General features: G+C 44.5%; 1 long non-coding RNA gene and 5 other non-coding genes across 7 annotated transcripts; 2 read left to right on the forward strand and 4 right to left on the reverse strand.

Moving 5' to 3' along the window:
• Positions 1-35,493: 35,493 nt before the first annotated feature.
• Positions 35,494-45,064, reverse strand: LOC117206685. 2 transcript variants are annotated; one of them, XR_004487420.1, is made up of 3 exons: positions 44,435-45,064; positions 36,664-36,760; positions 35,494-36,577 (listed from the first exon to the last, which is right to left on the reverse strand). It is a non-coding gene; the product is annotated as an uncharacterized LOC117206685 (long non-coding RNA). The 2 variants fall into 2 exon arrangements; XR_004487421.1 differs by lacking the exon at positions 44,435-45,064 and adding an exon at positions 37,608-37,959.
• On the forward strand, positions 39,563-39,645 carry Trnal-uaa. The gene has a single exon. It is a non-coding gene; the product is annotated as a tRNA-Leu (tRNA).
• A 499-nt stretch (positions 45,065-45,563) lies between the features above and the next one.
• Trnaa-ugc lies at positions 45,564-45,635 on the reverse strand. The gene has a single exon. It is a non-coding gene; the product is annotated as a tRNA-Ala (tRNA).
• Positions 45,636-46,069: 434 nt separating this feature from the next.
• Trnaq-cug lies at positions 46,070-46,141 on the forward strand. Its single transcript has one exon. It is a non-coding gene; the product is annotated as a tRNA-Gln (tRNA).
• Positions 46,142-46,694: 553 nt separating this feature from the next.
• On the reverse strand, positions 46,695-46,774 carry Trnal-uag. Its single transcript has one exon. It is a non-coding gene; the product is annotated as a tRNA-Leu (tRNA).
• A 7,045-nt stretch (positions 46,775-53,819) lies between these two features.
• On the reverse strand, positions 53,820-53,891 carry Trnaa-ugc. Its single transcript has one exon. It is a non-coding gene; the product is annotated as a tRNA-Ala (tRNA).
• Positions 53,892-60,948: the final 7,057 nt, after the last annotated feature.

Below are 60,948 nucleotides of genomic sequence, written 5' to 3' on the forward strand. Positions count from 1 at the left end.
GCGAACGACGATGTCCTGCGGGATGAAGCTTAAACGGAGAACCGGAAGGACAGAAGGGTGAAAAGAGGCAACGAGGATACATTCACCCGCTTTAGAAGCTAACTCGTCTGTGAGTAAACGACGCACGACTATCTACGAAGACGATATTGAGGCGACGAACGAAACGGAGGAAGATGGGTCGTCGCTTTGCTTCGTCGCGTATACTACGATTCTCGGGTAGGAAGAATTGCCCAAAAATATACAGGGTAGACTGTACTACGTGGAAGTAGAAATCATACTGTACAAGTAATTCATATAATGCCAGTTTACATTGCGAAGTTCAGATAGATAGAGTTCTATGGCAGCGAAATGGCATTGGAAAATTCATATTTCAATAGAATGTATTTAAAACTCAACTGAGCACGCGTGAGTTCGACTGATAGTCGGCGCTATGAATTGCAACAAAGAATGCCATTGTGATTGTATTCATACACGGTATAATATAGGAGATTATTTTCTACCAATATTCATCTATTAGTTGCATTGTATTCTCGATCTAACGAACAAAAGGTTACAATAGCCTATACTAAAGTCCATAACGCCAGTTATCAGTCGGGTACACCCGTGCTCCATCGCTGTTCAAACGCATTTTTTCCAAAAACGAAGCTTTCAATGCAGTTCGTTCGGCCATTCTTTTTTTAAATCCATAGAATCTTCCTCGCCCCATTCGCGCCACCATTTACGATCCACGGTGTATATACCACGAACAAAGGGGAGCGCGTGAGTCAAGGAAACGAGCAGAGGTTCGCTGTCTTTCGAAATGGAGGTTTTCCGGGTTTTCGGACGATTTGAGGGTAAGCGCGGTAATACGCGGGCAAAAAGGAGCGCCTTGATAAAGACTGGCGTTGGAACTAACGATGGCGCTCAAGAAAAAGCTTAATGGATCGTCCTCGTGGCGCAATGATGCGTCATTTGTAACGTTACGTCGGCTAGCACGAGCTCTCTTTCTCTCGGATTAATTGCTGTCCAATTAATGCCCCGACATCGCCGGAAGGGCAAACGCGCGGCTTCTGTCTCGCCGTGATTCACTTCGCCGTATTTCCAACGACGGAAAACCAACCGGCTCGCTCGGCCTCGTTCATTTTTCATCCGTCCTATTCCCGATTGAATTCCATCGGATCGAGATTAAGATAGTTTCGCTAGATCCCGGACGATCCGAACGATTTCGATGTTAATGCGCGCGATTCGATCCGCGAGAATAGCTGTCGGTGCATTTGCTTTGCATATTAACATGATCAATGCTGCCAATATTGTGCCTCGCCGCATTAGTCACGGCCACGTGACCGTCTGCCCGGCCATTTCATACAAACAGCGATAGACAGAAAGGGAGAAGGAGAGAGAAACCAAGTTGTTTTTTTTTTTTTTTTTAATACATGCACGAATAATTCCGCGGCGATCGACGGACGTGTCGCCGGCAGCCGACTCTGGACTTTATTAATTTATTCGAGCATGGAAATGGTAATTAGCCTGGACACCGGTGACAGAAACAGGCTCGCCCTTCGGGCGCGACGTGTGTCCATTCGCGCACACACACGCGATATTCCGGATACCTGAAACGCCTTCGGCCGATTAGAGAACAAAGGCTCTCTATTTGACGATCGACGATCGACCCAACTAATTCCCCGCGATTAATCCAAAAACTCGATCGACCGCGTACAAGCTAAACACCGTGATATACGCATGGTTGGTAAACCAGCCCTAAATATCACGATTCTCCTTACCGCGCGAAAACACATTCGCTCCGACTCTTCTCATCTCCTCTCTGCTTCGCGACTCGTGTAAACCAACCGACTCACGAAATTGGCGATTGTAATCAAGCGGCGTGCGAGCCTCCTAATCAGAATCGGGCGTTAAAGCGACGCGGTGACCTCGAACCGAAATTAACAATGTTGTTAACAAGCACTTCGGCGCGACAATCCCTGTGCCATTGGGCGCGAATATCCCAGGCTAAAAGCACCGGGAGTCAGCCTCGCTCGCTCTGTGGGAGATAAGTGTGACGACCTGTCCAACGACACTGGGGGAAAGGGTTGACGCAATCAACGTAAAACGTAACGCCGACGGTAACAGGGATTAGTTATCTTCAGCACCCTCGTAGGTATCGGCGGGAGGCATAGCCTGGTATTTAGGACGAAAGACGGGAAAGAGCGAGAGGGCTGCCGAAATCACCGACCGGTCTTCTAGTAATTACGCGAAGAAAATTGCGCGAATAGCCCGGCGCTAGACGGAATGGCTGCTGACGAAAATCGGTGACCAACAATGGCTCAAGATGGTTATTGCTCAGATCTGACGAGATAATACCGATACCCGTTCCGGAAATGGCGTCATTCGCCAGAACGATCGACGCTAGTCACGCGAGCAACTTTGCTGAAAATAGAGAAGCGTTCAGGGAGAAACGATAGTACTCGAAAAGAACGATAGTTTTGTATCTGTATTGATCGTCACATTGGCTATCGTCGTATTTGTTGATGACGAATAAATTCTGAACAGCGCGATTCGATTAAAGTAATAATATGTTGCGTAAATCGTTCGGAAGACGCACAATCGTTGAAAGAAACGGAAAGAAACAGATGTTACATATACTATGTTTTTAAACCTAGAAAATAAATTCACTGCTGGAAATTGAACGTTCATAAAGTAATTCGTGTTTACGAATAGAACGTTAATTATTACATAGTTAATGAAATTGGGAATTCGTAAAAAGTGGAGGTGATCAATTGGGTAGCTGAACGGCTCGTATTTGTATCGATTATCGTTTCAATATATTCCGCGTTATCTATCCCGAACCTTCATCGCGTATGTCATTTTTATTATCCCGGACGCGTTATTAATGACAGCATTAATCAGTTCCAAATTCGAAAATGTAGGAGATAATTGTAGCACGCGACTGGTACAACGTTCGGTGTTAAATTATGATAATACGTTAATTCTCGCGAGAGGAGGCCGTAGAATGGGAAAACGCGGATAATGAATCGAACTGTAACCCTCCTGCCCCTGCTGATTATTTCAGATTGATTCGCGTCGAATTGGCGTCAATTTGCGGGAAGCGACGGTACTCGAATTCGTGTAATGTTTTTAACGTTACACCAAGCCCGTCACGCTGTAAAACGTCTCCATTATGCATCGTGCCGAATTTGTCACATCGTATCGGAGGGTGAAAATTTCATTGGTAGCCACACGTTGACAAATAAACACACGAAAAGCGAATACAGGCGACGAACAGGGTGTGGAGAATTTTTCGCGCGTCGCTCAATTTGCGCGCACTTTGATGTAACGTACGGTGTAACAAAGCACGAACAAAATTTACCAAAAAGAATGCATAAACAACGATATTACGAGCGAATGACGCTCGCAGCGAGCGCCATCGCTGGCAGCGTGATAAAACGCGAAATAAAGCACAGATCGACGTTTACACGAGCAAAGTGTTAATCTCTTTTACGGTTCGCGACAGCATCACCGGCAAAGTGGGCACAAAACGGCCCTTTGACGCATTCCGAATGCGTCCACTACATGCGACTCGAACCCAACAACGAAACTCGCTATTCCTGTTTCGTTCTCTCAGGTTACTTCTATTTCTCTCTCTCTCTCTCTCTCTCTCTTTCGTCTCGCTCGAAATGCTTTTGCGCCCGCAAACGACACAACGATAAATAATAGACACGGAATTATATTGCTTTTGTATTCATATTAAGGTCCGCGGCGTGGTCGTTCAGCGTCGAGCTGAATATTTTCCTTCTATTCGGGATTAATGGCTCGGACGTATTTTATAGGGAGCCCCTGTCCGTGCGATATCCATGCAGAAACTGACCGCTGCCCGTTCCACTCGTGATATATCGTCGGAAGTTTAAAAGTAATACGGGAACAGGAGAGGAGAGAGAGAGAGAGAGAGAGTGGCCATGATAATATCGCACCGGACCTCGATCAGCTCTCTCCTCGTCTCTTTACCAACTCTCGCGCTCCGTTTCTTCTCCGGAGAGATTTAAATTTCAAAATTTGACGTTCCGCGTACGTGCCACCACGAGTCCCACGGAGACTCAGCTGAATAGCTAAAAGAAAGGAAGAGACGGTTCGAAGTGAGTCTTTTCTCTTATCGAGCACGCGATAAGACGTTCACGTCCCAATCGCGCACGATGGAAAATGGCAAAACGTCGGCAAGAAGAACGAGCGCGAGGAGATCTTAGCTCCTGACCGATGCGAGCTACTCGCGCCATGGAAAATGAATTTTTCCTACGAGATTTCTACCGAGAAGAATGGCGGGCGTAAAATAAAAATTGATTCGGAGGAATTTCTGTTATCGTTGGCCGTGAACCAGCCATTTGTTTGAAGAATATCCATTCGTGGATCGCGTACACATATCGCAATCTCGATATTAAGGGTGTATTGTAAGACTGAACGCAATTCGAACGATATTTACCCTGGTTTGCTAGGATACAAGCGTGGCGCATTACGCGTGACAGTGCAGTTAATCGAAATTCACTTTCACACCCTCGGACAGACACGTGTTGAGTACACGTGCTGCAGTCAGGGCGTTGGCCATCTTCCATCTGTCAAAAATCGACAGGCTGCGGTGCGGGTCATGCATAAGCTGGCAACTTTCCCGTTTCTCGCGATGACGCGTTACCGATCGAAGCATCGTTTCGTCGGTGCCTTTCGTCGGTGCCTTTCGTCGCGTGTCATAAAATATCAAAAGACTACAAAGGGAAGAAAGAAGAACGGAGTTCATAGGAACGTAACAAGAGCACAAGTACAGCTGTGAGAAACCTTTCTCTCGACAAAGAGCTTTGATATTGTCTCAACCGCGCAAAAAGAAGAAGCATCGAGTCAGCCGCGTACATTTGTAGCAAACAAGCAGCTCTTGGAGAATCGCCGCTCTGGTGAAAAAAGGAAAGAAAGAAGGGATGGTATAAAAGGGAAGCGAAGAAACGCAGAATCTCACCTTAAACCATGACGATCCGAGTCCCTTTGAAGATTCGGTGAAAGTTAAATTCTATTGGGAGACGCACGCCGTTATATGCGACTCGAGTCGGTACAATGTATATAGGTATAGAGGTTCGAGGGCGGTTTCCTTTCAGCCCTTACTCCATGACCATTATAGCATAGCCGTAGGGTGTCTATAGGGCTGTTCACGGCCGAGAATCGAGCAGACGAGGCGGGCGGTTGCCACCGACCTTCCGGAAGGGTCGATTGTTGACCGAAAAAGTCGCCAATTTAAAAGGACCCCCGGCGCTTCTTTCTCGACCAAGCGCAATGATGAACAGAGACCGAGCAGAGGAGAGCGCACGTCCGATCCCGAACAAGCAATTATGTTGTTACGAAATGTTTACAACGAGATTATTGTCAGCGGCATCTTGCGCCCCGGGTGGTGGCCCGTCGAACCACATCTTCCTTGTACTATCAATTTTATTCGACGATGGGACTCGAAGTACGCCCACGGCGTGCCTTTTGTAGGCGAACGTATGCTAACGTTCGTCTGCCGGAACGAGCTTCGAGCACGTATCACTTCCACGTTTCTTCAAATACCTTCCGATCCTCTTGTCCGTTTCATACATTTCGCACCCTCCTTCCTCGTCTTCCGTTTTCTTTTCCTTCGATCGCTACACGACCGCGGATTTCGAAACGAGAAATCGAGAGAACGGCAGAACGAAGCGGTTGAATCACGTGCGCGGTCTGTTGCATTATGTAATGATACGCGCGAGTAAAAAGAGTACGCCGTATTTCACCGAGAGGGAATTATTTGCACGGTCGGAAGTAACAAACAATCCTGACGCATTGTAGCTGGGTCGAAGTTATGGCTCGCAGTAAAGAGTTAGGAGTTAATAATTCAAAAAGACGCGATTACCGGGCTAAGAGTGGCAAGTTGCCGACGATAAAGGACAGGAACGTCGAGGTGGAAAGCTGAGGAGAAACGAAGGTCGAAGGTGAGGAGAGGTAAAACGTCGCGGCTCACGGATGTCTCGGTGTGCCTCGCCCTCGCATACGGTCTCGATTCGTCACGGTGCGGATTCTTCCGCGTGCGGAATCGCGTCTCGAAAGAATTTGCATGCAAATAGCGTCGCGAATCCCGAGCACCGTTGGTCGCGGCCGGTGCAATCAGTTTTGCGGTCTCGCGGCCATAATTGAATGTGGCGTAAATAAATAAATAATGTCGCAGCAGGCGCGGGACAACATTCGCCACCTTTAAAGGTCGAGACTTCGATTAAGCCTCGCGCCTCCGTCGGCGTCTCTCTGTGAACTTTTCGTCCTCGTCGCTCGTCCACTCGCGTCTTACTCGCACGCTCTCGCAGAGTACCAAGCGAGCACCGCCGAAAGGGAATATTACAGCAGCCGGAATTTTTCTCGAGGATTAATTTGCGGTCAGCCTTCCCTCATCCTGTCAGGACTACCGGCATTACCGGCTACCGTACGTTTCGACCGGACCGCCATACTCGCGCGACCACTTCTCCGACCGTACGACGATTAATTATTCGACAAATCCTTTTCTTTCTGCGACGCCGCGCGCGCACGCCGGCCGCGTGGAAAGGACGAACGAGCAATAAGACGCACCGTGGAGAACACGCGTTACACCATGACAACCAGTCCACGGAGAAACGTTCGTCCGAGTGCCGATTCCCTGAGACAGAATCGAAGCTTTCGTTTCGATTCACGCAACGATTTCAGACAATTTTCCAATTGAAACGAACGTTTCACGAGGACACGCATGTCCACCGACAGGAGATACCTAGTTTTGTCCGGACGAAACCGAATTACGAGTTATTATCGGCGTGTCGTCGATGAAATATTCCTCTCTATCTGTCTCTCTGCCCATAGAATTAATTAGAAAGATTTTAATATACGGCTCGCAATAAAGGCTGAAAGCCGCAATTTCGGCGGTTTACGATTCGACCCCGCGATCCTAGCCGGAAGGAGTCGAGATAAATCCTCTGTCAAGATGAAACGCGTACGAGTTTCTTAGCCCCGCGTGCAACGTACAGAGCGAAACTGTTGGCTACATTCTACGATATTGCTCCTCTTTCCTCGAACGAACGTTGGTAGCTCGTGAAAGTGACGCGACCGTCGGTAGTAAAGCGAGAAAAATATTTGCTTTGCGAAACCGCCAGACTAACCCAGCCCAACCCCTTCTCGTCGCGGTCGTCAGCGAACGAATGCGCGCGGCTAACACACACGGCTCATACTTAATTCTTCCCGGCGGCGGCCCACTCTCGAATGTTTCATTCTCCGCGTGAACTTTCGTATCGTTCGAGATTTATCGCTCACCTCCGCCAGCTCTGTCTCTCCAGAGTAAATATTTGTCCCCTCGTTTCAATCCAAGCCGCCGCCGTAGCCGCAAAAACCAATTCCCAGGATTCGTGAGGCAAAGAGAGCAATTTTCAATTTACAGCCGTTACTTGTGCGCGGCCCGTACCCAGGACACGTAGAGAATCTCTCGAAAGTAGGGCCATAAAAACGTCAGAGAATATCCCGAAGTGGTACGATTTGCGGCGCACCGTATCCGAATGCAGCGCTCGACACCAACCCCTCCTGCCCTTTTTACTTCTTCTCGTCCGTGTCGCGGACTTTGAAAAACATTCGTCGATCCTCGAGTACAAATAGTGCGTAACGTAAAGTGATATATGCAGTTGAACGCGCAGTGTGGGCTTCGGACGTAACGCAACGTCTCTTGCCCTGTGGCCCTCGTGGTCTTTCGCACCTATGCCACAGGACGCGACACGGTGGTTGCGTGTCAAGCCGTGAACATGCGGTCGCTGCAGCGATTCCACGTTGCTGTTTTCAGGGAAGCGGCGACGATAAACCAACGAAACTTATTGCCTCGGTTCGCGGTCGGTGGCGCGATTTTTTATGCTGCTAAAAAACGCAATACCTCTGCCATATCGACATAACCCGCGACCTTACGAAGGCAATGGTGTCGATGAACGATGTCGCCTTTTTGCCTTTCTTCCTATACCGCGCCTTCTTATACGCCACGTATGAAAAGGGAGAAGAAAAGAAAGAAGAACGTTGCTCGGTACGTGTACACAGACTGGCGTAGAGAGAGAGAGAGAGAGAGAGAGAGAGAGAGAGAGAGAGGGAGAGAGAGAGAGAGGTGGGCAGATCTTGCAGAGGAATTCGAAGATCGTCTTGCTTCACGATTACTACCGTCGCCCCTTTCGGAGGCTATTGCCCGGAAGACTCGCGTATTTCACTCGATCTTATTAGTTTTTGGCCCGAGCGACTACGGGAAACAGCAGTCGCGCCAAGGGTGGAACGGAGCAGCCAGCGAAAACCCTCGGCTGTGTTCTGCATAATACTTATTTTATGCGCGACACCGCGCGAGAAACCAAGGGAATAAGAAGCTCCGGGCGTCGTGGCACTCGTTCTCCAGAATAGAGTGCGTCTCGGCTGTTTCACTCTATGGAAATCCGAAGAAACGAATACGAATTCGGAGATGGCATGGCGGAATTTTATCGCGAACGCTGTGGTGTTACTTTCGCGGAAGTGGCCGCGAGAATGAAATTGTCCAACGAATAGAAAATAGACTAGGAAACAGGCTAGATATTACGGATATTATCTGTTAAAACGTTAAAGAGCGTACGCGAGAAACACACACGCGTCTACTTTTTCTGATTCGTCACGCCTCGAAGCGGAGCGTACGGAGAGAGCAAGAAGGGTGGGAAGCGAATGATTTTTCAACGTCTCGAAACCGGAAACGCCTGAAGGACGCTCGAAACCACGAGAACGACGAGTTCTCGTGGCCTGAGTAGCTACACTCTCATTTTTTTCCCTCCTCGACGAACTCAGCCACTTCAGCAAGAGAAGCCAACACGGCGTCTTTCCCGCTAACATAAGAGAAGAAGGAAGTCTTATCCCCCGGGTTTAGCTCCGACTTTTGACAAAAAGTGAGAAAGCGTGAAGATTGATGCCCTGGTCATCTTAGCACTTTGCCGAGTCACCGGACATTAGAGGGTCGCGGCTGCTACTACCCTCTCACGGGTGGCGGAGAAACAGAGTGTAAAATGCATTTAATTCACGTGTCCTAGGAACGAGGGTGGGACCAACCCCCGGCGGCATCACGGAAATCTTCCCTCCGAGTCTGCGGCTCCCGTTAGCAATGATTTCACACTCGTAAATTCGAGTGTCTGGTTCATCGTTCCTATCTAAAACACAATTTCCGCGTTATTCTATTACTCGCTTCGCTGTGTCCATTACGATGGATACACGTCGCTGACCGATTCTTCGCTGCGAAGTAATATCCGTTGAATCGTTCTGCCCCGCCAGGTTTATTCAACATCGAATAAAACTACAATGGTTACGGTGGACGCACGTTTCGACGAATCGTCGCTCTTTCAAATCAAACACCGACGAACACAAACATTTGCCGTGCAATTTAATTTTTAATTCCAATACGGTAATTTGGATCGATTGTCAAATTTCGTACGAGGTTAATAAGCTTACCGATGATTGTAAATGGGAATTCGCTATAACCATAGCGTAAGACCAACGAGGAAAAGAAGATAACAGCGGTGGAAGAAGGGGCAAAGGAAACATTTCTCGAGTGGACAAGCGAAAGACGCGAATCGATTAACGGGAAGGTAAGTTAATTTTTGATCAAGCACTCCGTATAAGATGGACCATGATCTCTTGTGCATAATTTAACGCCTCGAGAGCTAATTCGTGTCAACGATAATGAGACCTTTCACGGTAATGGGACCGATTAACGTTTGCGAGATACGATGCTTCCTCCGAAATTTCTATGGCAAGCACAAAGAAGAAGTAACTCGATAAACAGACAAACTCAGAAACGTTCGTGAAAGTATAAGGGTCGCGGGTAAACTGTTTCTATATTTCAAGAAAAAGTCAAGCGTGTCGAAATAGATGGAAAAGAAGTTTATGGGAGTCCATAAAGGAAAAACATAAATTTGTGTCATTAAGAGACCATTCGTGGACATATTGCCTTCTGTTGGAGGGCTAATCTAGAGGGGACTACTTCTTTCAGTCCATTCGACGTGCAGTTCGACGAACACAAAGACTTACATAAATTCAAACGCCATCGTGATTGGCGATACGACGATACAGAAACGAACCGTCTCGATTGCTTGAACCTTCGCGTTCCAAACGGAACCAAAACTTATCGCGCACGACCTACAGAAGCACCTGAGCGACAAAGAAAGCGTCCAATCGTGCTTTCCTAGAGGCACCTTTGCATGGAACCTTCGATCCAAATGTCAACGTCGAAGAGAAAGAAGAAAAGAAGAAACTGTGCGTGACAACAGCTGTCGATATAATTGATCGATCAACGAGGACGAATAAGTTACGACGATTATAGGACGATCCTCGGAATCCCCTGTCCCTATATAGGGCTGAACGTTTTCATGGTTTCGTAGTCGGCAATGAATAACAAAATCACCGACGGAGGATAGAAACGAAAAGAAGGAACGACGATAGTACGAGCAACGACGAAATTCATAGCCGGCGCTAAACGAAATACAACTTCGGTGCCGACTTGTCGGATATACCCGGTGGGAAAATACGTAGGTACGCACGTGCGTACGCGAGCATAGTTGACTGTACAGCAGAAGAGACACGTTCACGATGCACGGTGTTAATAAACGGCATCTGTCACCGGGCATTGCGTTGCATTTCGTGTTTTATGCTTTACGCTCGCCCGGCCGGTTTATGCTTCGGTTTATGCTTCACACCGAGCGTGCAGCGTGGCATTGACGCGCGCTCGCATGTGTGCATAATGTCACAGCGTAGTGCATTTTTCTCCCCCGCTAATCACATCGCCTTGCCGTGCCGTACACTTTGTCTCCGATTTTTATCTCTCGTCCATTGGCTGAAAAGAGATTTTTTACTGCGCGGAATATTGGCAGGCCCTGCATGGTTTCTCGTCGGCGCCGACAACCCGCGTTACTTTCGCACAGTCGTTACAGCGAACGCGTACTTTCTCGTATTTATTCCTGAAATTATTCCGCCCTTTCTCTCTGCTCGTTCCAACGCGTCCACGCGGATGCGCGCTTAATGGTTTACGTTCGTTTCTTTCGGTTTAACGCGAAACGTATCTCTCGACAGCGTCGTTACCGTGCACGACTGATGGCGAAAGAGCAACAACCGGCGTTGATAAAACAACGAATTCGTGTTTCGAGCCGATCGGCTGAGTGCACCGATGAACCATTTATTTTTCAATAGCTAGGGGCAGCAAGATCATTCCTCATGGGGCGCGGCACTCGCCCAAAAACAGGCGAGTTTTGTCACTGGGTGATGTACGATCGACTGTCCGCTCGCGTTCCTCATTCCATCGAAATTGCGAACAATTGTCTGTCTATTTAACCCGGCAAGTCTCGGTGGTAAAATATTCTGTCATTGGCCGTGCTATATCTATTTGATCTATATTGCTAAAATTTAATTTTGACGCCACGGATATAACTCATAATTATTGTCAGCCTTCCCCGATGAAATTTAATATACAGCAGAGGTAAATCACATTTTGAACCGAAAATAATTGATCAGCACAAAGATCACTGATACATTTCCTGATTATTCTTTTCCGCTCGACTAAATGAATTTTTTATTCCACATACAATATGTTTAAATCTATGTATAACGTATATATTTTATTTATACGTATTTTTCTTTTCACTAGCAATCGATATATGACAATTAGTATAAATCTTCGGATTATCGAGTCAGGGGCTCGATCTCATAAGGAAATCCACCGTATCAGATCAACCTAAATTTGGACTCTTCGTAAAACGAATAAAACGACGAAGCTCGTGCAGAGAAAAACTGAGCAACTCGATTCCGTAAATAATTCCTCGAACAATTCTCGAAAGTCGAGAATGAGGAAAGAGCTGGAGGAAAAACGAAGACTCTGAAGCGAGAATGAATTTTTCAACGAAGCCACCGACGAAGAGATATGTTCGAAGAAATTCGACAGACACGACACACAGAGTCCTCGGTTACGTTCAGAGTCGGTGAAGAGGCACGAAGTGCTTCGTTAAAAGTCAAGGACACTCCGTAACGTGAATTTTAATCGGCAGCAGCGTGTCCCGAAATAAAGCCAAGGCGGATAATATCATCGACCTCGATCCGCAGGAGGGTCCTGCTTAGAATCGAAACACGGATTAACTTCGTGCAACCTGCCTCTCTTCGCGGCAAAGTGCACAGACTTTTCGCCAGCTGTCAGCCAGGGCCACGGTGCGCTCATTCGTGAAATCTGATCGTAAGTTGCACCACTTCACCGGCCCCTTAATCCGCCTCGACCGCCCTTAGCTTCCTGCTTGCTTAAACGTACGTGCACTGCTTCGTGGGCGACTTCAAAATCAGGGGGAGAATCGTATCGTTTGAAACATCCGTTCAAATCCGAATTATAAACCTTTGCGTAGAGATCGACGATTGGTTACTTCGTTTAGACGTGAATCGAAGCAGATGAAGAAATTAAGGTAGAAACTTTTTAAGTAAAATATCGTAGAACAAGTATCGAATCGTAAAATTACTCTTCTATTAATGTTTCGTTAAATATTCAAGGGAATGAAATTAGGTGACAAGAAAATGAATTTTAAAATTGCTTTTCCGTAAAACACGAGAAGTGTGACTTATCGTACTTGGTCGAACCACGTATAAAATAATTGGTTTTCTTGATCCCTTTTTTCTATTCGTTTCTCTTCCTTTCTCCCTTTTTTTCCTTTTTCCTCCTGATTTTATTTTAAATTGGACTCGATTTAATTTTCCGTGAAATATCGCGCGCAGACACCGTTGTGCAGGCATCTATCCACCGTGCGCATTTTCGTCGATGTAATTTTGCAACCCGTCCCTGTCAACGCCGCGCCGTTCTCCAAACGTCAGCCGTGCAAATGGCCGAGTTTCATTCGCGCCGGTCTATCGAGTTCGTGGAATGCGATGGCCCGGCGCGTTCCCGGTTCGTCGAAAATTCGACGCCGGAATACAAAAACCGGCATTGTACGTTGAAATGGCAATTAATAATTCTGCGACGCGGCGTTAACGAGAAACTGCAAGTGTCACCTCGGGACAAAGGATCGGGAAAGCCGACAAAGGAACGCGAACCGAAAAACAACATCGGATGAAGTAGCCACTGAAAGCATCGAACAAACGTGTCAAATCGAAAAAACGTCACGCTCGATATACTTTTACGGCGTAACGGCAGCACCATGAGCGAAAGTGGACGTTGATTTTTCGAAAACAATACGCCACCGGTTTACCGGTAACGATCCAGCAGCTCCTAAAATCGGCTTTACGGATCGAGTAACTTATAAAACCCCCGCAGTTACGTGGCGCTAATCGATTCCACTTGGTTCAGCCGTGGACGATAGGTACGAGCGCGTTTCAAATCCGAGCGAGGCGCGGATTTGCAGGTGGAGTCATGCGAGAGGCGCGTCATAAACGTACGTGCGTGACCGCGCATCCGATAGCGCGATAATCCCCAAGCTTCCGAGCGAAGCTCGAAAAGAGGACGTAGGCGGAGAGAAGGTACAGGCACGTCGGACGACGACACGATGCGATGCGCTACCGCGCACATAATAGACGAACGAAACACCGCCGTGTTTGGTGTACACGTGTTCGGTTAAACGCACTTACGTTACACGAATTTCACCGTGTACTATGTGTACATGGACGCACCTTATATAGGAGGCACCTATGTACCGATATACATGTCGAGAGACGCGCGTGGTTCGGGGGTTGGCTAAGATCTGTCTAAGGCATTCCTAGACCGCCTCAAACACAAGTGCACTAAATCAATCCATTGTCAGGGGCGACCCGATTCCGTGCAGGTTGACTCACCTTTACGACAAAGGCCCTTCATTCCACGTACGCCCGTGGAACTCGTCTTAGACCGTGCACAGCGAACAAGCGTAAGGAGACTCGGGAGATTCGAGCTAACTGCTAGACACGTTCATGGGAATCTTCTGACGAATCGTCCACGATCAGTCAACCTTCTCGATCTCCACTGACCTCTTTCGCCTCTGTCGCTTCTTTCTCTTGCCTCTCCTTCATCCGACGTATCTTCCGCCTTCTAAAGCTAGAGTTAGAACTCCTTACACCTGGCCCGAAGGATTCCACGACGAAATAACAACGGGCGCGCATCGTGGCGCCCTTAATGGATTCACAAGTGGCTACGATTTCTATGAGCCGTAATAACGTTACGCTGATTTATCTCCGCTTTAACCCAGCGGGCTCGCGTTCCTCGCAGCCTTTGAATGCGTATGTAATATCGTTTAACCCGAGCATTGTCGAGTTCAAACGTATGTAAAGTTGCCGTGACGTCGTTGACGAAGAGCAGGCGTCGCGTATCTTCAGATCGGCGAGAGTCACGGGTACGAGCTTCGAGGTCGCTTCCTTATTATACGTCGGACGACCTCCATGGAGAAGGTATGTACCATAAGTTGCACGGAATTTCCCTCCGTGGAATCGTTACTTTTAAATATCGTAGACTCTTACCGCGTTGCGAGAACCATCATCGCTGCAGAAATAACGACACGCTTTTCGAGTATGTATTTACTCTCGGGCGATTCTCCCTTTTCCCCCTTTTTGCCTTGATTACCGCGGTCACCGAGTGGACACGCGAGCAATTTGCGTCAGTTGATCGTACCTGCTATTCTCCCAGTTCCGCGTCATTCGTAGCTTTTTTATCAAATTGAACGAGATAGAAGGGAATCCTAAATAACCCTGGTATCAGAATATTTTCGAACGAGGCATTTACTCGAACGAGGCATAAAATTACGAGGTATCCCCCGTGACAAGGGGCCGCGACTAGAATAACAGAGAATCTAACTAGAGAATCCAAGTGTCTTTCCGAGCGTACGAAAGATAATGATTATAAAAAATCTCCTATGCCAGCGGGTGGGACGTAATAAAGCAGAGTTTTTAAATAGCCACTAAAGCACGAACAGCCTCAATCATAAACGGACGTCCCTTAAGTAAGAGCAGCCCTTCTTTTATCTCTCGCTATTATTTCGACCCTCGTATCCTTTTTTTTTTCTTCCGCCGACGGGAGTTCCTCGCCGTTTTAACGATAACAATTAAAAGGACCACCGTTCTCTACCAAAGCTAATTATCACGGAGACACTTTTATTAGCTGCCTCTTCCTGAGAAGGGAACGTCTCCTGAATATTTCGCGATCGTCGCACGGAACTCCGCTCGATTGCTCCATACACTTGACTAGAACGCGAATTTGTAAGAAGCTATCAAACTCAGAAGCGTAATAATAGTTTGAAACGTTAGGGTTCCAGATGGTTTACACGCGATCGAAGATTCTAGACGATTCTACAGCCGCGATTCTACGCTTTAACTTTTTGTATTTTACTCGTCGATAGTTCCAGCGTTAACTTTCAATTCGAATAATTTAATAAGACTGATTTGTAATTTAGAATAGTGTAGTATCGCTAATTAGTCAAACTAAGAATCCATTAATTCCAAAGTTCGATACGCTCAATTATCAATGCTGTATAAATTTATTGTATTTATTTTTTACTTCGCGTGTTAGTCATAAATTATTTTAATATATTGGTACGCAAATATTTCCAGCATACATAATCAAGTATAAAAATTAGGCTAGTAACAAAAAAAAATTGTATTCGTTCCACTTGAACGAAAGGCGAGTATCGACAGTATCTCGAGAGTTCGCTAAGCGGCCATAGTTGTTGGAGATCGCGAGATCGCTCTTCATAAACGTACAGCGATATGAAACCGTTTGTACTAGTCAGGCGCTGCGAGAACTCGTTTGCAGTGGGATTCACACATATCATTAAAAGCGCTCGACTCGTTAGCATATTATCTCTCGCAATGGTGTAATTACGCGTGGCACACGACTCCATCCGATAAGGACGAAGAGTGTCCCGATGCCCGATATGTTCGTGCCGCGATGGAAAACTTCGCGACAACTGCGTATGCTAATCTAATTAGCTCGTAAGGTAATTACACAGTGACGGTACTTGTCTTCTGAGAATTTCGAAACGCAATTGCTCCCGTGTCACGGCTGCTAATTATTATGAGATTCTGCGCTCATCGGATACACGCGAAAAAAAAAGAGAGAAGAGGGAAGGAAACAACAACGGTAAGGAAATTTAATAACGACTAAGAGTAATTACTTAATGTAACTGGTACGCGTGACTCGAGCGATGATTTATAAGCAGTGTGATTTTATTAAATGTAATTGCAATAAGGGGCATTAGAGACGCACCAACTACATATTAGAAAATTACACGTTTCAGTGAGCGTAACATGTAAATTGTAACGTAAGGAACGTTCTTCCTTGACGTTCACAGTTTGTCGTTCGATTAAAGGAAAACGAAGTTTACGATAGTAACGAATATCCGAAGAGGATTAAATTCCACCTAATAACAACATTTCTTTGCGAGTAGTTCCAAGGTATCGATATCGGAGGCCGTCTCGTAAAGGCCGAAATGAAACGACTGGAACGCGGGGACGGGTACTTGAGAACGTTATCGCGAAACGAGTATCATAGAAGTACAAATTCCACGTTTTTTCTTCTTAGTGTAGGTACGTGTGTGCGGTAGAGAGGGTACGGTGCTTCGGATCACCCTAATATCCCTTGACGCGTAACGGTTTCATTTCTACCTCCGCCCTCCTCCTTTCCGCATTTTCCTCTCGCACGTACGCGTTACCTAGCCTAACCTTCCGTCCCTGTCGCAAGATAAACGATCAGTCACACCCTGCGACTTTTATTTCTCGCAATCATCCGCGTCTCACAAGCCTACTCGTCGCCACTTTCCGTTCGCTATCTGCTTCTTCTTCCTCTCTTCGTTCCATCCTCGACGATACAGGACTTCCTGGCGTTGCCGAAGAACCGAGAGACTCAGCACTTTATTGCATAGCGTAAACTTCGCGTCGTAAGGATTCGACTGCTGATTGAAAAGAAATCGTATCTCCGTCTCGGGTCTATAGCAGCCAATGGCGGTAATCGTCGAATAAAATTTAAACGATGAGCCACGCGCTCCTGATATCGAGGACCAATCGCCAGACCGTTCCATCGAAGTGGAACTTCGCTCTGCATTCGTGTATTATATGATTTGTTGGATAAAAACATATATTTTGAGCGGAAATATTCTATATTTTCTGCGTCTCTGACATTAGACGGAAACAAATTTTCCGGCTTTGTACAGGTAAACTGAATATTAACTCCCCATTATATGAACGAAAAATGGCGAACTGTTCGTAGAAACGAACTTTCCCGTATGACTCCTAAGTCGATTAGAAAGAAATCGATCGAGTTTTTGTTCCGCAGTTGTCAGCAGAGACGTTCGTCCGTATTTTTGTTGGCCGATCGAACTCCAATTATACGACGGTTCGCATGTACCGGAAAGAGAGAAGGAAAAAACGCGAATAAACGTCGACGGACCTTCCTGGCCTCGGACGCGAGACGAAAGTAAAAAATTGAACGATATCCTCGTGAAACGGGGGTGACCTACGAAAATGGCCGGACGGAATCTATTTTTTACGGCTTTGTGTGTCTCCATCGACGTAGGAAAATGAAAGCGGTAATGCGACGGCATTGATAGATTCGCCACCATTTGGAGAATGGTCGGATTATGCGCGGCATAAATACGCAATTTCACCCCGAATACTAGCGGGTCTCCCCTTTGGGAATAGCCGATGCTTATCCGCTTCAAATTAACAAATTGCTCTGCACGGATACGCTGACAGTGAACCATGGCGTCGCGCAACATCGCTTAATCTAAAAGGAACTACTACTCCGCTAACGAGTCTTCTCCGATTTCCCAGGACAAAGAAGAAAAATGCCGGGTGACGAATGAATCGGTAGTCGAATAAGCTTGACCACGCAACCTTCTCCTGTCTTTTTTATATACTTCTATACTAAACGTACGTAGAAAAACCTATATCAAAGAAAAGCAAACACGTTTTCCCTCTTTCAACGATCGTCCAACTTCGTGCTGTCTAATTACCAAGCGAACGTTTGCCGGTGAGCCACCCTGCTGTTACCGATCCCCGAGAAATTGCGACGCGGAACCTGACGAGTATTGTGTCGCGTTATGTTGTTAGCTTTTTTTCCCTTCCTTCTGTATCCCTCGTGCTTATTGTACCTGCGACCGCACCCTCCATACACACTCGAAAAACGTACCTCTGTCGACATCGTGTACACGTTTATATGTAAAGATTGCACCCGGGTGCGCACGGTGATTCCCTATTATGCGGTTCACGGTCTTCTCCACGCTCACCTTTCCACCCCACGCACCCTCCATCCCAACTATTCACCCTCGATCTTCAGCCTAGCCCCACGCGGATGCGCTCGGTGGTTTGACCTTATTTCCATAACGTTTATACGTACCGAAAGGGAGGCTCTCATCGAGATATCAGAATCCTACTTCCGGCGCGGGACGACCACCTGGCAAACGATGACCATCGTACCATACTGTTACCGAAGGTTACACGGTTTCAGCTTGTACACGAAATCGGGCCAGTCGCGTGCGAAACTTTCACGGTGAACTACATTCCTTTTTTATTCTCCTTTCTTCTTTTTTTTTTTGCGGTATGGAACACGTGCTGCGATCATTAACTGTCGAACAGTACCGTGCAATTCGTGCAGCGATACACCACCCGTTGCAACTTAACCCGTCAAGAACCAGAGTCGCATAAACGTAACGTTTCGTATTTGAAATTTGTTCTCGATCGATTTGCATTATTGTCTATTATTCGATCGGCATTGTAACTACGAAGAGGAATTTCAGGAATATGCTCAACATTTCTTCCTTTTATCTTACCATTTCCCATGTAGATTCAACGATTTTATAAAATCCGAAGAAATTGAGATTCCTTTCAAATTATAGCGATTCTTTTCGTATCTACGACTTGCGTAATAGGATTTTGTAACGTATCTATTATCTCGACACGTTTGTCGGACATTAGGAAAACAATAACTTACTTCGTTTATGCTTCCTAATGTTACGTTTACGTTTTACTGCTTGGCCCTTAATGTTAACCATACCCGATGCTGGCGGAACGTGCACCGGAGAGGTCTTTCTAATTTAGAATATTTCCGGGAACGCGACACGTTCGCGGTAACGTTATTTTTGCTCGGGAGAATCCGTCAAACGAAGCCAGCCGCGTTTGCTACGCTTCTATCTAAATCTAAATGTAGGGGAAAGTCCCGACTATCTCTAGCATAGCGAAACGACCGAGTTTCTCGTTGAAATTCCGAGAAGCTGATGCCAAGAGAATTCGATTATCGGTGTATTAATCCAAGCGAAATTTCGAAAATCGATACAGCTGGGATTAATAGCGAGCTGCGAGGTTCGGGCCGCACATAGTGCACAATAACTTTGTAATTGAATAATGGAAATAGCGGCTTCGTTCGTACGATGAGGCTAAAGAAATTGGATCAACATGGAGGACCTAGCGTGCACTATTCTTGATCCAAGAATGTACTTTATGGGGAATATCCGTGAGGAGTTTCGAGGCAAACGTGATATCTCTCGGCTGGATTTATGTGGGGCGTTATGGTCGTCGGATCTAACCCACTAGAGCTAGTCTTGTGCTATAAACCGAGAGATAATTAAATTATGGGAATAAAAAGTGACGGAGGAAGGCCATGGTGGCAGTCGGTTCTCTACCAACGGCGCGAAGAAAAATCGTAAAACCAATCCGACCGACAAATCTGTATAATGTTTAGCGATTTTTATCGCCTTGCACCCCTCAACGCTAAAACCTTCGCGCAACACACGCTGTATGCGCACGCCCGTTTACGCACGTCGAATTTTCGAATGGAAATGAAAGATTTTATGTTGTCGTGAAAGATCGTGAATGCGCGTGGAACGGTTGGCGCGACAGTAACCCTGACTCTTTTCATTGTACCTCGTTTCTTCGACAGCTGTGTATCAAAGATTTAACGAACTGTAACTTGAAATTGCTCTTTGATGTATTATTGACATATTATAGGCGATGCGCTGTTTGCCACGGTATACCGTAGTAGAACAAGCATAGAACAGAGTTTACTGTAGCTGTTATCCGTAGATTTTTGTCTAATGATTAAGTTATCGACCTATAACGCCTCGTGATTTGAAAGTTACGCTCCTTATTGCTACACTGTTTTATTTGATTGCTATACCAATGATCTGTCATCTTAGCCTCTGTTCGTTTGACCGATGCAATAGAACCGCTCGTAGTATCGGTCCACCAATTATTTCCAGCGACGTAATAAACCTTCATCGACAGAAATTTTTACAACGACAAGCCGTACGCGAAAAGATATTAGCGATTAACTCGAAAAATAATGGATGCACGTGAAATTAGCCGTGTCGTTACCGGAGAAGAAGTAAAGTTCCAGACGATCCTAACTAATCCCATCGCGTAGTGCCATAATCGTCTCGGACGGCGGCGTTAATCAAGTTCCGAAAATACAGGAATGGCCGGAGGTGTAATTTCACCCTTATATACGGGTGTTAAAGCGCGCCGGAATGGCACCCCATGCATAACGCCTCTCGCTTGTACGTATATATGTAGCTACAACCAGTATACCACCAGTTTCCTCCCACTCGTAACCAGTGCAGGTACTATACATATATCTGTATATCGTAAACTACGTAGTGGAAGTGTTAAATCTTCCGCGCCAAATGGGAGAGGACAAACTTACGCGGAAACTTGGGAAATCGCGGCGCTCCTCAGCCATTCACCGTTGCTTCGCGTTCGGCTTTATGCATGTGCTCGCAAAAAGCACCTAATGGCCCGTTTACGCTGCCACGACACTGATGTAGGATAGTCTAGGGACGCTTGAAAAGAATACACGTACCAAAGTGAGCAACGAGAGCGTTAATCGATCTGTACTTGAAACATGCGAGAGGAAGAATTTCGGACGCAATAGATTTCGTACGGACCACCTTTCGAACGAAATGAAAATGACAAAGATTTGGAAGTAATTGAAAACGATGAATAGATTTTGCGGCGCGAGAAACTTGGTACGAATGACGCTAAATATGTTGTAGGCGACAGAGATACTCGAATGATCTCTGGAATCCAGATGAGCGTCGTTCAAGTCGTTGCGATCGCTATGGTTGTTCAAACAGTTTAAAACTCGCAGGTTCCTAGAATAATCAGAGTTCTCTAACTTCTCAGAATCTTAACTTTCTAACTTTTCTTCGAGGATTTCAGAGCGGAATTACAGAATTCCAGGTCTCTCGGACCTCTAAAGACTTCAAGATGCTATATCGATATATCTAGAGTTTTTAAAGTTTAGTTAAAATTTAGGTTCGATTGTACCAATTTCTACGAGTCTACGTACAATTTTGTATGCACGTAATTCTACAGAGGCTCGTGGATCTGGGATTCTACCGAAGTATCTGAATCCACAGGTGACTGTACCACACACTACGCACCTACGCGCGATATTACCGTGTCTCACCGATTTGTACATATCCTTGCCAAATTTTAAGAACTTGAACATAATTCTGAATCTATTATGTTAAGACATTCTGACGTTATGTAAAGTTCATCCTAATTCATCGATAATAATGTACAATTTAAAAGATACGAATAATCGAATAAGAAGGATAGTCTCCAGGTAAAAAGCAATTGGATGTTGGCGATATAAAAGACTGTTTACAAGTTCGACACAATTGGTCGTGTGTTACGTTACAACCCATCAAATTTTAGTGTGATCTATCAACCAACAAGCTTGTAACGAATCGCCGTTTAACACTTTCCATCCCCAAGCATCAGCCCCTACGTCGAAGAACTAACAATATCTCTTACGGCTGATCGGCTTGTAATAATTGCGACTGTACGCTGGTACACTAAAAGGGGAGATGTTTTGTGTTTCCGAGGCCTTTAAATCCCGACTTTAAATTCATTTCGTACCGACGATCGACTCGCCATTGTCCCCGCATCTGTTCCTCGGTCTGTCCGCAGGGTTTAGCTTAGGAATTAGGGGTCGAGGCTGGATTTCATTATCGGTATAATTTTAAAGTGGCTGTCAAGGGGTGATCGTAGCTTTTGACGCTTCCTTGACTGACGGAGGGTGTCTCTTTCTCCCGGTAGTCTCAAGCTGAATCATCGTTTAAAACGTTTTGTTTCGCCCGACTAAACCCCGAAGACCAGATAGAAAAGCTGTCGCGTGAAATACATTCGACGCGAATCCAACGAACCGACCCTTTTACAAGATTAATGGATATCGTGTCGACTTAAGGTAAACAAGACTAAACAAATATAGTAACGTCTTCGACTAAACTTTACTACGTTATCTATGTATACCTGTGTTATATGGTTCGTACCACATGGATCGTAAACGTTCCACGTCTAACTCATGAATACGTTCGTCGTACAATAATACGTGTGCACCGATAGACCTCGTGCGAGATCATCTCAGAGGTACACAATAAACGCATCATTCCCGTTCCACTCTGTCGGTCGATAAATTTACGGAAGATATTCTCGGCTGGTGGAAGCTTGTTATTTCCAAGCGGAGAATCTGCGCGGCGCCGAGCAGAGATCAGAGAAGAATCCATTGAGAGGGGTGATACAACGAGAAAGAAGAGAAATAAGAAGAAGAAGAAGAAGAAGAAGAAGAAGATCACCCTCGAGTCCTGACATAACATCTCTTCCTTTGAGGCTTACGGAAAGGATCAGAGATTGTCGACGAAAGGACGACACGTGAAATCGGCACAAAAGTGACCATCGTCTGGTAAGCGATAGAACCACGAAATTGGCCTGCCCTCGAGATTCAGCTTAACTCTGCAACCCTCCTATCCATCGTATCCAACGTGCAACGGATCCAGAAAGTATTTCGCTTGAAATAACACGGACGATGATGCTTCGAGCTCCCGGGGCACTAATGTCTAGACAATATTTGTCTTGACCCGGGCAAGAAAATAATAAGCGATGAGAGAAAGATACGCGCGTCTGTATGGTGGGCACGGAGGTCATAACGGGGTTATGAGCTGTGAGGTAGTTAAAGTTTTCAACTGCCGTCGCGATATATATGCCTGCCACCACCCACCCCCTGCCTCCTGGCAGCTCGCAGCGCTGCGAAGCTCGTTCGTTACGTGTTTCGCGCTAAATTTGTTCGATATCCTCGAGGAGGATACCGTAAATCCGGATATGCCGGAGGAAATTGCTCTTCCCCGGCGTCGGTTGGCTGGGAATTCTCTGACGAGAAAGAAAACGAAACGACTGAGAGACGGTAAGCAATTTTTAGCGACCCGTCCACCAGGCTGCTCGTACTTTTTAAACGAATCGAAAGGTAATTATACGCGGAGAGTTGAAACGTTACGAACGTAATTGAAGTTCCTTGTATTTGAAAGTTTCTCGAGCAAGACCGTTTTATATAGTAATGTGATTAAAATAAGTTGTTAAATTTATAAACTCAGCGAAATACAGAGAAGAAGAAGGACGAGCATAGAATCGAAAGTTTTACGACAGCAGGATACAATTATCCGAATCGTGACGCAAGTTTGAAAACGTGCTCGATGAGATTCGTTATGTCGCTGGCCCTTCTTGTGCCCTTCGCCCACCACTAATGACAACGTCAGGGTGCTTCAGCCCCTATCATAATTCGCAGCTTCTGGTTTTCTGTCGAGGGTTGTTGACACAATGCGGGCGCCTTACCGCAGCCCCATTCGTGCCCAAGACCGTCGAATATCAATAAAGATAGGAAGAGGAGCGAACGCGTGGAAGAAGAGTCGAACAGAACACGACCACCGAACGTTTGGACATCGTTTGGGAAACGTTGCTGCGGGATACGGTGATCGTGACGAGATCAAAGAGAACGTTTTATCCTAATGACCGTCTTGCACGCTTGTGCATCGTCGAGAAAGCCGCGGGATACGTATTCCCTCGACGTGAACCCGAAATTAAATCGAAAATCTCCGAAACGAGGCGAAAGTAGCGAAGCCACGTCAAAATACCGATATCTGACCGTACCACCCATCGCGTTACATCGTCCCGCCGCGATTGGAAAATTAATCCCATTGTTACGAGCTGCGTAATGGTCGAATTATGGCGTATGCATGCTTGACGAGGAGAAACGTACAGTCAAACGTTCGACTAATTTCTCGTTCGCAATTTATTCGTAACCGCGTCGCGAACGCTAGACGATTCTACGCTCGATATTAATAGCTAACAGAAAGCAGCTGCGATAATGATTACGATTGCTTACCCTAAAAAACGGGCCCCCGGGTAACGCGAACTCGAACAATTAATCTAAATGTCACCGGGAGTTAATTTATACCGGCGCGAAATCGTATATCAAACGCTATCTTCTTCGGATATTCTCCAGGGTATAGGATATATAAAGCATTTCCCGTTAACCAGCTACGAGACCCGGCCTTTATCAACCCTTCAACGGGTGTTTCCTATCGTTACTTTCCCGGCATTACTCTGTGCCAAGGTTGTTTCACGGTTTAATTGCTTTTGGAACGAAAGAACATCGTTAATAGTCTTATAGGAAATAGTTAGCCAAGGTAACAGTAACTGCACGTAGCAAGAGGAACGTAAATACGTACCTACACCATCGTCCATAATTATTTCCACGCTTCCAAATTATCACGTACATATAAAATGTGTACTTATCCCTTTAACCGGTGTACGAATGCCTTTAATCTCATTTTCAACTCTGATCTTATCTCAGGCAGACATATTCGGTTAACAGATATCGTTAAAAGCAATGGTTAATTGGTATAAATAAAACAGGAAGAATCGCAAATGGATGAAAATGGGTGCCGCAAATACATCCGAGTCGTATGACGAAAATATCAATATTTTTATCGAATTAAATCAAATGCCGAAATAGTTATAAACAGTAGTACTTATGCTTTTGCATGCAACAAGAACTCTTTCCCTGTTTCGTCGACTAACTCAATCGCCAATAATTTGTACGTTAATTGGTTCTTCGTGCTGCAATACCCAGCAATCAAACACAATTTCATCTCCAATTGATCGAAACGATTCTCGTTATTAAATCGTACGCAGCCAGACCATGTCGTTCGATAATTTCGCCCCGATTTAGATAGCAACGTGGAGCTTTATCTCACGGTCGAAACCACGGACATCGACATAGCAGGACGGCATTAATATTTATCAGAAAATCACGTTTCTTGCTGACGGACGTTTTATCGACCATATCGCCGGCATCTTTGAGCGAAAGCCACCTGTATTATGTATTATTATTACGCGCTGTAAGGCAACGCGGTAGCGCCAATAAAACGAGAAGGAGCAGAAGCACGTCGCGCGATATCGACCGCGTGTCTAGATAAACAGCGTGTACATTGGGAACTGGCGAACGGATCGATCGCAATTTCACGCGAAACATTAGCAGTAAAGCCATACCGGTGTAATTATAAACAGAAGGTGCTTTGCACGACGATAAATCCCATTCTCGACTTGGCAACGTGACTCATTCTCCTTATTTTATTCCATTTGATTAATTCCGAGCAGTAAAAGCAGCGTAAAAGCGCGACGGAAGTAGACTCGCGGACGATCGGACTAGCTCTCCAGCGTTTCGTGACGACAGTTTCACGTTGATCCGCCTGTCTGAACGAGGAAGAAGAGAGAGCGATCGTTTTCCGGTACTACCGTTTGTCGTTTCCACGTACATTCGACGTACAATGTAAGGGACAGAATGGAATCGTAGCGATTTCTTCCTCGTAGCGAAGAAACCAGGAGCAAGGGTAAAGTCGTAATTTTAACGGAGCTGCACGACTCGCATTTCGATGTCAGCTCGCGTTTCAGGGCTATTACTCTTTTATTCCATTTTTCTTTCGCGGCGATAAAATTTTTCCCGCCGGTGGATGTCGGGACGCGTTGTCCAGTAGAACGAAGATATTAACTGTCTCCGGAGCGAATATTTCTAATTGCCAGCTAGCCCTCTCACCGAGATAGACATTCATAAAATCTTTATTATCGCGGTATTTAGAGTTCGGCTGCCAATGGTGAATCGTAGAAACGATCGTAACACGGATTTCAGGGTATCGTGCGTGGAATATACCCCAGTAGGATCGTCTTGTATCTTACTTTTCTTTCACGAAACATGTCCAATATTATTAATTGCGAGGACACGTTCGCCCTCGAGACACCCGCCGCGTTTACTTTTATCGTGACATAAAATCCATAGTTATAAAGGAACTCACTGATCCACGCTGCGTGAGGTCGCTACTCTATCAACGGACGCCTTTTCGAAGTCGTTAAAGATGCCTGGCGTCGAAACTCCAACGCACAGAGGAACTTGTCGTTAGCGAGTCTCGGTCGACACGCGCGCGCTTTCAGCGTATCAGGCTTAATTTAATTAAGACCAAGAGGCGTTAGAAGTGGTAGGTCACGAGTTACGCGCGCAGTACCAGTCGGAAGGCACAAAGAGATCTGGGAGCACAATGCCGCGATTGTTCCGATGGTCGGGACTCTCGTTACCGTGTCTCTCGTTGCTCATAAATCGCCTTGTTCCTTTAGCTGTGGCGCGAGTACGAGACTACGCGTAAGAGTGAACGTATATACGCGAAAAAGGAAGCGTGTCCGTGCATTGGTCCGCGTATCGCAGTCGCTGCAGAGAGAGAAGTGTCAGCTGTAACTTTTATTGGTTATAAAAGCTCGAGATATTATGCTGAGCCAGAGTAAATACGTTTATGCTCTTCGTGTCTCCCTTCGTCTCCTATCTTCCTGCTTTCTCTCCCACCCTTCTTCCACCCCGGCAAGACTCCCGGAGCCTTATCAATCTAATACATTTCATATTTTATGGTTCCTTTTTCGAAGTGGTACGAACCATGCTCTTTACGGGCGCGTATCCAGCTGTACCTTGTGTTTTGCATTAATTTGACGAGCACCGAGACATCGAGTGTCTATCAGTACGCTACAAAATCCTGGTATCGACCAACACGGATGAATCGGTCACGCGAGCACGGAAAGAGGATTCATACGGGCCGACGCACTTCGATGTGAACGCGATTACTTGCTACGGCGCGTTTTACAGAAGTTGCAAGAGGCCGTGAAAATGAACGTCGCGCAGGAAACTTCCTAGACGACGATTACGGTGTCGAGTCGAATGTCACGGTTGTCACGATGTTTCAAAATGTAGCAACGATCATTATCGTAATAAGCACGGCAAGCAAACCTTGAAAATCCAGCAACTGTTATTAGAGTGAAGGAGAAAACAGTGGCTGGAGGGAAAATATGGAAAAACGAGTAAATACAGCAGCCTGAGCGTAAATCGTGAACAAGCAGTTAGGCGAGATTTCAATGCGATCTCGTGTGATACGGGCGCTCGCGGACAACCAATAAATAGGACGACAGGTTCGGTCGCATCAGTACCGGCAATTGCATCCAGGTGGTCGTACTGTTATGACGTAATAATCCAAAGCAAGCTACCCCTAATTCACAGGCAAACCCGTAGCGCGGCTCACGGGAACTTCATGAGTGGGACGTAGTGCGTCGTACTGGTTCGGCAGGTCGATGCATGCGAATGTGCACGTGCATCCTGCGGTGCACGCAGCCCGTAGAGGATGCACGCGTTGATAATGCGTCTCGATCCACCTGACGTCCATTAGCATCCACTAGACGCGTCTAGATATCCGACCCTACCTGAAACTCGCCATCGATTCGTATACGAGCTTGCGCGATAGTAGTAACTTAATTACGCGGGAAACCAAATCAACCGCGCTCGAATCCTGATTACGAGAAAACGTTGCACGCTATCTGGTAGCAGGGAAAATTACCTTTGACCTGATTCGCGTGAAAACCCAGGCCGCTGAACAACTTGGCGGTCTGTGGGCGGTCGTGCGAATATCGAAAATGTAATCTGAACAAAGAGAATTCGTGGACCGAGCGCAATAAATCATCTAGCGACCTATAGCCTGCAGGGGCGTACTCTGTTACAAGAGACGGTAATCACCGGGCACCGGCATCGTTTTTCTTTTCCTCCTTTTTTTTTTCTCGCGCTAGATACACGTTTTAGAACGCAATCAGCGTCACTCGTGCGGGACCATGAGCTCTCACAATCGCGATCGAATCAATCGGTCCGATCGTATCTACGGGAGCTTGGAAAAACCACTGACTACGGGGCAATCAATATTATCGTTTACCAGTTCACAGGCGCAGCTATATACTTTCTATTTCCCTAACGCGCGAGTCAATACATACGCACACCTGTACACGGCTTTCAACCACCTTCCGGACACGCATACATGCGTCGTGACTTAAGGCGTCAGGGCCGTAAGAATAGCCACGATCGTGGGAGATACAGTTCACCTCGTAACATTTTCATTCATTAAGACACCAGATAAACACCTCGATCCCTTCGTTTCTTTTCATCTTTCTCTTTCTTTTTTTTTCCACGAACGTAATATCGAACACGTTTCCAAACGTGCACAACTGGTAGAGTTACGAAACGATGCCTCGATAAGTACACGTTTTAATTGGTGATAAAAGCTACGCGAAATAAAGCGTGCAATTTATTAGCGTAGTACTCATCTTTAAGTAGGATTAAAAGAAATAGGCATCTAATAGTTTTCCGGACGATTAACAGGCTCGTTTTAAACCTACACACCTGCGACTTATACCGTGTTCGAAAGAGTACGAGCCGCAGAGAGTACATTGCTGCAACGCCTATCAAGGCCACTGAACTTGCTACTTGAACCTAGAGCGGTGCAACGCTGCGGTTTTTGTGGTTGCTCAGATTTTATGACGTTTCTTCGGCCTATTCCACCCTTCTCCCCTCTACCCCTCCGCCCGTTTCCCGCCGTTTTACGTTGCTCTTATTAGCGACAGGGTTGTACACACCGCACTACGGTAATTTCCAGACGATGATGATAACTCGTCTTCATTTCCTGGTGCGGTCAGCACGGCACGAGCCCACTCGCGGTTAATGGACGATACGAAACAAAGAAACGAGCAACGAAGACGACACGCCTTGGCCATAGGGCGAAATCTTCCGAGAAGCGATTACGATTAACGCACGCGCGAAACTCGGAAGCTTCGACCGCAAGTTACACCGTTTTCGAGATGCTCGAAGGGGCCGACTCATAATAATTATCCTTGCTGGTAAGTAATAACCGAGCTGGAAAGACAAACAAGAAAACATAAAGATTACCGAGGAGTTCGTTTTCTTCTACCGAATCGTGTTACGTGCATTGGAATTTTTCCAAGGAAAGCTCTACCGATGAAATTAAAAATTTACTAGATCCGTGCATATAAAGTATCGTCTACTAGAAATTAGAATCTGATGATCCAACGCGGTCTATTAAATTTTCTCCTACCTTTAAAAATTAAAAGCATCGAAGGAGATGAAATTTGTTATAAATCGCGTATATTCAACGTTAAAAGAATTATAACGAATATATCAAAGTCTCGATATCTCGATAGTCGAAACGTTCGAGTGATTTTTTATATAAGATCGGATTATATTAGAGGAATTGTTTAATTCTAAAGCTGTATAATAATGTAGGATCTTTGCTACAATTAGTTTATTTGCAATAAATGGATTAAACAGGAAACGATGGTTGTTTAACGTGAACTAATCACAATAACATATTATAATTAAGACAACTAGATAGTTGATTAACAACTCTCGTTACCACGGATCCAATGCTCTCTCTCACGCGGACCACACTCTCTCGACAACGCTAGCAACACTATCTCGACAACGCAATTCGCACTCTCTGACTTCTCAACTCACAATGCTGTTAATTCGTTTATCGTCTCTTAGCAACCCCTTGTCTTTTGTCTTAGCCTCGTGTCTTTTGTTTTAGCCTTGTGTCTTTTGTCTTAGCCCCACTACGCACATGCTCCGCAACCCCAGGCCCCTTGTCCACGATACTAAGATAATTCTTAAAGACATGCAAAATGAAGCTGCGAAATTGATTGATAAAACCACGTACGAATAAATCACTCCGATCAACTGTACGACACATCGAAGAAACTACAGGCAATTAAAAATTACACTTCATACGCACAAACATTCAAAGAACCAGGGTATAATTATTCACGCTTTACATCATCGTAATGAATGTTGCGCGTTCGATAAGTGGTAATTAAATCAGTCAACTTAATGAAACGATTCGTTCTACCATAAAGGAGAATGAAATGCACTTACGATGCTTATTCCTCGCATTTTACACGGAGATGCATATACGTCGAAGAAATGGCTTGAAATATACGTGTGATAAAAGACAATGCACGCATAGAAAGACTTAAAATATAGCGGAGAATGATAGCCGCGTACCGAGTCTAAGCACCACTTTGAATGCACTCGAGCATTCGAATATTTAGCAGAGCCTTTCTCTCCTCCGGCGATTCCTTTTCCAGTGCGCTTCATTTACCCGAGCGTTACGCCCCTTCGGCAGGAAAAAAAGGAACAGTTTTCATGGGGTTCGAGAGAAATTTTCGCGAAATCTTCCGACGCCTCATTTGATCCTGGCTCGCAACTTGACGTACCGTGCACTGCCGCGACTTGACAGCTCCAACGATTTAAACATCCACGATAAATTCGACTATTTCCTTTTGAATCACTACCATCTTTTGCTCGAACGAAGATTTATGCGTTTAAAATAAACGGGATGTTTCGAAGTCGTGACAGACCGCTTTTATAATTCATCTCGCTTGGAAGAAACATTCGTCAAATCTGACTCGAAAGTTGCGCTTTTAGTTGAAATATAACTTTGGATAACTTGCCCTGTTTCTCCCATTGTCTCGTTATAATTCGCCGAAGCAAATTTCGAAAGCTTGAAAATTAATAAATGGAGCGCAAGATGGTTGAAACGGAAAAAATGTATCACGCCGCTTACAAAACTGAACATATTTAACTTTCCTATCGCCGGCGTAAAAGTCGCTGCTTCCGAGCCCTTGATACAAAGCGCACCTTATTAAGAATCGCGCAATGGAAAACGTGCATTCAGAGGGAAAGTAGACTCACGAAAAATAATCGGTAATACCCGTCGGTTAAAGAAGGCGAAGTGCTGAATAAGGGGTTGCTCGACTCAAAAGGACCCGAATCTGAAGCCTACAGAGGACTTGAAATATACATATATCTGTGCCGTTCTTTACGATATAAAAGACTATAAAACCCTTCGTTCTTTCGTTGCTTACCACCCCTGCGCACCACCGAGTGACTGATCTTTTGCCCAAAGCGTCGTCGATGCTGCGCCGTAATTAACGATTACAAAGTATTTGGTAGAGATGATTATCAGACTGTGCCGGATCCAGTAGCGTTCTCACTCCATAACATCCGGCACTTTGAAGTCCCGACCGTCTCTTGTTTTCTGCTCCATTGTACCGACTCTTACAACCACACGCCGCGTCACGCTGGTACACGCTGCGTTTCCATATCGGTGTGCACGCGTATATACGCACGGTGATCCTGGACCCGTTGTGTTACAGAGGTTCGACGGCGGGCGCGGTCTCCGCCATCAAAAACCCACGTCGATGAAGCGCGGAATTGCGGGCTCCATTCTACGGCATTGTTGGCAGTACGACGTTTTAATTGGCGATCCCCGATGAAGCACTCTTCCACGTCGAAAATGAACTATCACCGTGATACGCACGTTTTCACCGACGATAAAGATATATTCCACGTAGTTAACCCTCCCGGTGCCCGTTTACGGTCGACGATGCACTCGAGGGTTATCCAATATCTTCCATGGAATTACGTGCACTCTAGCATTTAGCAAGACAAGATTGCTCGAGTAGTATCGCGACGCTTAATACTCAGGCTAGTGCTTTTAAGCGTTGCGATAAGTTTTCTGTCGCGTTGTTAATACAACGACCCCTGACTGTATGACACAGTACAAATTGCGTTCCGGACGTATCGTTTCTTTTCCCCTTCTTTTTCTCTCTCGCTTTATTCTCTTTCTTTTACTTTTCTCGTTTCTGCCAACAAGCTTTAAACGGATATCCCCTTTCACGCTGCTTTCATTTCCCGCATAAAAAAGCAGCTAGCCACGGTGAAACAGCATGCAAGAAACGAACACGCAATTTCAATCGTATTTTTCGCCAGAATCAACGAGACGTCGCGTCGGTTAATCGAAACCTGCTTCGAGTCGCGACAACTTGCGCGATGACCGCGTGTTTCAAGACGAATGACCAATACCATGGAAAATATACGTTGCCGCTGTATCAACGACCGACACCGTCTAATGGAATACCGACTATAATATGATACATTAATAACGTACACTAGGAACTGCGTTCCTCATAGCTGCTATTTTAAGAGATGTTAGTTGAGACCGTACCGCGTTCAATTCGCTACGAAATAAAGAAAAAAGCAGAAATGTTCCAACGTTACGATTACGAGAACTTTTATCGCGGCGAAGCAACGGTTTCGATTTAGGCGAGTTCACGTTCCTCCAACGGCTTACGTCGTAAGCACTAACGAAGTTAATGACGTGTCAGAAACGTAATGGCGTATCATCGTTCGAAGACGAGGTATATAAAGCATATGTTTCAAAGCTTCGTGTAATCGAGCATCGCAGTAAACGCTGTGTGGACGAACACAATGGCAACGACGAAGGGCCATTAAAGAGGTGCGATTAAATTTAATTATCAAATTTTACGATTATTTGGGGCGCGACCGGGTTAAATGTGCTTGCATCCACTGGATAGCCGAAAGGGCGCAAAAAAGCCAAGGGGTTCGGAGACGCAAAAACCGAGTTAGAATTTTCTTCTGCAGTATAAAAGAGCTAATAAACCTATAAACCAGTCGCGCAATATACTCATATTGTCCGTTATTCCATAAAATATCATGTACAATATAGAATACTATAAATCTACGAGACCTCTGTGTCTCATAAATAGCATTAAAGTCCCTTCTTCGTTGCACAAGCGTACAAATGAATCGAATTGTCACGCTCTGCGGTTTCCGTGTAATTTTCTAATTTTATCTTTCTTTTTTCCACCATATGCAAACGCAAGAAAAAAGAAAAGGAGAATTAACCGACAAACGTTAATCTGTCACGGCGAATTTCATCCGTGAAACCATACCGCGAGACGCGTTAACTACGACGATTAAATGAGCAGGTCGTTTGTTCGAGTGTAATCGTTTTTATCATCGCGGGTCAACCCCGCGCACGCTTTTATGCTCCTCGTGAAAATCCAAGTCGAACTCGTAGTTTCTCCGAGCCGCGTAGGCTTTGTTTCCGATGCTGCACGTGGGTCAACGTTCAAAATGTTCCGCATAAACCGAAGGCTTAATAAAGTCAGGAATCCGGGCTATTCCGTTCGTAGTCGACATTCCGTATTGGATGAGCGACCGTTTACAACCTTTCGACGATCCTACGAGTCTCGCTGGGTGGAACCGGGAACCAGAAACGATTACATATAGAGAAGCGAGAGAAGCAGCGTCGAGGGGGCAGAGGTCGGAACGATTTAACGAAATGAAAAAACAGTGCGCTTAACGTACGCTTTAATGATGGGTCAGAAACAACCAGGACCTGCTAGGTCTCTTTTAGCAATAAACGAGGCCTGACTTTATTGACCGGAAGAGCTTCGCTGCCGAACGATTTGGACAGTTGGACATTCGACCAACGAATTTCCGGTTTATAAGCGAGCCTGAGAGTCGTAACGCCACGCCGTTAACGATTAACGATTCATTTAGGAACGTTTAGTACGACGGACGAGGGTTCCAAACGTTATGTCGACCGGCATCTCTTGCTCGCTGCGATAAGGGAAACCTTTCTTGGAAATGGCAGCTTTGAATATGCGCTTACAGGTTGCTGCAAATTGAGGCGCGTGATGAGAAAAAAGTGTTTTTTAGTCTTTTGGCAAATGGGAAGGTATACGAGTATAATTTAGCAATACGTGTCGTTAAGATATTTGTACGCTGCTAGAAATTTATCGGTAGTATTGTTAGTCATCGACGATACTTTCCATTGCAAATGATGGTGCGCCATGCTGTTATACGTTCGGTTTGCTTATTGAGTTGGAAACTGATGTCCATTGTATTTTAATTTATATGCTTCGATATCTAAAAGAAAGCCAGTTTATTTATTAATTTTGAAATTCCACACATTTGTTGTAACTTAAGTTTTATATTTTTAAATTCAGATTGTTTATTGGTTCGAGAAATCTGTTGCATCCGCAGTATTTTAATTATTATACTCTTAAATTCAAATTCAGATTTTGAATTTTCATATTCGAATTTGCGTTTCGTATTTTCAAATCCAGATTTTAAATACGTACGTCTGGTTTCGTTATTCTCTTTTTACACGAAAATTAGATTCCGTTGTGAACGATCCTGTACAGACGAACGTCACCCGTGTAATTCACGTCATTCCGAAGTTAGTGGCGCATTAAACATACTGAAACGCGTCTACAGAATAGGAGACAATTCGTCGTCTCGTTAATGTCGTCGCTCGAGATCGTATAACTTGCTCTACTGTGAAATTAAACCAAGAATCGATTAACCAGAGAGCGCATAAATTAATACACAAGATGCCATTTGAACGAAGAAAAATAGTTGCGTGACCGAAATTTTGATCACGTATCTTGGAAAGCAAATAGATAGAAGTAATAGACAAATATGCAACGTAGCAATACTCAATGGAAATTTAAAGAAGAAAAGCGAAAGAAACATAAAAGCACTAAAGCATATTTAAGCATTAAATGCGAATCTTACATTAGATTAACAAAATTCATAAAAATTACACGCATGAAATCGTGAGTAAGTAATGTACTAAAAGCAACCACGTTAGTCGGTCAATTTCTTAAAGGACTTCTCAAGAAACGATATGAACCCATCACGACATTCCAAGAACGATACACGACATTCTTTCCGGACAACTAAAACCGTTCGTTGGTAGCTGAAATCTCGTGCATTTAGTATTCCGTTATTTTTTCGCGATTTACGGATACGAACACGTATAAATGTTTAATGCAAACGAATCATATCACCGGCCGCATAATAGCATGACAGCACTCTTTTAAAATGTAACGATGGTGCCCATCGGCAAGCGAATCTTTTTCTTCGAGCGTTAATTCGCATGAGGCATACGGTCGTTTATACGAGTGCATTATCGCAGCTGGCCTGTTCGCGGTTCCTCTTAACACCTTTCATAGTTGGCGTGTCCTTGCTCTTAAAGCGATTGCGAGTAAGTACTTCGTCTAAGTACGCTTCCTACAGAATATATACGTCTGAGATATCGTTACAACATTACATTTTGCATCTATTTCTATATATTACGCCTTCTTGCATCCTGGCCCATTGCATACCAGTTTATCAAGAGTATCGAGTCAATATCATTACCTCTTTCCTTCTTCTCTTTCCTCTTTTTGTAGTGAAGTACAAGAACAAAAACAATTAATCGCAATATAAGTTATTGTATGTTGAAGTTCAATGATTGCATTCTCTTTATGAAGAATTTATTTCTCTTCTTTTTTTTGTTAAAGATATTATTTCAATGAAATATGGTTGAAATTACGTGTGTTATTACCTACTATTAAACGCTACTTCATCAATGAACATCAAATGCGAAACTTTGTTATGTGAAATTTAGTTATTTTGAAAGATCATGTATATTTAAACTAGAATCTAGGAAGCGATTTTCAACTTGGAAAATACAACAGACAGTCTAGTGCTTGTAAATTCCAAATTACATTGGAACGTTTTGAAGAATTCGTTGAACGCGAATGATAGACATAAATCAAATATTATTTTCTTTTAAGTAAAACTGTATAACATTGAGCGTTCAATTATTCGACACGGCACAGGAAATCAATTACCGTCTGAGCAATCTATCTACAAGCCCTGACAATGACACACGAAGAGAAAGGCTCTTTTCCGCGGCAGTTCGCAGTCTACCTCTTCTCTGTCCGCGTGCTCCTTCTTTAATAGCCTCTGCTCCCTGGCGAGCGAGGGAAGAGAGCAACCCAGCCATAAATATCCCGTAGGGTAATTAACCCTTTGAGGACGTTGAAGCTTTGACGATTTTAATAATCTTAAAAGACAGCGAGTCCCGTGATTAGTGTTCCTGTCGGCGGATGCAATCGACAGTGCTCTTCTCCACCAATGCTTAGTTCGGTACGCGTATACATCACAAAGTTCCGCTTTCCTCGGGATTGTACATTGTAATGAAAAGCAGAGATACACAGACCAGATAAAAAATGAAATGGAAGTTCGACGTCCTTTCTATTAAATTTCAGAACATTTTTGTTATCTCTCATTTATTACATACTCTGAAATATATTTAAAAAAAATTGGTAGAACATTGTAAAGGTTAGAAATAAGAAGTTTGAATGAATCTTTAATAAAATCTATTTTTTGCATGTAAATTATTCACTTGTCTTTCAAATTTACTTTACTATATTTAATTCATTAAATATACGCAATAAGAAGTGCAAAGACTAGACTGTGTATCTCTGCATATAACAAGGAAACTGACTCGTGCATGCTCTTAAAAAAGTCTTAAATACAAAGATGCCCTTTGGCATACGTAAATTGTACGTTACCGTGCGGAGACACCTGAAGATGATAATGAAGATGGTGCGACTCTGGTTCACGTAACTTTTGCCTCGTATGATACCCCCACGTAGGTTATAGCACTTTGAAGTATTGACATAAAAGCAGTCCCTCGTGGTACGACGAAAACAATGAGCGGTGAACATGAAACGACCCCTACTAGCCAATAACACACGTGGATTATTTCAAAAAGCTAATTTTTCTCTATAACCGTACACAGAGTCAAAGGACTACATACGTACATCATTGTGGAACTCCGTCTGCATTTTCTAGAAAGCGGAAATCCCATCGTACTTTCAACCGTACACGCTTTACATCTTCCATTGCAGTCTGCGAACGCTGAAAAGCCACCAGAACAAAGCTAATTCGAAATTTAAAAAGTGCAGCAGCGAATCAAATGCTTTACAACAATACCAACTTTGACCGTTACGACGCCATGACACTATTAATTTTTGTTCGACCGTTAGGTTGAGCATACTGTATTCCTATTCGCATTTTTAAACTTCACGCAGCAATATAAAAAAAAGTCGATCGTATATCATAATATCCCGATAACGAATAGGTTTTACTGCGTGTTTTTAAAGATACCGTCACGGATAAAAAATGTTTACGAAGCTTGATAGCGTAAAAATCAAGATGGATAAAAAATGTCACACAACGGTATGCTGTTCCTTTCTCGCGATAACCCAGTAGGTTGAGGACGGTCGCGTGTCGTTGATACTTATATGTAATCAGTATTTACAAACAAAAATTCTTTATCAATCTTAGCATACAAAGCCCTTCCTTCACTTACCAAGGTTTGTGGTTTCTTATGCTATGATTATTTCTCGATAACCTAACCTGTCAATTACGTTTTCGTAGAAAAACATCTCGCGCATCGACCGCCACACGAAATTCATTTCTGTAGCTCACGTAAACCTTTGCTTTCAAAGAAAAGCATTAGGAATTCGGTCAATGCCTTCTAATAAAAAGCCAACTCAATCCTTTGAGTTGAACTTTTTGGGATTTGGACGATGTTCGATCAATCATAATTAATCAATTAATATTTATTGGCCATTTGCTTTCTTTATACGTACAGATTTCTATATAAACTATTTTATATCGCACGAAACGCAATCGAATTCTGTGTAAATTATCGAAATTCTAATGTCAGTTATATAAATGCAAGTGATTTCAGAATAAATACCTTTAGGCTAACCTGCTGCGTGGGTTCCAAATTCTTTGAAGAAGTTAAGTTTGGCATATGTTAACCTAAATTCGGACGACAGGAATCTATTCAGCAGCTGCATTTCAGTGGCGTCGTGTTTACATTCGAAAACACATGTGTTTTTGTAGAAATTCGTGTTTCAACTAATCACTCTCCTATTTCACGACCTCTGAGGAGCTTGGCGTTCTACCGAATGTACAATGTTATATTGCGTCTCTTCGGTTCCGCGCATATTTCAAACGTTCATAGGCGTCTCTAGTAACGAATATCCTAATTTCACATCAGTTGCATATTGCTACTAAATAAATAATAAAAGCATTACTATCATTTACGTATTAACTTATTTAACTTTAAATATAATTACTTTTATGTAATTACTCTAAGCTATATGTAATATATTACATTATATACGATACTATATTAATTTTAAATTCGATTTCGTTATTCAATAAGTAATATACATGAACAGTGCTCATTTGTTTATAAATTTTGCGCGGTTCTATTTTATTTTATTTTAAACCTATCAAAGCTCTCAGGACTTTTAAGACTTTTAAGCTTCGTATAATTTTCAAAGTGATTCAATTTTTTCGCCATATGTATACAAACATAATTATGTACATATACAGTTTCGAAGTACATATGTATGTAATTTGAAGTGTTTCAGATCCCATCACTAGGCGTCTCCAACCGCATGATGCATTTGTGTCTGAGACCGTGAAACGATTTATCGTATCTTCTTCAACACGAACACGAGTGGAAATTCACGAGCAATCACGTCGGAAGTGAAACGAAAAGTTTTGACTACTTAAAATATCGAGTATTCTGTTGAGTTCTCAAAGTGACGGAGAGTGATTACGTTAATGACATGGCGAAGTATGCTTTAACGACGGGATAGGTGCAGACTGGTACGACAGTGGTGGCACGCGATCCCAACATCAACCACGACATCAAACCTAACCCCGTTAGTAAATATACTAACAACGAATAGAACGATACACGACTACTTTCAGGGAAGTTACCGTTTTTTTACGACACGAAATATAGTCCAGACAGTACGATTCGGTTTTATTACGACGCCAACGTATATGTGTATGATACACTGACTTACACACAATCGTGTTGTGTACACAATTCCTTACTGTTATATCAGTGAAGCACCGTAGATGATACGCGTATAAATCCGCAGACCACTGTATTAAGTGTTAAAGCGACTAATGGAAACAGGTCGTTGGACTTTCTCACGTGAGAAGGTAGAAGATTATATCGGACCAAGATGAAGCGAGCCAAGTATATCCACCGTTTCGGTAAGTGTCTTGAATCATAATTATTTCAATCGCGTTCCCCCAGGGAGACGTGCATAAAAGCGCAACGTACGCTCTTGTATAATAGAGAGGGGGAGGGGGGGAGAGAGGGACAGAGAGAACGTTCGTATCTGAAAGCAATCGAGTTTTACGAGTGCGCGCTATTTTCTTAAGTCGATCATTAGTCAACATTGAAAACAACGAGGGTGAATAATGATTGTATTATTCAAATCGCCCTTCGCCTTTTACAACTTCCGTAATTTTTCTACGATTCCCAAGAAAGGAAAGTTCGTTACCGCTTCACGGTAAATTAATCTATTGTTCTGTAAATTGATAAATTTGCATCAGTCAAGGAGTCCGGCGTTGAATTTAAATAAGAATTTAAAAAACCATTAGATCATAGTTATGGGTGCCAAATAACTTTTTTAACATCATTTATCATGCTAAATTAAACTGTATGGTTTGTTTAGAGATATCTGTATTTGCATAACATAGGTTAAAATTAAATTTCATTTTAAATTATACAATATGCATTTGTCACATATAATATGTTGTCATTTAGTGTAAATTATAAACTAATAGTAACTGATGAGTACCATATATACCTATATAACACTAGCACATTTCACCAATGCTAGGTTGGCCGAGCGGTCTAAGGCGCCAGACTTAAGTTCTGGTTCCCTCTGGGAGCGTGGGTTCGAACCCCACACTTAGCAAATATTTTTTGTTTTTTATTTCGTCCTATATACCAACACTAATTAAACGTATTTATCATCCGTATAGCAACTCTAATTAATTAATCGATTTATTTAAAGAATTTTCATATTTAATGAATATATATACATATAAATATATCTCATAAATTACATATCCAATTTCTCGGTCACGGAATAAAAATCTGAAATATTTCCTTAACGAGAAAATGGTGTTTAAATGAGAAGAGAAATGGTTTTGCTAACAAATCATTAATTGACGGGCTAGAAGCTGATTTGCAATTACGGGGTATCTCCGCGTAAAGATAAATGGTCGGGGCTTTCGCCGAAGCCGGATTCGAAGTGACTCGAGTCTCGTAACTGATGGCAGCGATAATTGAGCCGAGTATAAATGACTTGATGAATAGTCATAGACAATTAGGGAAACTGAGATAAGGCAACGAACTATGCGCGAGCAACTTTAGCCCGTTAATCCTGTTACACCGAGTCGAGTACCAACCATTTTCGTCTCCGTGTATTTACATAACCGTACGGGTTTCTTAGCGAACCCGACGACTTACCAACGTTTCCACGATCGTATCGTTCGTTTCACGTGCATAATTCTTATTCGACGAAACGTTCAGAGGCCTTACGAACATGCTCATCCCCTTTTGTAAATCGTAGAGGCTTGTCAAACGTTTTATCGACGTTTCCAAGTTTCGCCAACAGTTTCATACGAATCGTCGTACCGGGAAGGAAAAAGAGCCGATTAAATCGGATTACCGAACAGCAGGGCCAGCCCTGTTCCCAGAAGACCAGGACTTGACACCGTAAAAGTGTCACGAGACCACCCTATTCAAAAAGGGGATGCCGTGTGCCGGCATCGAGAAGAAAGCAAACGCCAAGAGTCGCCCGTTGAAACGCTTGTCACAACAATTTCGCTAAAAAAGCACAACTCCTGTGTACTTGCCGGCACGGGCACGATGAACCCGGCACACTTGTAATTTCATTCCACCGCATCTGTTGTCATTCTCACGTTACCACGCGAATATCTCGACTTTCTTCGTTACTTGCACGATTGCAGGATCACCGGGAACAGAGGCAGAGGGAGAGGCAGAGGATGGTGATCGCGTTGAAAAAGAAAGGAAAAAAATCAGACGCGCGTATTTCAAGCAACCCTTGCGCGAACGTTGCACAATGCAGCAGCTTCGAAGATCCAGCCCTTAGCTGAGGGGTGCCATTCCTGTCGATACTGTGGTCGACGTATAAAGGGTCTGCTATGAAAAAAAGGGGATGAACGACAGGGAGGAATGGAGCAGTTTGGGTAGGTGTCCGCGAATCGGGGTACTTCGCATTATTTTTTTCCTGTTGCCCTTCTGACTCGTTCCAAACTTCCTTTCTTCCATCTTTCTTCGTGTAACCACGTTCATCGATCGACGACCACTTTGCATTATGTAATTTGAGTTAGCAGTTAAATTCTTATCGATGCTTCGAGGAGTATCGAGGGTTCGTTGTTCGTTTCCCACTCGTTCGACCCAACCGGTGTCACGATAATTCGATTGCAACACGTCGAAGCGTGAAAGCGAGACAGGAAGAAATTGAAAAACAGGTTCAACCTCGAAAATACCTCGGCTACGAAGCAATCCAACCCTCGACGAACAGAAAAGGGAAATCGTACTTATAATACTTACGCGTTTCAAGCCTGACGTCCGGTGAAATCGCGTTATCCGGATTCGGAATATTAAATTCATCTCTATCTTCTCAGGCTATCGCCCCGCGTTATCGTCACCTTAATCGAAGCTTAAAAATGTGATTTCACCCCAACGAGATGTTCGCGCCCGATGATATCCCTTCGACTAAATTCAACGAGGTTTTATTCCAACAATCGGTCGGCTGAAACGAACGCTAGTTGCAAAGCCGATGTAAAATTTTGTTCGTTCGTGGGAATTTTTTCAACCATCCGCGTTACTTTCACAAACAGAATTGCCAGCGACAATGGAAACGCTTGTAAATCGTAAATCGAGCGTCAGCCACGAAAGGCTGCGCTTGACGCACACAATTTCGCGATATCACGAAGATGAGGCAAAAATTAATCAAGCGAAAACCATAAATAACGATTCATGGCGGGCCGAGCGTACTCGGTCGGACAATGGATGACAAATCGCACGGCAAAGCAAAACAAACTGAGGACTAGATTAAGCTTCTCGTCTGCTCGATTCGCCGCTGCCTTTCGCCATTGTCATCGATACAGCGAGGATCAGCCTGGACATAATCTTCGTGGCTTATGGCGCAACAGCCAAGAAAAATGAAGCGTTTCTCGAACGCCCAGCGACGGTTTCTTTGAGCGAGTTCTCGTTTCGCTGTCGACCCTCTGTTACAACCGCGATAGACCGACCCACCCACTTCTTCCCGAGCTTTGCTTCGTCTGTGTGGCAACGATCTCGAGTGTTGGTCGTATGGTTGCACCGTTCACGGGGTGTACATCTTGAAGGAAGCCTCGGTGAATCGGCTTGATCTCCGCGTAAGGTTATCAGAAGGTACGTAAACATAAACAAGAGGTGGCGTGAGCGTTGGCGGTTGCAGGGAGGAGTAGGTCGTCTTTGTGCAGAAGGGAAGATCGGATCGGGGCCGCGTTAAAAAAAAGAAGAAAAGAATAGCCGTCTTAAGAGCAGGACGCCATAGCAATCGTAAATGTTTAATATCGTGATTAAAGGCGCTGGCGCCTCTTATTATTATTTCAGTCTGGAGGACATTTCGCCCACAGTCCTCTTCTTGCTCCGCGTCACCGCGTTTCTTTTCAATTCTCACTTTCCTTCGTCGGCTTAAAAATCCTCCGTGAAAATTAGCCGCCTAAATATTTAAAGCTCCCCTACCCATTCGGCCGTTCGTTGCACGGCTTGGAACACTGTGCCGCGTGGAATCGGGCGCCGGGGGTGGTGATGGAGTCGGGGTGGAAGGTAGAAAAAAAAATAAGGAAAAGGGAAAAAAGGACGAAGAAAAAAATAGAGGAAAAAAAGGAAAAGAAAGGACGAGCGAGGAAGAGAGAAGAGCGGGAATACAAAAACAAGCGTCTGCGGGCCGCGTCATTGTCCCGGGCATGGAGACAGGCGTGATCTCTTCCATCTGATGGATTTCTGCTGCAGTCACCTCTAACCACCTCGCTCGTCACTTCCCGTTGCGCTCCGTACCATTGGACACCCGACTGACTTTTTCTTTTAAATCCTTTTTCCTTTCCTTTTCTTTCTCTCTTTTCCTCTCTGTTTCATTCGCCCTCGCCATTCAATCGAGGCTCGAACAGCTCGCACCCTCTCCCTTTCGTCGTTGCGAACAACGAGGAATACAGCGATGCGAGAGCATCGAATTAACGCGTAATTTCTTCGAGGAGACTTATCACGCGAAGTGGAGACACCTACGTGACGCGAATTCTTGTTTGCCTCGAAGAGACACGAATTCACGGAACAACGACCCGAGATACCACGTCGAGGACGACGTTTCCGCGTCTCGTCGAACGCCCCAACGTGTACAGCTGCAAATCGAGGGACGAGAAATCCACGTGCCGTTCAATTGGACATTTAAATTCAGCCGGAAGTTTGCAGCACGCCTAACGCGAAAAAGAACCGTGTTCCACGTGGAGGATGGTTTTATGTAGATCCGCGAGCCTCGGACACCGTATACATCAACGGATATTCGTAAATAAAATTTTCGCGAGGGTGACAAAATGGTCACACGCTCCACTGCTGACCCCATCGGGGTCAAAACTCGATATCTCTATGCGACGTGATTTTCTTCTTTTTCTTTATGTTGTTTTCACGTAGTTACGCCGCGACTCGGGGACACAATAAAATAGATACGGGATTGCCGGACAGAATATTATAACGGTCGAACGACAAGGGGGATCCGTTTCTTTCCCTTTCGAGGGAATAACGCGAGGAATGCCGGCTGATTTAGGCGACTCTATTAGATTTCTTCGCGTGTGTCCCACAGCGTTCGCAATCCGACACGCGCTACTCTCTAATTTTCCAGCTTTTTCTCTCTCTTTCTCTGTCCCTCTCTTTAGAATTCCTGTTCAAGGTCCTCGCGTTTCACAAGACAAGTTACAAAACGTCACCGTTTCGCGATGACTTCGCGCTCCTTTTTCTTTCATCGAGATGCACCGACCGTCCACCGGCAGTGCAAAATAGATTTACGTAACGCGGAGAGCCAGAGGCACAGTGGACGCCGATGAATTTGCATGGTGGATAATGGTTGGCTTGAAACAATGGAAAAAGAAACGAGCTGTGCCGCCACCGCCGCCACGGTCGTATCTTTTTTCGCGATCGACCGTGTCTTTTGCCTCTTTCCTAGCCGACTGCCGCAACATTTAAACGGTCACGTTTACCTCCGATCAATCAAGGCCTTTATTCCCGCATCGCTGTGTATTTCTTGCACCGTACCAACTCATCGGCGGTTCTATTACGTTACGACCGAGCTATGTTTCTGCCTTACTGCGTCGTTTCTCCGTAGTACGATGATTAATACTCTCCGGTTCGCGACGTTGTATACTCCGCGATAGGAAGAAAGAAGAGAAGGAAGCACGAAGAAAAAAAGAAACGTGCGAGAGAGAGAGAGGAGAGGCGAAAAAAAAGAAGCTGTCACAGTATATTTCACGCGATTATTCTCTTCGCGTTTATCGTCACGAACAGATACGAAGTATCCGGCCGCGCGATGAGCACGGCAATTCAAACGATACCATCTTTCTCCGTCTTCGACCACGGGGACCGCTTTTCACTCGTTTATACGAAACTTTTGCATATGACGAATCGAGGACTATTACCATTCAATCTCCTTCGCTCGGCTTCGTTTGCATCCTATCATCTCCCCGATGCTTCTCGCTTTACATACGGCCATGGCCATCCAGTTGAATACGACGACTCGCGATTCTTCTGCCTCTTGCTTTTCTTATATGAATTCTTTTTTATTCCTCTAATCTTTATTCTTCTTTCTCTCCTTTTTTTTTTTTTTTTTCGTACTCGTATTACTCGTATTTTCGTTCGGTGTGTGACTCGTCTCGCGATCGGTGTACGCTGCATCGCGTCGATAATCGTACTGCACGTGTTCGCAATCGCGAAGTCAATCACGTGCCATAAGTGCGTAGTTGCTGCTCATTTCGAGGCGCTATGCGAAACGTGTTTGATCATGGTTAACGTTTAATTGTGTAGCGTGCATGTGAAATAATGATAAAAGAGGCACGCGGGAAACGAAACACTCGCAAATCAATCTGATCAACTCCATTTTTTATCAATTTCTCAATCTCCGTAGCCGATCAATATGATTGGAGTTTAACTCGTCAGGAACTGAACGATGTACTATGTATGTATCTTGATGAAGTCGATTGGTTTAATTCACAGGTGAAGCGTACGTTATAACGACATCATTAAATACGAAATACTACGAGTATAATGCTTGTAGTTAAATAATATTCACGATATCATTAATTAAACGATACTAATAATATTTATCGATATTAACTAGAACAAGTAATTTATTATTTTGATAATAGGTAAAGAAATAAAGAAAGAAAAATGAACGCTATAGATTAGAACGATACAAGATAATGCGTATATATAACGTACATATAATCCGGGCAGGTATACGACTGTCTCCTTTGAATGTCGAGCAACGTCTGCCAGAATTAGATTTCAACGATATAAGATAATGTGTATATACAACGTACTTATAATCGAAGCAGGTATACGACCGTCACCTTTGAACAACGACCGACATAAATAGATTCGAACGATACAAGATACGTCAAGTGTAGTCAAGACAAGTACATGACCGTCCCGTATGTTTGGATACCTAGCGACTTCCAGAATATCGTGTTCTCCTCTGCCAATAATGGGATATTGTAAGTAAGTCTAAATGAATATTTCGTGAAGAGTAAAAAAAAAAAAAAAAAAAATTGGAGATGCCGGGGATCGAACCCGGGGCCTTTCACATGCAAAGCGAACGCTCTACCACTGAGCTACATCCCCGTTTTTTAATTCAATCGAACAAATCGAAGAACAGATATCTATAATTATTATCGATCTTGTTGAAACAATTTTTATTCCTATTTAACGTAATTACATACACGTTTTAAGATTTAATCGAAATGTATAAATACATCTTTCGTCGTTTTTAGAGAAACATATATCTTTACACGTTAGTGAATTGATTCAATTATGGCGTTTTGAATCATGCATCGATCATCTGCGCTTAAAATATTTTGACGATTTTATTTATTTAATTGTTTATTAATTTGGTTTCTAAAGAAAGATGAATATACAGTAAGAGTCTTGTAGTTTTTAGTGCTGCCTTACGATCGAATCGATTCTTGAACTTGTCTCAGTGACGTTTCTGTATTTATGGTAATGACCTACAATTTCAAGGTCACATTTGGTTTATATTTTTATTAACCCTTCTCGAAGGTCTCATGGTGTAATGGTTATCACTCTGGACTCTGAATCCAGCGATCCGAGTTCAAATCTCGGTGGGACCTTTGAATTTTGGACTTTTTTAACCAAAATTTTTAACCATAATCATTTTAACCATAGACACGAACTATATCTTCGATATTTTACTAACTTATTCCCTTAAGTTAGAATTTACACGACGTTTTTAGTTTTTTAGCTTTATCGAACTAACAAATTATATTTTACAATACATGCAGGTTTATATTTAACACTCAAACGTTTGCGACATGAATACTAATAACAGAGTATTCATTTCTCTCTATACTGTTACACGGTTATTACATATCACGCTTAAACTAACTTGCATTGTGTGCATTGCTTTAACAGATACTCGGTATGCTACGCTGAGGCATAACAATGTAAAATTGCATTACTTATCGTTATGATCCTCTCCTAAAGGATCGACATCGTGAATTATCGATTACCCATATCTTCCTAGATCTAACAAAATTGTAGTTAGTGAATTTCATAAATTTTACGATATCGGATATATTTATGAAAAAAAAAATGAGATTGCGTGTGCATCTTACACTTTGGCGACTATCGTTAATTGTAAGAGCGAAAAAAAAAAAAAGGAATTGACAGCGGTGGGATTCGAACCCACGCCCTTACGGACTGGTGCCTAAAACCAGCGCCTTAGACCGCTCGGCCACGCTGCCTCGAAAACTTTTCGTCCCTATCTCCGTACATGACGTTTACGCCACCATATATATTACATAACACGAGTTATCGTGCTACCCAACAAACATTTTTCATTACATCAAATTTCAATAGCAGGATCTATCATATTTGCTATCTTGATTCAATAATCTCTAGTATTCCGATATGCCTTTGTAGCGGCACATCGGTCAACGGAAGATTTGAGTCGGGACAGACTCATATTATTGTGCCTTGGAATACCAACGTTTTTTTGGTTTGCTAGGTTCAAAGGTAAACAAACTCCGGACAAAATATTATTGCCGTTATTTATAATCGTCAACCGAAGTTACATTTGAATTTTTCGTGACAACAACTGTAGTTATAAATAGACGAAGGTGCTCTCTCGGACAGTTCAATAGTAGAGTAATTAACAATTTATATTAGAGATTTTAATATATCGACTATTACGATTGTATCACTCGTATCTTTGTTAAACGAATCGACACGTTTAATAATCACCTCAGCTTTCAAATAGGAAAAGAGAAATATATTTTTTTAAGTAAATAATAGGCTATGCATATTTGAAGGCTAATCACGATTGTCGTTAAAATAATTTTAAGAGCGACTCGGTTACTCCTTGGTATATGTAGAATCTTAAAGCAAATGTAAAAATGAGAAGAAACGTAACTAGAAATTCTTAGAAACTTGTAATTCATTTATAAAACTAGAGTAAGTTCTAGAAACCACCAACAATAGTTACTCCAGTTTTATAAATAAATTTGATGTCTTGAAGAGATTTGTATCACGTTTCTACTTATATTCTTACTGAAGCTTGTTTAAATAGAAACGTAATTATAAAATCTCTATGCTTCGTGGAACGTTGTCTGGAAAACGCAGCAATACGTTACACGCGATGTAGCCTATTTTTGTACGTCAGAAATTACTTCTCCTGCGCTAGAAACAATTAATTAAGTCAACAAACGGGCAATTAAGGCAGGAAGTAGCCATCGTGAAGCAATGATTAAACGTTTTCATCGCGGCCTACGGACGATCGTCGCAGGTTATCATCATGATAAAGAGGTGGTCTCGCATTCTGCCGACAGTGTGTGTTATACGTGTAGGAGTGTACACGCGGGTCGTCTATTCTTGCCAAACGAGTTGCGTAATCCAACGAAGCATCGTGTTTCGCGTAACACGGCTCTAACCACCGTTAAGAAGAGGGGAGAAACTTAATTCACGAGGAACGAAAATTTTTACGATCGATTTCAACGGTCGTTACTCTCTCGTGTAGTTTCTGTTTCTTCTTCTTTTTTGTTCTTTCTTAAAGGTACGCTTGCACATTCAGCTCGACGAAAGGAAGAAAAAGAAGCGACGAAATCGGCGATGATACGCACGAACGTACGTCATTATGGTCGCGAAACGAAACTTCGTTTTTATTTTCCCTTCCCGGCAGCGGCGCGATAATATCTCAATATAAAAATTCATGCTCATAACGCGACTTCGAGTTTGAGTCTTCTTATTTTTCCTCTTTCTTTCTCCTTCTTCCTTCCCCTCGCCTTTTTTTTTCCTTATCGCGTCTCTCGGGGACGACGAGCGTAAAACTAACGCTTTAGAGAGAGAAAGAAAGAAAGCGCCAGCCATGCCGAAACGACTGCGGACAGATCGATAAATTCGCGTGAATATTCTTGTAGCTGATAAGCCGGACAGATAAGGCGAAATCGGTCTTTGCAAGTGAGGATCCCCTCGTTACGGGGTTGGAGATACGAGCATACTGCAAAATAGAAGATAAATGTCGCGATTTCGTATTCTTTACACCGATGTTTTATAACCTCGCCCCTTTTTACCTCGGATATATTCACTTTTTTCATTTATTTATCGCACTACCGGATCTCTAGAAATCACGTTGTACAAATTTTCATAACGTTTCCTCGTACGGTTAACGTCCTCTACGCGTGCACGCTCGTTACGATCGACGTCGATATCGACGAGTAACGTGTACGTATTGATAGTTCGATACGTGACGATATCGTTCCTTGACGGTGGAAAGGTTCGCGACAGAAGCGGTACCTGTTTAGCATCGCGTTTAGCAGAATCACGCCGCCACTTTAACCTAATACTCGTGGCTGTCGCGGTAAATGATGGATCGTTAGCGGCGATCGTAGTCCTACGTAGATGATCCCGATGACTTGCACCGACTGAATTACGTCCCGCATGTTGCATATCATAGAGAAAATCCTTGCGCGTATATCAGCGTATTGCGTTACGAGGGGCTCGCGCGGGGGCGTTCATCGTCCATGGATTCCCATGAAATAAACTGCTAGAAGCCAATTGGGGATGATAAATCTATTATTTTCGGCGAATCATCGGACCTATCGAAGGGAACAGGCTCTCGTAGCCGGATAATATACTCGACGTACGTACAGGTGCTCCGTTTCGTGACTTACAGTTCGTTCGTTTCGATAACGCAAACTCATCTCTCGTCCGACTAACGATTAACCGGACGATACGATCGTTTCGCGCGTTAAACGATCTTTCCCTGAACGATCGAATTCATCAGCGTGGTCGTGCAAGAATCACGTGGAAAACTTCAAATAATCAGCGAACCACGAAATAATCCGATTGGATGTTATCGCATTGGCGATTTATCGGCAGGGTCATTGATCGATGGTCGCGCCCTGATAACAACCGCCGTGACATCATGTGGAAAACGGAACCAAAGGGACTCTTTGGATAAAACGCGCTCTCCTCGAAACGGCTCGTTAACGGTGAATGGGAGAGGGCTTTTGGCATTTTCGCGAGGCCGTGCACATCGCTCGACACAATGTCCCGGCCATTAACGAAATACTCGATGAGTACGTATCGAGCATCGATCATTACGAGACCGCGGGCTTCGCTGGATATTCCGGTAACGGCCTATCGCCGCAATAATCGTCAACACGCGCAATAATCATGTCGTTTAATGACAATTGATGAGGACCAGGAAATGTCCGTGCTTTAACATCGGGCCGCGCGTCTCTACGCTTAGCCGACTCTACTCGCGATTCGTACGCGATAACGCGTGCATGTTTCGATGTATGGATGCGTGAATTTGCGTATATGTATACGTGTACGTACAGGTACATAGGCATAGGTACGAGAATGGATACGCACGAGTACAGGTACGCGTGCTTCGCATCGCGATAGCTACGTACACGTAGGCAGAGGCACGATTCTATTGTTGGCGCTCGGGTGTGCCATTACGCGCGATCAGTCAATATTTTCTCGTAACTGACCTCCGTTTCGATTCGGGTTTCCGCCGCTGTAAACTCGAAATAGACGGTTCAGATGGGCGAAACAAGCAGGCTATAGGCGGAGTTTGCGTGTTTCCGCACCGAAGGCAGCCTTCCCGTTTTCCGAAACACGATGTTACAACGGGGAATATTTTCGCGTAACTGACCTCCGGCGATTCCGGATGCGCGGTGATGAAGTGTCTATATGCACTTCATTGCACCGATTCCGCCTACAAGCTACCACGCCTCTGGCGAACCTCTGGTAACACAACGTTACAACCTTATCAAATATTTGCACCTTCCGAATCGAATTACGGTGTTTCTGTTTGTCTCGCCACCGAGATATCGCCCTTTCTTCGGTTAAGCGCTAATTAAAATGTGCATATCGAAACGAGGCCTCCGCTGCGATACGATCGTTCAATTCGCGTGCTCCCATGGATTCATAATTAACACCGAGCCAGTACATTTAATATCGCGACTCATCGACTCGTCAGACGCTATACCGTACAGCGATATCGGTACAGTATCGCTATCGATCTCACGTTGCGTTTTCGCTAACGAAATTCGTATATCGCCGTGCATCGTCGCGTATAATGCGAATTTCATTGTACCGCAGGCACGGACGATTTTTAATTAAAACAAATTGCGCTATAAGTGGTCGACCCTTGATCACCGTCCCGTCGGTATTTCGAGGCTGATTTCGCCCGACTATAATATTTCCGGCTGTACGAGCCATCAACGCAACGTTTCGGAAAACTCCTCGATTACCGGTCAGATTATCGATCAATTTGTGCGCCGACCAATTTGTACACCGTGCATACGCGTTTACACATATGTACATACACACGTATGGCAAACTCGTACGTACGCTGTAGATAGGATATCTTTCAGTCGAGTTGCGCTTGCTGCTCGAGGCCAGGCAGCCAGAACGCTCTGTATACGCACGATGGTTGCGATCGAACGAGCTCTCGCACTCGCGAGTATCGCGTAGAGTAATTGAGAGTAATTTTGCAAGGCCAATTTACGCTGAAATTTAAACGTAAAAAAATTTTGTCCCTATAAACCCTCGGTCTTTCCGCGGACCGACGAGTCTATGTTTTTTCATCCCTTTGTACGTTCGGTTGCTCGATCCCTCGTGAAACCGGCGTTCACCTGCATCATCGGACAAACCTCGTTTCTCCGCCGTAATTCCATTTTCACGCAGCCCCGGCGATCGTATGACTCGATTTTTCCACAATTTCTGCGCCACCGCTGGTGAGGGCACGGTTGGGGAATTTCAATTAAATTACTCGTTCGTCTCTGTTTCTCCTTCTGCCACGTATCGTCGCGCGAAGGGAGAGAAAAAAGAATAACTCGTTCAACCCCGGAACACGATCGTCGAACGCCGACCGGTGACGAAGTTCTCGTCGTTTGCCTTTAATGGCCGCGTCCTTTCGACGCGCTCTCGCGAGATTGCCGATGATTAATCAGCCGCGGCAGCCCCATTTTTACTCTGCGAGCACGCGACGACGATTACCCCTAAGCGAGACACCATTTCCATTATTTGTTCCCTTTTTCACAGTTTCCCTGTCTCTTCCCTCTCTGCTTTGTTTTTTGTTTAAACTTCTTCACCCAGCAACGATTCGGTTGGAACGTGGAAAAACGATTACGGGAGGATGGCTCTTATCCGACGATTGCCAGCGTCGAACGCGTGCAACTCGTTCGTTCGATCGATTCCATTTTTCCGTTCAACGCGAATCGATCTCGTAGCTTTCATTTTCTTCGTACGTATTACACGCTACCAACAAACCTACTTTCTTCGCGTACACAAACACCGCGACCTCTTCCTTCTTCCAATAGGTAACCAACTGAGAACTCTTGTCAGACGAAAGCAAATAGAAAACTTGGTATCCTACGAGAAAGAAAGTGTACATAACTCCACCGGCTGACTAATATCCCTAATAACAGTGATAAGTGGAAAACGGCGGTGTATTACCTGCTGAATGCGGTCGACGAAGTTTCTCGACGTGGGTTGACGCCGTGGGAATCCCCAGAGAATCGACGTATGACGTAATGTCGAAGGAATGGCGTGCAACCCTCTACTCCCTGTCCTTCCACTCCGAACCCTCCGACGCAGCCCCTTGCTCGGCACCTCGCCACGGCATTCTCTGACACAACGGCGACGCGTACGCGAGGACAATGGCTGTACGACGTCGGCGGCGAGAGGCGGAGGGCTCTGATTTTCTCCCTCGGTGCATCACCGATAAATGCGTTTAGCTTGAGAAATGAACCGCGCGGCTTGCTTGCGTGCAGTCTGCGTGCAGTCTGCGTGCAGTCTGCGTACAGCCGAGTTTCAGGCGGTGCAGGCTGCGTGGTACACGATTTCGCGCAGAGAGACGCCACGCGGTTCGTAACGCCAATGCTCCATTGCAATGGGATGCAGTTTTTGCGCTAATCGGATTAGGAAACGTTCAAACGTCGAAGTTGGAAACCGCGTTATTCCGCTGCGTTCAACACGATTCTGCAGTTATATGCATTTTCTGCTTCACCCTTCCTTTTAACGTTTCTTTCCTCTTTTTTCTTGCCTCTCTTTCCCCTTTCTTTCTTTCTCTCTTTTCCATTTCATTGCCGACTATATCGTGATCGATTCTCCTGTTCGAGAGACGAACATGCGAGAGGAAAGGGAAAAAGGCATCCGAACGAGAACGAACAAGCGAGCATCGGTCCCTTCGGGGCGCTCGATCGGCATTCATCCTCCGCGATCCCTCAACCCGTTTACCTTCCGATATGCGAACATATATCCATTGGTGTTTCGCCTTTGTTTTCCACCGATGAAAGAAACGCGACGGTCCGAACGATTTGCCTCGGTATTTAATCGAACGCGGGAAAAGAATTTTCCTTTACGTAGGTTCGCGAGCGTGGCTCGGCGAGCTATTGGTCGGAAACACGCGACGTAGAGTAATTAAAATTTAGTTTCGAACGCGTGGAGAACGTTTGTTTCGCGAGTTTCTCGAGGGCTGTGTTGACTGAAATCCTAAAATTGCCTCTCTGTCAGCGTGACAACACGGTTATTGTATTACTGGCTCGCGTTGACGTCGGGAAACGTGTTCCGGTCGTTTAATAGTAGTGTCCTGTATCCTCGGAAAATTAAATCGGGAAACCTTAATAAAATCCTTGCGAATTTCGCGATTTTCTGGCTTCGTGAAACGTAAAATGTCGGTCCGGTCGATGGACGGCAGTTGCGGGGCTTCCGAAAAGAAAGAAAAAGAGAGGCAAAAAATGGAAAAGAAGGGAAAAAACGGAGAGGAAACTTTTGATTGCTGATACCGGACGACCGCACGCTCGAGGGGAATCGATGATTATACGTGTGCTCCGCAGCTTCCTGTTATTTCAATTTAACTCCGTGCTTTTTTACGCGAATATCAGATTTCACTGCATAAACCACCGACTTCTACTTTTTCTTCCATTGATTTATTGGTAATCAGGATTAAATTGCGCAAAAATCAAAGTATAAGTGCGAGATTCGAAATATAACCTACATATTTCTTATTCCCGAGATTGCCTATAATGCCATAATTACGGTGTTTCTTGTCTCCCTATATGACATTTGTGTCAATGATTTTACTCTGTGATTAATCCTGGCAACGCGTGTTTATGCCTACGTATAAATAGAGAATTACGCTAATTTACAATTTAAATTACTTTGTATATATTTTTGTAATGGAAGATTGTAGCGTACGGCAAATCTCGATACGAATTACTGTAATGAAAAGCAGAAAAAAAGAAGAAACATACGTAGTGGAGACAAAAATAAATCTGGAGATGCCGGGGATCGAACCCGGGGCCTTTCACATGCAAAGCGAACGCTCTACCACTGAGCTACATCCCCGCGATACTTATAAATGATTTTATATCCTGAAATACTGGCAAACTCCATAAGGCTATATACAAACAATAATTATAATATATTTGTAAACAATTCTCGTTAAATTAATGCAATTACCTAAATCATCGAAACAGATGTTCAAATGTATGCGTATATACTCATTTCGATTACCGATTATTACGAATACGGAGCCAGCTGTCTTTGCCGAGCTAATTCTGCAAATATGCAAGACCGATGTTATTAACAGATGTATCGTGTTCGAAAATACAATGTGCAATTTAAACGACGTCATATGGCGAGCTGAGAATCATAGCCGTGTAAGTCAAAATTCGAACAAGCTTTTCACGTTGTACACTCCCTGATGGAACTATCTGACTAAGTTATAATTTTATTTTGCATCGCGACATATTTTCCAAAATTCCGTTGAATTTCTTTGTACTAATGGGACTAAAACACTATCGTACGAAAAATAGTAGTTCGCTAACTCGCATCACTATGATTTTCAGTCTGCTATATAATCCACGTAAAGACCTGTTCCACGAATTATGAGCGGCCCTGAGGTAAAACCGATGATCATTTGCCGCAATTGCGTCCCATTATTGCAACGCATTCGCATGGGGTTGGCGTACGTGCTCAAAGAATTACGAGGATGGCTAAAAGTCACCCCCCGTCGCGTGACTTATGCACCACCGACCTCTAATAAAGATCTATCACCCGGTGCACCGGTTACTTTTATCTTTCGCCCGCATTTTTTCTCCCTTCCTCGGTTCCTATTCGTTAAAAAAACGAATTCAATTCTCGCGTATACGTTGCAATTACATACGTGGTGTGTCATAGACAGGTTGATAATTTTAGAAATCTTTCCGCCATACATTTATTCCTGCCCCCAAGTTGCAAACATATCCAAGGATCTTTAATCGAAGTATCATTTTTGGTCGACGTACAAGGAAACTTATAACCTTCGTAGCGAGGAAAACGATAGGTTTACAACGGGGAAGATGCCACAAATCCCATCGACGGATACGAGAGACCTTCCTTTCAGAGATGGGGCAAGTTAGAAAACTTGGTAGGAAAGTGACCGTGGAAATAACACTCGCCGGATCGTCCGACACCTTTTCAATGGATCCATGCATTACACAGGCGATACGGTACACGCGCGGATACATAGAATAGGTAAAAGTGAAAGTAACCGTTCCCTGTGCTTTCTAAAGGCCAAGATGTTTATATGTATGGCGCAGACCGGAGGCATTATAATAAATGACGCTGGTTTTACAGCGAAGAAAGAAGAAGAAGAAAAGAAAGTCTCTTGGCGGAGCCAGACGCGACCGGACTGTTTCGACCGGCTGAAAGAACTTGATAAGCGCTACCATCCATTACGCGTTGATACACTCTTAATTATGTCTGTTGATGTCTGTAACAGTAGTCTGTAACACTTGACTTCGCGTCGAGTATACAGGATACATCTTAACGATCGTATTATATTTTTCGCAAAGCGTAACCGTTGTGGCTCGAACCGGTTGGAGCGGAAAATTAGATAATATTTAACATAAAGATATTTAGTAATGTTATTATCGTGCGCTGTTGATATCTATGGTCGTTTGCCGATATTTACTCATGACTCTGATACTAATGTCTTTGAATTAATGCAAACTTTTTAACGCTCAGTGTCGTAGTTGGTTCGAAAAAGTCAATATTCTTTTGACAACGCGGCAACTCGCAATCTGATATCCCCCTTTTAAATTTTCTGTATGCCTAAAAACTTGATAAATCGTAACCCGATACGTGAAATGTGATATTTTAGAGGCAGACGAATAAGAACGAGCATTCTTATCGTATAAATCCGAGAATCTCCCTCTTTGGAAGTCCAAAGGCAAAGCAAACAGTAATGTGAGAATGATAGCGCGGTGTTTTAAAACAATACGTCGAGACGCATCTTAAAAACATGACGGATCTCGCAAGTCTCTCCCGATATTTATACATATACATGCATTCGTACCTTCTCGTTATGAAAATATTTCATACTCTTATTTTTGGCTCTCGTTCATTTTTAAGAAACACATTTCTATCTAGAAATGCTATACCCAAGACACGTATACGGAATTTCCGCTAGTGCGATAAACATTATTTGTATCAACTTGTTCGAACGTCCGTTCGCGAGGACGTTCTTAAGCCGAACAAAAACCCCTTTGTTCTCCGAATTACCACCTACAGCAAGCTCGTCCATGTTTCATACAAGACGAGGCAATATTAGCCCCGAAGTCTTAATCCTTAATTTTCCAAGTCGTTGCCTTAGCCCCCTGCAGACTTTCGAGCCGACATACTTCGCATCCTTTGAGACTAACAATTAGCGATATTAATCCCGGCAGCCTTAGAGAAGAAAGACAGAGAGAGAAAGAGAGAGAGAGACCCAGAGGCATGCGTCCTATTATACTTTAACACCAGAACCGGTCTCTCGTAAACATTCTTTTAATACCATTTCTCTCCGCTCCTCTCTCACTCGCTCACTCGTTAAATCGGTATACGCGGCGTGGTTGCGAAGCGGGAAGAAAAAGAGAGACGATATTTCGCAATTAACAGGGCTAATTATCGAAGAACGACCGAGGGAATGGTACTGAAGAAACGCGGCTCCCAAAGAGCCCTGTCCGTGCATATTTTATTCTTAGTATCCTTAAGTCGGGAACGAATGAAAGAAATAATCCTGCGATAACAGGCTGGGACTCGCGGGAGCTCGGTGTTTACACGAAAGTAAACTGCAGTAGCCGGCCGCCCGTGGCGAGAGAGGCTCTTATGTACGGGCGTTTCTCTTCGAGAAAAGTTCTCTGTAAATACGGTCCGTCTTCGAGTTTCCATTCGGTATCAGCTCGGGGTCGCTTCTTTACACACGGAAGATAAAACGCCGGGGACTCGATACGAGATAACGCGTATCCATCGCGGGCATCGCTCCAGCTCGCGCACACTCGCTCGTTCCGCCTGCTTCGTCCAACGTGACCAGATTTACTTAATCCCCGAACCCCGATGGGAAACCTATTCAGCGTCGATGGAAATAAAGTAAAACGCGGCCGAATAAAATAAACGAAACGTCTGTGTCTAACAACCGGAACAGCCTCGCGGCGCACGATAAGAAAACGTTCGAACGGGTAACGTAGAAACGTGACATCGGATTTTGCGATTGGACGTGCCGTATGCAAAGCGTGCGGCTGCCGAGCTTTTTACGATTCGGCGACATGGCGATAGAAGCCCGAGAACGACGCCGCTGTATAGAGACCTCCTACCGTGGCAAGTGTCGGCAGCCGTTTCGTCGCAATTACGTGTCCCTTATCGGCTCCTTATCTGCTGCGTTGAGCAAACCCGACGTTAATCCATTCGTCAATACGTTGCGCGGGTAATCTGCCGATAACAAATGGCCATAGCGTGAATAATCGTCGAACCGCTAAGGTCCTTTCGTTTCGTTTTATTCGAATTGCGTGGTTTTATCGCCGCGGGTCTGGCGCTGCTTATTGCGCGAACCAGATCGGCTTTGCCTGTTATTTGCACGGTGATTGATGCGTCTTATCGACGGTATACTGTTTCAATTTCCACGATTTCTATGGATGGTTCTTATTCGAACGAGACTTGGACCAAGCCCAAAAAGCAACTCGGAAATGGGAATCGGTGGAATTATCGTCGTATCGATCGGCAGAATGGCAGTTCGGTTCGTCGAATTGCGCAATGAATCCGACATATCGGTGCGCTTCGGCAGAATTCTTACGGAACACCATGGTGAAATGCAACACCGTTACCCTTCTACTAGGCTTTCGCGTTTCTCGAAAATGACCGGTTCAACGGAATCGCCGTTAGTCTAGGAACGCGTCTGCCATTGCGCAATCCTATAGCGCGTTTACCTGGAAACCCAGTTCCACCTCCGCCAACGGAAGTCCCTGAACTAACCCTTTTCGGGCTTGTATTCCCCATTCCGGGTATTAATCTTGGAAACCGGATCGTTATCAATGCTATATCGCATTTGAACGATTTTATTGTTCATTATCGTTAATTGATCGTCACGAGATCTATTCGTTAATCCGACCGCTATAATGCGATTATTCGAAGCTTTTGTTCGGAGATGCGTTCGTTATCTCGATTGTTTTCATTATTTGCGATGTTTCGTCATTAACATCGACGTGACTAATTGATACAGCGTTGCGGGATGAGAAACGATTTCTAGCGATTCGTCACGCTTATCGTCGCAGACATTGTGCGAATAGATAAATAAGACCCTCCAACCTATCTACTCTGTTTGCGAAAATTTCCATTCGTATATTCTCCCTCTCTCTCTCTCTCTCTCTTTCATTCTTTCTTCTTTTTCAACCCTAAATTTCATTGGTAGAATCCGTTTCCGCCGCGTGCCTGCTTGTAAAATCAGTACATCCGGGTGTCAAAGCGATGTCACCCGAACGGGTAGCTCGGCTACGCATCAGTTTTAAATTCGATCAATGGGTGATACCAAGCGTGAAACACTTTTAGGGTTGAAACTTTAAAGGCCAGCTCGCGAAACAGCAAATCGCAGTTACAACCGTGAAACTGGGGGGCGGGGGGGTGGGAGCGAGTTGTGGGAACTCGGTGTCGAGTGCAGCCGGAACCGAAAAGGATATTCATTCCGAACCCCTCGCACGTTCCAGTATTCTTCTCGTGCCGTTGCTCGTTCGACGTATGGCAAAAATCTTCGAAATCTGTGTGAAAGGGGAAAATAAACGTACCTGCCGCCGTGAAAACGATCTCGACACGGGGCTTTTGTCGAGCCGAATTTATCGCCCGCCGTACGTAAACTGTAACTCGTCGAATAGTATGAAAAACGTAAATTTCGTTCGGGATAAATTTCGGCCTCGTAATTGCATAATGTCATCGCGGATGATATGCGAACGACAAGTGGTAAATTCCTGGGTGTCACGGTGCTCGCCATGTTTCGTGTAAAACGTGTCGATATAAAAACTGCACCCCGTCGCTCCTCCTCCCACCCTTTTTTTTTTTTTAACGCGGTTGATTGCTTTAGGTATGGGTCAATTGACCGGGCTCGACCCAGAATTTACAAATTCCCCGATCACTGGCCACGATGCGTCCGTGACAGGGTGATTTTGTAATACAAACAAAAACCGTGGCGGCGCAGAGTGCATTACGGTTAAAGAGAGAAAGGGGAAGAAAGAGAGAGGAAAAGAGAGGAAGGTTGCCTGGCAACGGATCCACGCCCGTGTAATTCATTTTAGGGAAGTTTCTCTGTATGCAGCCACCCTTTATTGCACTCTCCCTCGCGCGATGCATTCCTGCCACTCTTCGCTCCTAGCCGATGCACACAAACGATAGATGCATCCAACTGACCGACGAACGGATTCGTAGTGATCTGATTTTAAACCAATCAACGGCGGTTTCGCGCTTAATTTACAATCAGCCCTGATACGAGTCATTCGTTATAGGACGTCCAACTGCAGGCACCCCCAATTAAAATATTTTAATCGATTGCCATACAATTGGCAAGTTCGTTCCTCTCGTTGAAAATTCGAGCAGGATTTACAAGGGGATCGCGAGCTAGGCGCCTGATATTCGATTAAAAGTCCACAAAGACAACAAACTGTATTTCGATTTAAATGCTGAACGATAAAACGCGATTACATCGAATTACCGTTAAACCATAGCGTTATTTGTTCTGCGGAGTGTACGATGCGCGTGGAATCGTTCGGGTGACGATTCAGAAACACGTAGATCCACTCGACGCGCACTCGACCGTAAAATTATGATAATAGTTGGAGCGACGATGCACGGGAAGACGATTATTTATTTTCGTGGATGGTATACAACGCGGCATTAATATACCGAGGATAATTTACGGACAACAACACCTGCGCGCAATAAAGTAAATCTAGCTTTTCATTTCATTGTTCCTCGGCTACCCTTCGTGCTCACCACAGCGATCACACACCGCATTAGCCGACAATAAAAGCACGATCGATGATACGCCAACGAACGATCGCATACATGAATTTTTAATAAATCTTTCGATGGTCTATTAGGGACAAATTATTCGAGAACCTTTCCCATACGGCGATAAATTAACCCATAACCCGGTTACTTCGCGCAAATTGTACGAACAATTCGCTCGATAAACTCGCGCGATAAAACAACCGGACGAAATTCAACGATACTTGCTACGCGACTGCTAATTAATGATTCTATTTAACGTAACAACTGCCCCGACAAATATCTATACTTCCCTCGGACAAACTACTGGCGCTATCTGACGATCGCGTAACTGCGTTCCGCGCGCGAACTCCGATTAGAAGGTGAAGAATGCACCGCGTAATTTACAGAGACGAGCATGCGATGCGGCAAGCTCGAAATTTCTCGGTAGGTGAGCGAGGTAGGTCGCGTCTACGAGCGAATACGAACGTGTGGAAACGTACGCAACATGCGTGCGTACGTGCGTGCGTGCGTCTGACGCGTGCGTGCATATGCGCGAGCCTGAATTGCGTGCGGTTCGCGCTTTAATTTAGCAAAGTACCTTGTCCGTTCCGCTCGACGAAAGTGCAAGGGGGGTGCACCCTACGCAATGGACGCAATCCTTCACGCACCCGTTGCATAATAAGCTTCTGTGCATCCACGTATCCAGGTGAGGACGCGCTCACCCCACAAGGATCGCGGATGGCACGTGGACGATGTAAGCTTAATGACTTTCTAGCTGGTTTCGTCTTTCAGAAGCGAACCGCTGGCGGAAGCGAGGAACGATTATTATTAAAAATTAACGGGTATTCCTGGTTCTCGACGAAGGCGAGTTGCTCGCCTTCTGCCACGAATTTACAAGGTCGTCTCGACTCGACGCCCACGATGAATTTTCATGCACCCTTGATCTCTAATTTCTCGTATGAGAAAAGCGTAATGAAACCGTCGTAAAGAAACCATAGACTGTGTAAACGGCTGCCGTAAAAGTTTATACGGAGCGCTTCCAGTAGCAAACGTTCGTCGAAGGGGTTATCACACGCGTTAATTAGTAGCAGTAATTCGAGGCTGTTGGTCACGCGTGGATATTAACGGTATA

Source organism: Bombus bifarius, unplaced genomic scaffold (genome assembly GCF_011952205.1).
Source record: "Bombus bifarius isolate JDL3187 unplaced genomic scaffold, Bbif_JDL3187 scf7180000008008, whole genome shotgun sequence".
Taxonomy (NCBI): Eukaryota; Metazoa; Arthropoda; class Insecta; order Hymenoptera; family Apidae; genus Bombus; species Bombus bifarius.